A 72,089-nucleotide genomic window follows, 5' to 3' on the forward strand; every position below is an offset into this window, starting at 1 on the left:
ACTCCCAAAATGAATTGTATGCCGACCCCCATCTCAAACATAGAAATGGATAATATTCGCATCTTTGATGTATTTACAAACTTGTCCCAGTAAGACAGACTATCCACAAGGAGGAGCAGTGCACCAGAGCATTATAGGAATTGTAGTCCAGGAAGGAAGTGAGTACAGTGTCGATGACATCGGAGACACTGGGCTCACTGCTAAAATATCTAAAACCACATAATTATTACACACATAAAGAACCCCAGGAAAGTGTTCTAAATCTTCTAAATGTCATTAACATATATTATTTTGCAAAAAGGGTGAAGTGTCCCTTTAAGCAAGTTTAGTGCTAGATCTCAGGAAATTAAACTGATGTGCCCCAGACCAATCACAATGGTGGTATAAATGTAGTGAAAATAGACGAAGTTCACGGGGCACGGCACTGACGGCAGGTGTCTCATAGATCTATTTTTCACTTTTCTTGTTTTTAAGATTAGTCATAAGGCATAAGATGCCATGCAAAATAGGTCCCATTGTTTCTGAAAAATGTCTTAGAAATATATATAAACCTATTGCTAATGGAAGGAGGGATGGTGGGACTGTGGAGCTGAGATTATGGATTCACAAAGAATAAAGTGGAAAATATTCACACACAAACTAGTTCTCAATTGTGAATAAATATTCTGATTTACTGCCTCATTCTACTGGCAGTATGCAGTGCACAAGAAAGGTTTGCGAGATTAGGCAGACACACAGGCGGCCTCTTTGTAGACAGTTCATAATGGATTTATTTCTTTATTTATAATGCACTTTACATTCGAGAGAAGTGGTACAGAAAATGCATAAAATAAAAACAGAAGAAACATCACACCACTTAACATCTCAATTGGTATAAAATCAATAAACTGATAATGAATCAGTTAACATAATTACTTCTAATCTATTGAAATGCTTTTATAGCATGCTGTTATTTATACACTTGCATGACTGGCTTATTGCAATATCAGCTTTTTAGCTACATTTTCTGTGAGCAATCATGTTATATTAGCTGCAGTTCGGAGAACACTGATTCGTAAAATAGATAAGGTTGTGATGTAACATCATGAATTCAATTAGATATGTTAAGCAAAATAAATCACTTTGCCAAGTACAATGATGTGGCTGCTTCCTATGTGAACAAAAGCCTGTCACACATTAAACAATACAGTGTCAATTGAATTGGCATGTTACGCCTGGTGAATTTTGGGAGTGAAAATGATGGGTACATTTTGAAATTACATCCATTACAACGCTATGCCTACAGTAGTTGATTTGATGATTAATAATAGCCATTAACTAGAACTGTACTCTGTCGAGTGCCTACTTGCTTGTTGTTGCACACAAGTAGGCCATAAATGGCCTACTAGTGCGCAAGCGGAGCGTGCAAGTACTGTAGACCGCTACAAACTTTCAAATCTCAACCTCTCTGTGAAAGAACGTTTGCCATATTGAATTATTAGGTTTATCTATTTGCTACGTACCTTGCTTTTGGAGGGGGGGAAAAGTAGTATTTTGAATTATGGTAATGATTACTTATGCCTGGCTGTTATGGCAGTGGTGTCAGATTACATACATTTATACATAGGGGCATTACCTTTAGTCCACCCGACACTGAAACGTCATCGTTACGTCGATAACCAATTATACCCTGGCATTAATTGGTACATATTCATCACGTCATATGTCTATATGTATATGTCTATATGTATGTATATGTAATTTCTGAGTTGGTTAGTGGTATAATGTGGTTACTCGGGTCGGGTGGTTTGATGCGTATGTCCCTTTAATCTACCCGACACTGAACCATTTCATCATTACCATCGTAAACCAATTATACCCTGGCATTGGTACATATCTTCATCACGTCATGGGACATACGCTTCGTAGCATGACGGAAAACATACCTGCACCTGACTGATAACATTACTTGCACGCTCTGCTTGCGCAAGTAATTACTTAAAAGTGAATATTCCTGTATGATTGCATGCACTGACCAATCAAGGAAAATCACATTCATATGAAGTGCGCCCCCTCAAAAATGACAACCAAGGTGTCCTCAAAGTCATGGAGATGTGGTTAAAATCAAGGAAACGCCTGCATAATCAAGGACGGTTGGCAGCCCGGAATAACCATCCAAATCAATACAGACAAGGCTTGTTCTTGAACAGCATGCCCAATTCCAATTCAGGAATGGACTCATAAGAGGGAGAGACAGAATATCCATGTTTATTTTGAACTTTTTTGAGCTTTTGAACAAACACTATTTCTGAACGATTGCAGCCATAACAGAACACACATCACCCATTGTTTTCTGCTGTGTTGCTTTTTGATGTGCACTGCACACTGTATAATTCTATAATGGTATCTAAAGACCACAAAGTAAGTTTCTGAATGTGCAGTAATGGGCTGTTATCGCATGTAATCACTCGAGACAGATTCAGAGCTCCACAGCTGAATCTGCCGGCAACTCCCATTACAACAGAGTTGTTGATGGTAGGAATGAAAACAAAGACGCACCACCCGAAGAAGAGGTCTGAAGGAGAGTTAATGGGCCGACATCCAGGTCTACATGCAGACGCGGGCGGTGGATTGTTTTGCAGATGGGTTCCCAGATTGGTCGTGAGATATCGTGATTGCCAGCCTGACAACCACATATTGCGATACTGCCAAGCTAGAAGACCACGGTGCTGTTGTCTTTCATAATCCTGAGATGATTATATGACAAAGGTGGCAATCGTTCATCCGAGAATATTATTTGTTCATAATGGTCCAGCGGAGACTCATTGACTTCATTGAGTCATTAGGACATGCAAATCCCTTGACTCCTTCAAAACCACTTTCAAAGGGCAACTATGGACGGCCGCAATTCGAAACTGGCCCCCATAACACCTGAAGACCCCACCCACCCCTTTCCCCCCTCACAGTTTGTTTCTTTTTGACCTCTCTATGATGATTTCCTGTTCTTTTGTCTATATAGAGTATTTGTCTCTATTGTTATGATGAATTGAACATGGTGGGCCCTATTGTAAACAATTGTAAACGCTTTATGGTTTTGCCCACAGTTAATCAATGAATCACTTGCATTTTTTCCAACTTGCCTCCCATGTGCGTCAAATGATTCATGCCTTCATTTCATTTTTGTTGGTGACAGCAGGGAAGTATTGTGTGGTAGGGAGTGATTATAATTATTATTAAGTCCAGGCCATTTCTCAAAATGCTGTGACTTCACTTTGACTTGGAAACCAATGTAACCAAGGGGAGAGATTACATCTATCCTGACGTCAATGCTGAATTCTTTGGCTTGATTGATCCTCTACAGGAGATTCTATTTACCAAAAGCCAGGAAATTGGTTGGAGTGCTTATACTTGATGTTCAGGTAGATGAGTCATAGCAGGAGATAAGACATCAAAACAAACAGCCTGCCCTAAACCATTTGAAAATGATAGAATGGAGAGAGTCAAAATACAGGGCAGCATATCTGCAAAGCTGGTTTATATATATTTTGGGGGGAATGGTGAAAGAAAACCAATTGCAATGCTTCCTTTTGTCAAGCTTTGCAATGGGCATGCATTGTGTTACACAATGTGCCGATGATTACAATGCTGATGATTACAATGGCTGCGGTGGTTTATACCCAGTCTTAGCTGGGTACAAATCTGCCTCTCGGCTTGGACTCGAGTCGACACCCTCCCACACTCGGCCTTGACTCGGACTCGCCCCCCCTTGGACTTGGTCTTGACATGGACTTGCTTTAGGTGGACTCGACTACAACACTAAGGGTTACATTTCACAGTGAAAAGGTGTATGTGTGTAATGTATGGATGAGAGGTGAGGTATGTCACTTTGTGCCATGCTGCGAGCTTGTACATCTGCTATTTATTTATTTTGAATCTTTGAAAATATACATTTTTAACTCAAACCTTTGCCTCCGGGGGTTCCTCTCATATTTTGGGATGGGGGTCTGCAGCCAAATGCACCTCAATTTTGTGGAACCTTGACATGAAAAAGTTTGAAGAACCACTGATAGCAACATAGGTTTTTCAGAAAACTGTAAGGATTTAGATGGCATTTTTAGAATCGCCCTCAGGTCTTAATGGGTTAAGGGGCAGTGTTGGGGTTAATGCTGATAAGGATACCAGTTTTGAATAAGGGGCAGAGGGTCACCACCCTCTGGAAGAGGTGGTAACTTGGGGGGGGGGGGACTACAAAAACATAGCCACTGACTTGCTGAACCACTAATATGGAGATTCCTTCACTGTTGTCTGTAATATGTTGCTTGTTACATGGTAGCCAGTCTGGTGCATGGGTAATCTATATGTTCAGAGCACCCTGAGTGTTTTAGTATGCCTCTCTTGTCTTCTATGTCTCTTTTTAGACCTTCAGTTCAACATGTCCGATTCAGAGGACTTCAACAGAACGGCGGCAGGGCAGTCGAACGTGTCCATCGACAGCTACCAGCTGAACCCCACCGGTGTGATCGTGTCCGTGGTGTTCTCGCTCATCTTCCTCCTGGGCACGGTGGGCAACAGCCTGGTGCTGGCCGTGCTGCTGCGCAGCGGCCAGGTCGGATACAACACCACCAACCTCTTCATCCTCAACCTCAGCGTGGCAGACTTCTTCTTCATCATCTTCTGCGTGCCTTTCCAAGCCACCATCTACTCCCTGGAGGGCTGGGTGTTTGGCTCCTTCATGTGCAAGGTTGTCCATTTCTTCATCAACCTCACCATGTACGCCAGCAGCTTCACCCTGGCTGCTGTGTCGGTTGACAGGTATGTGTTGTTGTTGACAGGCTGACAGCCCAGTGCTATAAACACAGTATCATTGTATCTATTCCTAGCTGTTCCTGTGCAAAGCTATAGCTGGATATTATTCATTGGTTATTGAGTTCAATAGATTAAAAAAAAATACAACACTTTTCTTTTTAACCAAGTGCATATAATAAAGCTATATACTGTATCTTATCCAGAAGAATGCATTCAGTAGAGAAGTGGCAGACCTCAGCCAAAACCTAAAAAATCTCCCCAATTTGCACATTCGATAGTTAGGCCTGATGGTGGTGTCAGAGGAAAGTTAATGAGGTCACCAAAATCCATAGGTTCCTCTGAACATTTCATATCTAGCCATGACTTTGTTGTGATTTGGTCAGACAGATGTCATTAAACAGCCTCCTTGGCAGAGGAAATATCAACTGAGAAACCAGATATAAAAGTTGGAGTTCAGTTGGGGTTCAGTTCTTCAAATCTTTGCACCAGAATGGATACGAAAGTATAGTCAGCATAGCAACACAGACTTGCTCAGTCTACAATGCCATTGCCTTTTTCAGATCTAGCTTTTTGGTAGGGTATGAAATATATAAATGTATAATAATAATGTATACTGTAATTTGTAAAAGCTCTGAGGGCTTGATTAATTACAACCCAATAGGTATAATATAATGAGGCATTTAACCACAGACTGAAATGTAATCAATAAGTATATACTCTGCTAGATAACCGTATATTACTCCTGTCTAAACATTCTCTTATCTAGTGCATGCTGTGGGAACTTTCATTATAGTTGCTGGGCAACACAATTTTCTCAATCAATATTGTAGACCGTGTCTTCTCCACAGGGACAGACCGTCTCATTATTACACGTTGGTGATGTTTACCTTCGAGAAGGTGCTGTTAATTCAACAGCCTTGTCATCTTACGGGCCAGCTGATCCTATCCTGTATAAGGAAGCAATTGAATGAAAATGTTCTCAAAAGATCATCTAGCGATTTAGAGGTTAATAGATTTCTTTCCGCCCATGCCGTCTACACAGTACACTTGAGACCTAGATCTCCTCCAGCTGTAGTGTGGTGGAATGAGTAACACTTTTGCATAAATTCATGGAACTCATTTGCTGCCAAGAGTGTGTGCATATACGTGCTACACACCGAGGTACTGCACATCCTATATTTACTGTCTCTAATGTGCTATAATCATTTACACTGTAGAATTCCATCTAATTCCGTAAAACCCATTTACAGCTGCTTTACACACACATTTAAATATGGAAACATTTTAGAGGGACATTTGAGAAAAGTGCAAATCTTTGAATATACGGTACTGAATACCATTAACCCAAACATTTTCTAAATTATTTTAACAAAATAGCCAATCAATCTACAAGCTCACCACACGTCTCACCTCAACAGTCACACACACGATCCGTTTCAACATTATCTCTATACAGTCAGTGAACGTGAGATCAAAGTTGCAATGGGTTTGTCTGATAAAAATGAATATCAAATATCTAAATACTGAATCAAGCAACTTAAAAACTGTCTAAGTAGTCGTTAAAATGACCCCAAACATGTTTGAAAGTGAAATATCCCTTTAATAGTATGGTGGTTTGTAATGTAAATAAATATTGCTGTTTCAATCGACTACGATTCTGATGAACAATAAGTCCTAACTGAAATGAACATTAAACATGAGTGCTTTCTTTTCTCATTCCTGCAGTGCAGCCTTCATGTTAGTACTATACAGTATACTGGATTATGTTTGTTCACTGATCAATGTTTTTTTTGTTGGTATAGGTACCTGGCTATTCGTTACCCACTACGATCCAGAGAACTAAGAACTCCTTGTAATGCAGTGGTTGCCATGGTGGTCATTTGGGGTCTGTCACTGGTCTTCGCAGGTCCTTATCTCAGCTACTATGATCTTATAGATTATGACAACAGCACTGTGTGCATACCTGGATGGAAGGAGCAGAATCGTAAAGTGTTGGACACGTGCACTTTTATGTTTGGCTATGTCATTCCTGTACTGATTGTGAGTCTGTCCTACACTAGAACCATCAAGTACCTATGGACAGCAGTGGACCCCTTGGATGGCATGTCAGAATCCAAAAGGGCGAAACGCAAAGTCACAAAAATGATTATAATTGTCACCGTGCTTTTCTGCATATGCTGGCTGCCATACCATCTTGTGATATTGTGCTACTTATATGGAGACTTCCCTTTCAATGAAACCACATACGCCTTCAGGATCCTCTCTCATTGCATGGCCTATGCCAACTCCTGTCTCAACCCTATTGTGTATGCCCTGGTGTCCAAGCACTTTCGAAAAGGCTTTAAGAAGGTGTTCAGCTGTATCCTCAGTAAGAAGGGGAGAAACAAGGTGCATGTGGTCCACGTGGCCAACACTGTGCCTGGATTTGAAGCAGCTTCCACCGAGGTGTCGCAAATGAACGAGGAGAACGTCCGACAGAATGCATGCGAAATGATTAGCAGGCCTAGTGTTGAGCCTAGAGAATCCACAATGACATTAAATCTGCCTTTCCAGACCAGGCCACCTTGACAATGACAAATGAACTATATTTAAGAGGTTGGTGCAAGTTGCCTTATGAAAAAGACACTCCCAAGTAACATGGCACATTGTTTGCAGCACATGATGATACAGTATCTCATATGTTTCAGTGGTAGACAGAAGACAAATTATTGCGAACGCAGTGAGCACTTACTATGAGACCTAGCAGATCATGTCTGTGTGTGTGTCTGTCTGTCCCGCTTTTCTGCCCATATATGGAGCTGAGTGATTTGTGTCACCATGACTCAGCCATAACCATATAAGGAGTCCCCAAAGCAGCTGTCTGTCTCGCTTTTGTGCCCATATATGGAGCTGAGTGATTTGTGTCTCCATGACTCAGCCATAACCATATAAGGAGTCCCCAAAACAGCTATACGTCCAAAACCCAAATATGTACGAGCTGCGTTCGCTTCCCGCGTTTGCGCGTCTTACTGGTATATTAATGGACATATTTTATGTTGATCTACTTTGCATGTTTCTCTTATATAATGGGTAAATGTCGTTTATTGGTACAAATAACTTGTTGAAAGCTGTGTATTGTCATTTAAATGCTGCAAAATACTTTCACCTAAATGACTTTCTTTTTCAAAATGAAAGTCAAACCTTGGTATGGCTTGTTTCCTACCTCACTGCTGTGACAGCAGCCTTGTGTCTTTGTCCTGTTATGTCCCTCCTCTCTATAGCAGTGGTTCTCAACCTGTGGATCAGGGTCCACTGGTGGGCTGTGAAGATGTTGCAAGTGCCCCCCCATATAATAGGTCCTCACTAATAATCATGATGAAATGGCACGATTTCTTTCTACTCAGTCTGTGTCTGTGGGCAGTTTAGAAACCGTCCTCCAGTGACATCATCATTAGGCAGATTTTTTTAAACAAATTAACTCATTATCGTGAGAAACTGAGAACGCATTGGCTTCCATTTTCGCATTGCAACTTTTCAGGACTAGAAAGCCTGCGGTTTCTGAACTGCCCACAGCCATCCTATGAGACACAGACCGAGTAGAAAATCGCCATTTTTTCATCATTATTAGTGAGGGCCTATTACCGGTATATGAAGATAGGTTTAAAAGTGGTGAAGTGATCCTTTAATGTTAAAAAAAGAAGAAATGTGATGGTATTGTTTTTTGTAACTTTTCATTGTGATAATGACAAATAGGAACTTAATTCCACCCAAGCCAGAACACACCCATCTGGCCTCTTAACACGCCATGCCGTTTTATGTGGTCATCAGGTGGTTGGGGAGGCGAACACTTTGGAGATTTGTTTTGGTCCAGAAAAGGTTAGTACAGTACCACTGTTCTAGTCTAGAGATTCTGAAGCTTCATCTATACTGTGATAGTGTTGCCTGCCGAAAATCTGTTCTTGTCGGCAAGAGACATTGTCATGAGATGCAATTTTCCTCTTGTTGAACCTATTTCCACAATACTGAGCCATTTTCTTCTGTACTGCTTTCTGTGATTGACCCTCTGCCTTTTATCTGTTTTGGAGTCTCTATTTTAGTGTATTATTAACTTGTTCTGTTCTTCAAGATGACATATTTAAATGTAATAGCATGTATATTTCAAGAGACTGTGAAGCCGTATGGAATTATATATTATACACCAACAATGTTTTGGAACACTATGTATTGCACATTGAAATGAATAAATAAAATATTTTCTGCTGGAAAAAAATAATAGAAGTTGTGTACAAAATATATTCTAGAGTGCAGACAATTTTTTTTTTTTTAACTGGCTATTCTAGACCTGAGGTATAGGCCAGTGATACTCAACCTCAGGCCCGCGGGCCACATCAGGCCCGCGGGACCATTATGACTGGCCCACCAATGAAAATCTAAAAAAAAGAAGAAAAATAAATCTGGAAAATGAAATAAAAATAAATAAATCTGAATGAAGTTATCTTTAATTACATTATTATAAGTAATACTATTAGAGTTGTACTATTACTCGAACGAAAATAAAAGCTTGGGGGGGGGGGGAGATGCAATGCAAATGAAAGACATATACTGTGTATCCCTATTCCCTGACATAATTTTATAGCGGAAATTGCGGAAATTGCGGAAATGGTGGAAATGGAAATTGCGGAAATGAGGAAATGGAAATTGCGGAAATTGCGGAAATGGAAATTGCGGAAATTGCGGAAATGGAAATTGCGGAAATTGAGGAAATGGTGGAAATGGTGGAAATGGAAATTGCGGAAATGGAAATTGAGGAAATTGCCGAAATGGAAATTGCGGAAATTGCGGAAATGGAAATTGCGGAAATGGTAATTGCGGAAATTGCTCTTCACTTATAGCTATCTATTTTCAGGTAGATTGTTTTATTTTACTCAGTCAGCCATATCACTACTCATTTTTTTTCATGAAAAAGGTCATAGCTGGGTAATCTATTTTCAGGCAAATTGTGTTTATTGTATTTTATTTTACTCAGCCATAACAATTTATTTTCTGTTAACCAACTTGCTGGCTGGCAGGCAGGCAGACAGCTACTCATAGACAGGCAGACAGCTACTCATAGACAGGCAGACAGACAGACAGCTACTCATGGAGAATTGGACAGGCAGGCAGTCAGACAGCTACTCATAGACAGGCAGACAGACAGCTACTCATGGAGAATTGGACAGGCAGGCAGACAGCTACTCATGGACAATTGGACAGGCAGGAAGGCAGACAGCTACTCATAGACAGACAGACAGCTACTCATGGACAATTGGACAGGCAGGAAGGCAGACAGCTACTCATAGACAGACAGACAGCTACTCATAGACAATTGGGCAGGCAGGCAGACAGCTACTCATAGACAGACAGACAGACAGCTACTCATGGACAATTAGGCAGGCAGGCAGACAGCTACTCATAGACAGGCAGACAGACAGCTACTCATGGACAATTAGGCAGGCAGGCAGACAGCTACTCAGACAGGCAGACAGACAGCTACTCATGGACAATTGGACAGGCAGGCAGGCAGACAGACAGCTACTCATAGACAGGCAGGCAGACAGCTACTCATAGACAGGCAGACAGTAAGACAGCTACTCATTGACAGACAGACAAATAACTACTCATGGACAGACAGACAGACAGACAGACAGACAGACAGACAGACAGACAGACAGACAGACAGACAGGCAGGCAGGCAGGCAGGCAGGCAGGCAAAGAGCTACTCATGTTATGTTATTATGTTATTATAACAGCTACTCATGTTATGTGCAATAATTTGTGCAGTTATGGAAACAGCTCTTTGTGTTTATGCAAGAAAATGTAACACATTTATTTATTTACATATTGTGTGCATGCACATTGTACTTTGATACATTTTGCGAAAATAAAGCAATTGAAAGAGAGAAGTTATCAAGTATCATTAATGTCGTAATTTTATCTACTGGCCCCTGGCCCCTTGCCATTTTTGTAATGTGGCCACAGGTAAATCTATTTGCGTATCCCTGGTATAGGCTATCAGTATTCGACTCTGAGCTACATTAACTAGGTTTTCAAGTGTATTGAGGGGTTATTGATAAAACTCGTCTACCACAAGACAATAGCAATTATTATTTTATACAATAACTGCATATAGAATGTTAGCTGTTCTGTTCACCCCTTTTGGTTTTTATGTGTGTAATATGGGTTTTTAGATATTGTACTCATGATGGCATGACATATTCATGACCAGGATCCTGTCATAAAAATGTGGTCTCACTTCCTTCCTGGACTACAAAGTCACACCTCCATGCAGCCTCCCCCTCTTCACAAGGAGGGGAAGTGCCCTAAAGCATTATGGGCAATGTAGGAATTCAGCAATCCAGTCAAACCCTAGTCAAACACACAGACTTCATTTCTTCTGGCCATAGGATGCAAATTTCAAATTGTGCTACTGTTATCTACTACAAATTCTACATTGAGTGAGTCAGAGTGACTGCAGTTTCTTCTTGCGGTGAAATGTCCCTTTAAGCCTGAGTCATGCTCCATCCAGTGTTGCCAACTTAGCGGATTTGTCGTCATATTTAGCTTCTTTCCAGACCCCCCTAGCGACTGAATTAGTGAAAAGCTTCTGGCGAGAAATCTAGCTTTTTTCCCCTGGTGAATTGGGGACAAATCGTGTTGACAGGCGCCAGATATGCGCCAGAGATAAAATCTTTTTTTTTTTTTTTCTCAGCCTCAAATCCGCGAAATTGGCAAAACTAAAAGTGGTCGGCGCGTCTGGTCTGGCTCACAGGTCACAGCAGGCTCAGTGGCTTCCTCGGCTCGGTTATGTGCACACTGCACAGACTGTCTACCAGTGCTTCCTCCTTTCTTGCTCTGCCTAGGCGAGTGCGCTCCGGTGCGGTATTTCCGAACGCGCCCCTCGAGCTCGACAGAGCAAGAAAGGAGGAAGCACTGGCAGCTCAGTTTAGTCTGCTAGTAAAAATAAAATACACACTCGGATGCATAAAGTATTAACCTTCTAATTCCTGTATGGATCGGAACAAAATAGCGTTCTAAACATTAGTTGAATTGAGGTATGTTTTTTTTTAATATTACAATGAGTTTAAACGATGTGTTATCAAATGAAGAGATGATACAAACTAAGTGCACATAAATGACAAATGTTTTTCTGGGCTGGCTACATATTTTCGTTGCTAGGGGCGCCTAAAAGTCGCTAGGGACGCAAAAAAGTCGCTGGGGGCGGCGCGCGCTACGCGCGCGCATATCCCACCCCTAGCGACTTTTAACGACTTTTCGAGGAGCCACTAGCTACTTCCGTTACTGGAGAGTTGGCAACACTGGCTCCATCGTGACTGAGCTACAAGTCGATCTTTGCTATTTCAGTGCACGACACTGTTTTATGACAATCACAATCTATTATGTGCTGTGTACTGTTTTATGCATTCATTAGCATTAGTAACTAGAACACGTGCACATTCGCTTTGTGTGCACCCTGCTGTCTCACTAATGAGATGTATGCCGCCCGGCCCGGAGGCCTCCAGTCAGGTAACAACACAGAGCTACAATAATTATAATAATAATAATTATTATGGCTGTAAACAGTAGCAAAAGTGAAGGGAAATGAAGTACCACTACGGTTCTGAGAGACGAAAATAAAACATTGTGTACACACAACCTGCCTTACCTGCTTTAACCACAACAACCCTAGCAAAACTATTCTGGGGGGAAACATTTGGTCGGAAATAACAGATCTAGTGTAGGCGCAGCGATTCATTTATATCATCACCCTGTGTCCACTCAAGCTTGTAGATTGGCTATCTTCGGCAAAGATAGTATTAAGCGAAAACAGGAGGGGGTCGCCTAGTAAAGCCCTTCGGAATCCTCAAGGCAGTTGCTCATTCTTTCTGTAAGTGTGGAAGGTTAACAACAGTAGCCTACAAATATTAAAACATGTAATTCCTAATTTGTTTTCAGATGTTGACTAAGCAGTGTGTTATTATTTACCAATTATGGTTTGTGGTTCTATAACCTGAGCCAGACACACATCTGCATGACTATTAAGTTTAGTTTGCATATAAGAGAGTGTGTAATGTATAGCCTATTTATCAGAGCCTCTGAGGATTGAACACGATGTTAATTTGCTTGGATTAAACATTGTTGCCCCATTTTCAGATCATTTTGTCAATAAACTCTCTTCTGTGACCATGATCCTGCAAGTATAAATAATAAACGGCATTGCTTAGATTTTAATTTAGAATACAATTCAGGCAAATGTGTCAAAGCTGTCCCACCACGGTGATGCTGATGTGGTTGTCATTTTTGATAGTCACACAGACTGAAAATATGTGCTGCATTAATGTTTCACCGAGTCATGATACTACTAACTAACAAATGCAAGTGCACATGAATGACAAACATGTTGTTTTTTCTCCCACCTTTCTAATGCCAATCTCTCAGCTCCTCCTAGGCAAAGGAAGTGTACATTTCTATTTTTGTTTCATCATTATTGGGAACGTTTCTACAGGAAGTGTATTGTCCAGAACTCTATAAATGGTGTGGTGCCCATCATGCCCATGGGACACATAAGTGGTTACAAATTAAGTCGTTTGAGAGCGTGATGAAGCAAGTTGTGTTTGTTTATTTGTCCATGCATCCAAGTCGATCAATATCGTCTCGGGGCAGCTCATTTTGCATGCACACACACACACACACACACACACACACACACACACACTACCCAGCTGCTTCTAATAGAAAATACCTGATGCCATCAAGCCGGCTGCTTGAGTCGATCTCCCCATTTGTGATTTCAAAGCAGTGCTGGCAATCCTGTTGATTGGGAAGGTGTCAAGCACTATAGAGGAGGGGGGTTTGTTCCTGTTGTTTATTTGCATTTATTTGGATGGCTGAAATATTTATTGAATTGTAGGTATTGAAAATAAGTTGGAAAAACATTATGTAATTGTAGATCAACTCATGGGCCTTGGCTTGCCTTTGTTTGAGTTCATTGATACCAATTACTGCCATTGTACTTGGTATGTCCCACCTGTTTAAAAGGCAAGAATATGCTACAGGGAACTGAGGAGAGTTCATTTTGGCTTAGGGCCAGAAGGTGGCAACACCAGGGGAGAGCTGGCAGCTTCTTAGATAGAAAGGGCATTGTCTGAGTTTCAGTATTTTTTTAAACTCTTGGTTTGTTGTTTTTCCTTAGTTAGCTCGTCAAGTGTTTATTCCTTATTTCCTATTTTTGGAACGTTGCTTTTGGCCATTCTTATTTATTTTTGTATTTTGTCGCCGGCTTGCACTGTTAAAGCTTTTGAAGGTAAATAAAATACCCGAACACTGTTTGTGGACCTGATCTTTTTGGAGCCTTGTGCCGTAGGGCAACCTTTAATGCTTTGAACGTTGGTTAATTGTATTGATTTTATTTGCAGTTCGTCGCTGTTGCTGTTTATTCCACTTCCTGGGCACTTGGACTTGAACTCATTCCTTTGGTTTATGTGCAGCCAACGAGGTGTGTTTGCATTTCTTGTATGCCTTATTTATGTTGTATAATGTTTATTCCATTATTTGTGTTATGCTTTATTTGAACAGTTTGAAATAATAGACGGAACAAAGTCACATGTTGGAGAGTTTAACACCGATCAGTAACACCAATACAATATCAACAAAAATAAAATGCTATGTACAAAGTAGAATACATACATTACTCAAACCCACAACATGCTGTTTCTGTTAGGCTGCATCAGAGCCCATATGTGATGGTATGCGCCTGGACCTCTAGGCCAGCGGGCACCCCTGCCCTGATGATCAACATTTTTTTAGGGATCGTGTCAGCCAGGGCATTCCACATTTTGGTGGCAGAGAGTAGTTGGCGGATTCGAGTTATCAACCAGTAGGTTACTTATTACAAGCCCATTTAATGAGGTCAGTAGGCTCTAGCGGAGACGTTGTCCGACGTGGGGTTGGTAGCGTTGTCTGACTAACCCTAACCTCAGTCTTAACCGGCCACATAAAAGTAAACATAAAGCGAAGTTGTAGTTGTATAGCGAAGTGTCACAATCGCTTTGGCGGCAGTAATTTCACTTCCATGGTTCCTAATCGCAGCCAGTAGACTCCAGTAGAGCGCACCTGATGATTACTGGTGATTATGGTTTGATAGGATTGGAGTAGTAGAGGTGAGGTGAATAGCCTTGCAAAAGTTGTGAAAAATGCTGATCTAGAAACTCGCAACATCACGTTTTGTACATACGAGGTTTCTGTCCTATACAGCTACGATATAGGCAGTTCTGGTAAAGAAGGATACAGGCCCCCACAGAGGCCCTGCAATCATTCTCTCTCTCATATATGCTGATACGAGGCACAGGTCAGAGGCCAGCAGATGAGGCGATGAGCTCTCTTCCATCAGCTGACCTCAGTGCCTCTCCCAATGTCCAGGTCAGCAGCACGGCCATTTATCCGCTGAACTTTACACATTGTACAAAATGTAGAGATAAAAATGGCTGTATCATAAATTCTATTTCTCTTACTATTATACTATTATATCAAATTGCAGCAGACATAAACACATATCATTTGAATGTACAAATATTCGCTTCAACTGAAGGATATTAGTTTTAAGTGTCCAGATCCTTGTGGAGTGTTTGGTGTTTTGTGTTTGTGATACACTACACAGACAAGACAGAGACAATTAAGAGCGAGGAAAACCACAACAATCCGTGCAGTGGTCCCTGCAGCAGCCCCAGGGTGACTACCTAATGGAGAACAGTAGCAGTGAGGAATTAGAGATATCAAAATGGAAGTTGGTTGCATTTTTCTCTTTTCCAAATTGTGTTATTTTAGGCGGGTGACCCCTTCATAATATGATAAAGAATAAATGAATAATATATGCTAGTAGTAACACAGTCTTACCTGCTGCCTCATTGACAATGAATTGCTTGGTCTCAATGCCCACATTATTGGAGGCTGTGCCATTGCAAATCCCTGGAAACAAACAGGCAGTAATAACCAATTGATCTCCCGAAGTTATTTCATCAGCTGGAAGCTCGAGCACCGGATCAGGTGTCTCTGTTTGGGAATTGAGGAAAGTTGGTGGATCTGAAGAGTAAACAATACAATATTAGAGGGCAAGAAAAAGAAATAAAAAGTGACATCTTCAAAGATCCTAATATAGCAAATGGCTTAGAAACGGAAACTCACAGTATACAGTCAGAACATGTGACTTTGATCTCATCACTGGAAAATAGTTTGGACCCAACGGTCCAAGGTTCATTCGTGTCTCACAGTAGATCAGAGCTCCATTGTCATCTCTGTGTGGGGTGATAGTGAGGGTAGACGACTCATTCACCGGTGTCATTACAGTCAGATTGTCATATGACTGCTTGTGGATGGGTTTATGTGCTTTGTACCAGCTCACAGTGAGATTCCTGACCGGGGCGACACTGATAACGTCACACTGCAGCTGGTACGCCGTGCCCTCCACCATTGGTCCCGTATGATTCGTCTGAGAGATGGATACGCTGTCTGGCTCTTCTGTAATACACATAATGGTGGAAAAGGCCATGAGGAGTTAAATGTAATATAATGTATGGTCTACATACATCTACATACATTTTTCAAACACTTGTAAAATAGCAGATTCAAGCTGTTTTTAAAGCCATCGCTAAAATCTAAAATGTCCTGGTTTTATTTGGTTAATTTTTGAGACTCAAGTCTATGTAAAATCTGTAGTGTTGACACTCATATCTGCGTGAAATTATGTAGATTGAACCTGCAGTGTTAAATTCTCATAACCACGTGTGATATACTCACTATAGACAGTGACTGATAGTGTTTGTCGACACTGAGACACATTGGGGAACTTGATGTAGCATTCGGGCTCGATTTCCCAGACGTTTAACGTCTCTACTTTCCAAGTGACAAACGTCACGTTTTCTTCGAAGTGCGTGGCTCCAATCTCTGCCTCCCAGCCCATTCCGCCGTGGTCTGTGGATGACGTGGTGCTGCAGTTGACCGAGACGGCGTCTCCGTATCTTGCCACAACACTGGGAGGGTTCATCTCAAGAGGGCAGGCGGACGCATTCACAGGCACATCTACAGGTTGTGCAGTTATACAAATGACATGACAAAAGTTATAAAATGTACAAACAAAAAAAATGAAACAGAAAAATCCACACCAAATGGGTCCTGTTAAAAGTTATTTTTTTAATTTTAAATCTGCAACAGTGACTTCTATACCAATTTCCATGTTATTGAACCATCAGTAAGCCATGGAAACTGTTTGTCTGTTTGCATACAGCCTATGTGTGTGCAAACCGGATAGAGTAGTAGACAACAGCAATGCTCCCTCCTAAAGTAACTCCTTGAACCCCGACCGACCTCCACCCACCACCCACCCACCACCCACTCCCTCCGCTCTGGAAATTCAAACACACGAGTTCAACACACATTCAAACCCCCATGACGAAGCTCCGCACCATGGGAGGCTGACCGGGCCTTCTGCCCAGCTGCTCCTCGGTGGTGGAATGAAATGCCCCCCCTCCCCCTCCCTGACTATCTGAGAGACTTATTAATTAATGTCTTGTGTGTTTTTAAACTTGAACTTTTTCGTAGCTGCATGTGTATAGTTGGGGTATAGGGGGGGAATCTGACAATTGATCTGAATCTTATTCATATTGTTTTTACCAGTATAGTTATTTTTTAAAGGTTATTTCACTTTCAAATAAAATAAAGATTTAGAAGAATATATAAAAAATACATGAAAAAAAGTTAAAGACAAAAACACTGCCACCCAACCAAGGATGGGCGTTAAAGAATCTAACATATATCTTGTGAATTCCTTTTTAAACTATAGTTTAAATGGAATTTTAAGTTACAATGTTTGTACGGGTAGGCTAGCTTACTGCAAAAAGCCTCAGCCCTGGTGGGAGGCAGTTAGGCCTACATATACAATTAAATTCAAAGGAGCTTTATTGCCATGTGAAAACATACTTTACATTGCCAAAGCAAGCGTAAAAATATAACAGTTAAAATGGGGAAATTATATAGGCCTATACAGTTTTTTTTTTACATATATTTTTTTAACAAATAGCTTTTTTTGCAGTCACTTTGGGACAAATGGCAGCATTTTCCTCTCAAACAAACTCAGATTTGTGTGTTTAAAGGTAGCAGCTCTGTTTACAGGTCTCTAGCGGTCTACTTGGTACAGATAAGCCTACATAGAATAATACAGTTGACCTCATATTACACATTATTAATTTGAAGCTGATATACTGTCTGATTAGTCTAATCAGGAGAATATATCTTGTCTGATTAGTCTAATCAGGAGAATAGATGAGATTGAAAACCTGAAAACGTATGCTATATTTATCAAAGAGATGGACCTGCTGAACACTCAATCATTGGCATAGCCAACAGCCAACTATAAACATTCACCCCCCAAAATGATTTTGTTGACTGAAGACAACATCATTAAACATTCAAATGGAAATCTGCTCAATTGGAACTATAGCAACATAGCCTACAGAAAAAGGCAGTTTGCGTTTGTGATGTTTTTTTTTTGCTAAAACGAATGAAGACTTTACCTGCAAACGCAATTATCCCGATAAACAGAAATATATCCAATGTTATTTTCCACATGTTAGCCAAGTTTTTTGGCCTAACGGTCCCGGAAGAGAACAGAACTATTTCCAAAACAAAGCTACAGCAGTCAGCAGGACAGTCAAGTCACATGTATGCCGGCTATGGGCTATCCTCTCTTTTAATTATAATGTGGGGAGGGGGAGGGTTCGTGTGTAGTTTACGGACCATCTCCATGGTGACGGAACGGGCCGGCCGGGGTCGTGGCGGAGGTGATGATCATTGATTCACACCAAGATGTGACTCTGCATGGTGGCCAGCAGCAGCCGGCCACTTGCAAAACACCTCGGGAAAGCGCGTCGTCGGACAAAACAGTGGTTTGTTTGTTTGATTGATTGATAGATTGATTGGTCGACAGTGGTCACTCACAGTATGGACAATTTCAAACGAAAGCACTTAAGTCTGATACAAAAACTGCTACTTTGTGGACGGAAACCATGAAAACCACAATTGATTGATTGAAAATTGTATTAACAGTATGCAGAGTATAGGCTACAGTAGGCTACATTTCAAACGAAAGCACAACTCAATACAAAAAACACCATATAAACTAAAGCATTACACTTGTTTACCATTTTCAATTCAGCATTTTCAATTCAGCAGAACATTTAAAGATATACACTTCTATATTAATTGTGATTAAAACACCATAAAAGGAGGTAAAAAGGGAAGAAATAAAAATAGGCCTACAGTGAGGGGGAAAAGGGGTGGGATAATTCAGATTTTACGGGAGCCAGTTTCGAATTGCAGCTGTCCATAGTGCTCTTTGAGATCGGTTTTGAAGGAGTCAAGGGATTCTTAATGACTGTTGGTAGGCCGGGCGTTCCACATTTTGGTGGCATAGGAGCGAAATTAATTTAGTTATTGCACATGGTTTGTTGAACTCCGTCTGGTGTTGTGGGTGTGATCAACTTTGTTGACATTAAAGAAGTATTTAGACAGGTATACATGGGTATCTACTATCTTGGTGGTTTAGCACATCTTGTGGACCAGACACATTGCAAGATGCTGTACTGAGTACTCTGTCGTCAACCCTAAGCCATTCCAGCGGCTCCAGCCTGTCAAAATGGGCATGTGTGAGGTGGGTTCGGGGAGTGAGGCCAAGTAGTAGCCTGACCAGTTTGTTTTGGGAAGTCTGGAGCCTTGTTTTAAGGGCTGATGAACTGCTGTGGTACCAAGAGGTGCATGCATAGTCGAAGAAACCTTGTACGAGGGCTCCTGTTAGGGTCTTCAGGGTGTTTTTGTTGACCAGTGAGAGATCCTGTATAGGAATCTTGTTCTTTGGATGACTTTTTTGATCACTTGTTTACATCAGGGCCCACCATTTTCAATTTATAACAATTAAAAGTTTACAAATATACACTTCTATGAAGTAGGGGGAAAAAAGGATGGGTGGGATTAGATTAGATTAGATTAGATTAGATGTCTTTATTATCCACAAGGGGATTTTTTTGCTCAGGTCAATGCATATACATTCAGGACAATGTATAATATACATATAGGACAATAAATAATTATACAAATACAATAAAACACCCAGCAAAGTACTAGTAAAATAATTCTACATTTTTTAAAGCTATTAAAAGAAAGCAAAGTCTCTCTCCACACCATGAAACACTCATAATGTGTGTGTGTGTGTGTGTGTGTGTGTGTGTGTGTGTGTGTGTGTGTGTGTGTGTGTGTGTGTGTGTGTGTGTGTGTGTGTGTGTGTGTGTGTGTGTGTGTGTGTGTGTGCGCGTGCGCTCAGTCCAGTTCATCTGGACTGAGGAACTCAGATTTGTATTATGGGGGCCAGTTTGGAATTGCAGCTGTCCGTAGAAGGAGTCAAGGGATTCACATGTCTACCACATGGCTGTTGGTTGGTAGGGCGTTCCACATTTTAGTGGCATAGGAGCGAAATTAATTTAATCCCTTGTTTGAGCAGAATCTGGGTTGTACGTTTGTTGTTTGTTTGTGTTGTGGATCTTGTGGATGATCAAAGTATACTCTGGTGATGGGGTTTCCCCCATTTATAACTCTATGGGTCCCCCTTGATACTTGTGCTGCCTGCTTCGTCGTCATGATTCATATCTGACCACGAAAGACACTATCTTAATCTGACCTACAGTCTACGGACCATGATAGTACTGAAATGATCATGATAATTGACGTGACCACTGACCACATTGCTGACAACGCTGTTGACTTAATACCATGAAGGAGGGGGGTCTGTGTATTTAAATTAACAAGGCTTGGTGCATGGACAATGCCCTAATCGGTAAGCCAGAATAGCCACTGTTCTGAAAACATTGAATATCTTAAAATGAAAAAAAAAAAGCAGACCTTTATGGAGACCTATTATAGGGACAAAGTTCTCTAAAATAGTCTATAATAGGTCTCTATAAATGTCTGCTTTTTAACTGATGATAATATCATCATATAATAGCAGCCTATCCCACCAGATGCAGTTGTTATGCTAAGCAGGCAATGAATGATCTGTATGCTGCCATTAGCAAATTACAAAATACTTTCCCAGAGGGAGTTTTCATTATTGGAGGTCACATTTAAGAAGTATAATCACAATGTTTTACTTAAGTAAAAGTATCAATAGTGCAATGTAGATATAGGGTACTCTGTTACAATTAATCTAGATGTCCGGTAAAATATAGCCTACTGTAATGATTCAATGTTCTACGTATTGGACCCTCGTCTGGTTCTGGTGTGTGACGACCCGGTTAACATGACACGGAGACATGGTCACATTAAAACGTTCACCAGGTTTATTACTCATGCAGCAGCATATATATCTTGGATACTTCGTGTCCTAACGACGTCACTGACTATAGACATCACAAAGCACTGCCTGCAGCACGGCCTTCAGCGCTAGTACATCACGTACAAGTACCAAGTATCAGAGACAGCATGTTGTATATCACAACACCTGCTACAAAAGTAATGGCATCAAATTACAAGTAAAAGTACTCATTGTGTAGAATCATTTCACGAGTTCAAAATTTATTAAAATATTTTTTGGAAAATAGCAGATCTACAAGCTTGTAGATTAGCTATATTGAATAATCAAAATCTACAAAGTAACAATAGTAACTAATGTTTTCAAATAATTATAGAAGAATAAAAGTACAATATTTGCCTCATTCAGTGAAGTGAAAGTATTGAAAATTGGAAATACTCAAAATTGTAATTAAGTACAGTACTTGAGTAAATGTGCTAAGTTACTTTCAACCACTGTGTCTACGCACCAATAATGCGGATGCGTATAGCCTCATCTGGTTTCATCTGATCACAACTCAGTGTTTCTCATCCTCAATACATCCCCCTCATAAAATGTGTCAAATCAACAATTTCAAGAATAAATAGGGTCCCAAGCGTGTCTGTACTTGAGTGGTAACGTTTCGAGCCGACCAGGCTATTCTTCAGACCTTGAAATTATCACAGTTTTTGTTCCGGCGTTTTAGCTGTGTGTGTCTTTTGGCTGTTTTTCAGCCTCCTTTGCCACTTAAACCAACAATTTACATTTAAATGAGTCAAAGTGTGGTCGGAGGAGGCAGATTCCATCCTACAGCCGAAATGTCACCACTCGGACTGGAAAACGTCGACTCCCGACATATGTATGTGGCAAGGTATATACTGTATAGGCTATCACAAATCCACTAAAGCTTCACCCCAGTGACACCTCCTTCCCTGACGAGCTAAATTTATTCTCTGCTCGCTTTGAGAGAGATAACATGGAGACTCTCCCTGCAAACCACCAACCCCTCATACTCTCCTCCACTGATGTGCAGGTGGTACTGTGCAGGACAAATGCACAAAAGGCTGCTGGGCCTGACGGAATCCAATCCATGGACGTGTCTGCTGGGCTTGTGCTGTACAGCTGCCCAGGGTTCTGACAGACATTTTCAATCTGTTCCTGGCCCAAGCGGTTGTTCCTATGCACTTTAAATCCACCATCATCGTGCCAGTACCGAAAAACACTCCTCTGCGGTACGTTTGAATGACATCCGTCCTGTTGCACTCACTCCATCATCATGATGTGCTTCGAGGGGCTGTCTGGTCCTGGCTGAAATCCACCATCTCACAAACCTTGGACCGGTTCCAGTTTGCCTTTCGTGAGAACAGCAATACACTCTTTCTCACTGGGACATTGACAACACCTGTGAGAATGGTATTAATTTGAGTTCAGCGTTCAACACAATTATCCCCCCAAACTGGTCAGCTTACTGACCTTGACCGTGACCCCATCCTCTGTAACCGGGTCCTTGACTTTATAGTCGATAGACCCCACCCCAGTATGTCTTAGCCAGCCTCACCTCTTCAACATCACTCTGACAACTGGTGTCCCACTGTCCCACATGAAGGTTGTGTGCTTAGTCATAGTCTTAGTCATAGTCTCTTGAATAGTTTTCATTTAGTTTTAGTCTCATTTTAGTCATCTGGAATGTCTTAGTGTTTAGTCTAGTTTTATTCGACAAAATATCATAAGATTTTAGTCGAACAAAATGTATTTTGGTGGCCCTTGATGCCGTCGTAATGAACGTAACTTGCTGAAAATAGCCGATCTACAAGCCCACAACGCGTCGCAGCACGACACGTGGGCTTGTCGATCGGAGATTTCAGCATGCAACTAATTGTAAAATGACTTATAGTGGATCTCTTGTCCACTAGTCCCTTCATTTTAGTCTAGTTTGTATTTGTTGACGAAATTGTCAGTATATTTTAGTCTTAGTTTCAGCTCAGATGGACCGGCCATGTTGTCCGCATGCCTGACTCTCGTCTCTCGCCTCCCAAAACAAGTCCTGTACTCCCAGGTTGTTAAAGGGTGAACAGGCCCCGGGAGGTCAAAAGAAGATATATAAGGACAACACTAAAACACACCTACAGAAGTGCCACATTGTCCTAAAAGCTTGGGAAGACAAGGCAACAGACAGGACGACCTGGAGAAACCTTGTCCGTGAGGGTGCAGCAAAATACAATGATGACCTCCGCCATGGTGCACAAGACAAGCACTGTGACATGACACAGACTCAGAAAAGAGAGAGCATCCAATAAACGGGTCCAACCCAAACCCACCACTACATTCCCGGGATTCCCCTCTCCACAATGCACCAGAGTAATTGGGTCCAGAATCGGCCTCCATTCACATCTTAGGACCCACAAAGACCATGGAGGAGGACAGTCATACTCGGATACAAGTGACCGCCGATGATGACTCTGTATATTGGCTTCATGATGGTTAACGGTTGGGGTAAAAACTTTCAAGCTGATATTGAGCACTTGCCAACCGTTGCTGTGCTATTGAATGATGGGGTGAGCAGCTTGACTTACATAATTCATGGTCATTGACTGATTTGAATTGAGTTACATGGCCTACAGCGTGTACACAAGAAATATGATGCTGATCGGCACAGTAGTTTGCAAATGTAGCGCACACGCACACACACACACACACACACACACACACACACACACAACACACACACACACACACACACACACACACACACACACACACACACACACACACACACACACACACACACACACAGTCTGAATGAGTGGACAATACCATAAGTGGAGCAGTAAACTGCAAGTTGGAAATATTACTTGAGGACCAACAGTGCCCTCTTCCGTCCGTACCACAGCACTGCAGCAGCCCTCAGGTGAAGGCCAAATTCACTAGTAAATCTATAGCCAAAGAAAATACATTTGGTTATGTTTTAGTTTGGTTGATTTTGAAGACACAGAGAAACACAACATCTTAATATCAATACAATTGGTGGAAAGTAACTACTTAAGTTAGTTAAATACTGTACTTAAATACAATTTTGAGGTATTTGTAATTGAGTACGTATTTCCAATTTCCAATAATTACTTGAACTCCACTACATCTCAGAGGCAATTATTTGTACTTTTACTCTACTGCAATAACTTAAAACCTTAGTTACTAGTTACTTTAGATGTTCATTATTATTACAAAACATACAGTCACCACTACATTTCGGCCATTTGAAAATATCCGATCACAATGCGCATTGTGAGCTTGTAGATCTGCTTTTCAAAATATTTGTATACATTTGAAAACTTGAAATGAGACATTCTGTATCGTTGATACTTAAGTACATTTTGAATTACGGACTTTTACTTGTAACAGAGTATTTCTATATTGCAGTATTGATACTTTTACTCAAGTAAAACATTTGAGTACTTTTCCCACCATTTAATATATATCCAAGCATAGTCAGTAGTCAAGCTGTGGTTTATTGCATGTATTTAATGTCCAAGTACCTTAAAATGATAACGACACTAGTTGGCAAAAAGAAACAGGTCCCAGGGTACCACATGTGCTAGTTGGGCTGCTGGTTGATCACACAATAATACATATTTACAAAGACGAGACCGACTCCAGACAAACACTTAAAACAGAATGTACTTTGCACAACAAAATTAAAATAAGTACTGTATAAAGCTAGTCCCTGGTAAATTGATCTGACTGACAATCACTTAGCAGACATCATTAAGATTGTAATAAAGGCACTCTGATGTTTATTATGTACATTTCAATGATCTTAAATAAGGTAAGATCACCTTTAGGGGATTTCACAGTAATCGTTTCATGATTTGATACCCTCCGCTTGGAAAGAAACACTGAACAATAAAAGATCAAACAAAACAGATTATTGCTGGTGGATAGAAAACTTGTATCTCCATATGTCATCCTTTTTAAATGTTTTTTTTTCTTCTTCATACTCATATGAGTGTCGCGTAAAAGTTAAGAGAAAATAGCTGATCTGCAATCTCAATGCGTTGAGCTTGAAGATTGGCTATTTGCGAGAAATCTTTTAAATATTAGGATTAGGAAAACATTTTGCCTATGATGACATGCCTAGAATAGGGATGCCAGGTTGAAAGTGGTCAAGTCTCTGTACGTGTTTTGAGGTTATTTTTCTGCATTTCTTGAAAAGTAACAGTTTAGGACAAACAAGTTTTCCACCTGACACAGACAATGTGATGGTTGTGCATCCACATTTTTAAAGGAACACTTCAATCATCGGACATCATTGATATATTTTTGTGCACTTGAAATTTCAAAACTTATTTTAGTAGTGTGCTAACATTCCAGGAAAACCCAGTGTTTCCAATAGCTTGAATTGAACTAACTGAAGTCAGGTACATTTGTAAGCCATCTACACATGCAGTGATTCCCAAATCTTCCCAAAATTCCCAAAGACCATACTATTTCCATTACTTCTTAAACTATTTCTTATTTTTATGTATGGAATTATTTTTGAAATATGTTTGAATTATATTTTAATTTATAAAATGTATAAAATAAATTGAAATAATTAAATAAAAAAACATTTTTGAAATAAAAATAAAAATAGGGCCATTTTCTCCCCACCCACAGTTTGGGAACCACTGATCAGATATACTACAGCATGTCTCGGAGTCTATAGAGCGAGAAATTGTAGCGAGCATTACTGAAAAGAGGTGAAGTGTTCCTTTAAGGCCATGGAGTAAACCTCTCACAATCAAACAAACAAGGTGTTCTTGTAAGGAAAAGTGGAGGATAATGCACTGGACTGTATGTTACTTAAAAATTATACAGATAAAGAAATGTGCTTCTAAATAAATACAAAAACAGCATCAGAAAAGGAGATATTCCTTACATTGGGTATCTATGCAACACAACACCCAACAATTACAGCACTCTGATTTGAAGGTCCACTCTGCTCATAATACCTATTTTTCCACTCTAATTACAAAGACAATTAACTACCACATTCCTCATTGTGGACTCCAGCACAATGGGTAAAGGTGCACAAAATGGCAGCCTAAAGGATTGACATTGCTTGGTCTTCTCGGCCTATCCTTGTGTTGAATCAATGTGCACCCGGGATGCAATGTTATAAAACGCCACCCATTCAATACACCACACATGATGTATGCACATGTGATTGAACCACATTCAGAAGCCATTCTATTGATCCCTAACCCAGTGTTTCGTGAGGTTTCTGAAAATAAATCTGGACAAAAATGAAGTAAATCAGACATTAAACCATTTAGACCTGAGGACCAGATTCTACAAATATTTTCTAAATCTGACTATGTCAGTGGTTCTCATGACAAGGATCCCCAGAATGATCCCTCAGTATTTGGCCAGAAGCAAATATTTGAGCTACAAAACGTTCAATGTGAAAGAATAGTCAAAGATTTGCACGATTTGCTGCTCCCGTGCTTGCGGTTATGGTTAGGTTAGGGTTTGAGATCTGATATTTTTCAACAGCTAAAGTTTAAAATAATGGTTGAAGTGGTTAAAAGCTATAAGGTGACACAGATGCGTCCTCAGGTCTAAATGGGTTCATGTGAAGCCAATTTGCAGCGCAGAACAGGTTAACGACATCCAACCGGGAGGCTGTCATCTTATGCACCTGGACCATTCTTTAAAACATTCTGTCATTCTGTGCAAGAGCTTCGACTTTGACACAAGGATTTGGATAATCAAAGAGATCAAGACATTTTTTTATCACAAAATGAAGAGTCTACCCAGGTGACAGGGTAAATAAAGAGTAAGGAGTATAACATAAGGAGACAAGCTTATTAACAACATCTAGCTGTTACTACTGTTTTCTCTTTGGTGTGATGTGACCTATTAAAACAAAAAGTATTATTATCTTACACTAATAATCAAATCCTGCCAGGCACCAAATGTAGCTATGTTAAGCCAAAGGGTTAAAGGCTACAAGTCACAAATTATTTTGCATTATGAATTTAGGGCTACACACACTCAATTGATCCATCAATAAATCCAATCTCATTTGATTATTATTGTTTTTGTTGGCTCATCAATTTGTTTTCCATTCTATAACTCCCTTCTCCCTCTTGCACCATTAAAGTAATACACATGTTGATATTTGATAAACCCAGGGGCTATTCATTGTGAATCGTTGTGCACATAAGCATTAATTTACAAGGACAGTAACGTGGGAAAAGCCAATGAAAGAAAGGCGTTGGCTAATTGGATGACAATCTTTCTCGAGCTGGGATCAGCCCTATACAAAAACAGGCATAAACACGATTGCTGCGTTTCAGTGTCTGGTAGACGCAATTAGAGAAGGAATTAACTGTTTGACTGTCAGTGTATAACACTTGCTTACACTTCAAATGCTTACATCGCACAAGCATTTCACTTCTAAATAGCTTTAGGATGATACTTGCTGGCACACAGCATGAACTGTCTATATAAAAAAACACACCGTTCATTGGTGGACAGTAACTAAGTACATTATGAATGAAATAGCCGATCTACAAGATCTGCTATTTTCACTATTTAGTCTTTTTTTATTTCAGATATTTACTTTTTTTTTTTTTTAACATTTGGGAAATGTTCTACTTTTCAATTCAGCAATGCAATTTGTAATTTGTACTTTTTGAATACTTATATTTACTTTGTCCACCACTGATACTGGTACATGATACAATACTGAGCTTGGGGTAATTCTGAATACAGTACTTCCAGTCCACATTCTGAACCTCAACGTGTGTCGTCGTCGCCTGACAAAACAGGGACTAGATAAAAAATTAAAATAAAACAAACATAAAAAGTAAATACAAAGCACTACACAGGCATGATCAGTGTGAGTTGAGTGGAGGGCATCCTGGAGAAATCATTTATCATAGCTCAGTGGTTTTCAACCAGTGGTCCGGGGACCACCAGTGGTCCTTGAGGGGGGTCCCCAGGTGGTCCCCAGCTAAATGATGGAGAGTTGTTAAACCAAATGGACCCTTGTAGGTCTTTAACTCTTGAGAGCGTAAAATGAATCCAAATGGACTCTCAAGAGTTAAATTATTGTTACATATCTGCATTACTTAATTTACAAGAAGTCTACACAATTAGAGAATGTAGAATAATTGTTATTTTGATCAACAACAAAATATTCTTTCTCATCTCATCAAATGGTCGTCCGTGACTCGAATGCAGAATCAAAAGAAATGGGCCTTGAAATGTAAAGGGTTGAAAACCACTGACGTCCGTCAACGCTGACTATGCTTAAATGCAGCCGATTACGGTTTCAATGTGGACTTCAGTGCTTTCTGAATGAATGCCTCAAAACAGTGGTTTTCAACCAGTGGTCCTTGAGCGGGTTCCAGGTGGTCCCCAGCTGAATGATGGAGAGTTGCTTATAGACTCTTGAGAGTGTAAAATGCTCAAGAGTTACATTATTGTTAAACATCTGGCATTACTTAATTTACAAGAAGTCTATACAATATTAGAGAATGTAGAATTTAATTGTTATTTTGATCAACGTTTGCCAACAGCATGGAATTGTGTTTGTTATTTGCGTTTGCGATAACAAAATATTCTTTCGTTTTGGGTCCGTGAGGCTAAACCTCATCGAATGGCGGTCCGTGGCTCAAATGCTGAATAAATAATGGACCTTGATGAAAAGGGTTGAAAACCACTGCCTCAAAAGAATGCAAACATGCTATGAGCGCCCATAACGTCAAGACTGTATTAGTATACTATACACACTTGCATTCGTTTTTTTCCTTTCTTATTTTTTTTTGCAGAAGTAGCAATGTTTCAATATGAAATGTTTTGATGTTTTTTTTATATACCTCAACACACCTTATAGGCACAATTATGTCATTTTGATCAGGAGAAACGGTGACATTTCTAAAACGCCATGCACATTTGTTCAGTTGATGCACAGATGATATAAAACCAAGTCATGTTATGCTTTAAAAAAAAAAGGAAAAAAAAGACGTATATAAAATTAATTAATATAAGTCAAAAGTATAATGGAAAGTGCATGCCCAGATTTTGGGCACAAATGTGCTTACATTATGTCAGTCACAATATGATTTTGTTGTACTCATTAACATACAATGTAACCACATGAACCCTAGCATCCTCATGGGTGTATCGTAATGAGTGAACATTAGGCAAAATAGTAGATCTACAAGCTCACAATGCATGGCAAAGAGATTGGGTGAGGGGGGGAAAAAAGTAGGCGATTAAGTACAGACCCCTGGGGGACAAAATATATAAAGGGTTTAAGTGGTTATGATAATTTTCTTTCTGCTTCATGTGGATTGGGTACAGAGAATAGCATGATGGGATGTAATGGTGTTCATTGGATACATTTGCATACAACCTGTCATGACCACAAGTCCTAATCCATCTGAAACAACCTCATAGCGATTAGCGAGTGATTGCAATGTTTTTCTTTCCTTCAAGCATATAAACATTGGGGTTTTTTTCTTCTCCAATACAAATTTCCAATGAAATTTCCACGGGGGAAAGGCAGATAATCCAATTGCAGATTACATGTAAACATAGTCAGGGTTGTAGCCTATAATACAGTGAAAGTGCCACATGATATGGCGGGATGCCACTTAACAGAGTACTGACGTTGAGTGTTAAATGCACTTGGTATAGCATGGACAATAACAGTTCCTGAAGGCCGTCACAAATTATACGAAAAACCATCCCTATCCAAGGTCGTGATCATGTTGAATTGGAACTGCGACAGTGCTTTTATATAAGATTGAAACTGACAGCTCTTTTAAATACTTAAATAGATATAAAACTTTGTTATTTTTTTAAACAGACAAACTGTACAATATCTGGTACCAATACATATAAAAATTACAAGCGTGGTTACATTAGAAAGGATACCTTCTGATAAGTCATATCAAAAATAATGCAGCTTTAGTAGCACTTTCGTAGTCCATTTTTTATCTAATCAAACTTTACATTGCTACATTACACTCCAGACAAAGAAGAGAATGAGGTATTTTCTTCTAGTCCAATGTCTTGTGGTACTCAGTATAATGCAAGGAGGGCACTGAGCATGTTTAGAAAAAGACTACATACGTATGTCTTAAAAGTCACAAAGTCACCGACCGCGGCGGCCACTGTCGGGCCCTTTCTTACCGCGCTGCATTCCCTCTCCAGATCCCCCTCCTTACTTTGCCACTTCCTTTCCCCGTGCCACTGCCGGTTATCCATTCTGAACACTTCCTCGTTTTCCATCCAACCGCTTATCGATTCCACCAAAGACAGACTTCTTTAGACACCTTCCTCTTCAATCAACATCTCAATCTATTTTTTCAACTTTCCCGATAATCTTCTCCTCAAAGATGGGCAAGATAGCATCATCTTCACGTACCTCTTCGAACACCACTCCACAGTCAAACTCGTCGCTTACCTTCTTGAAATAATACCTACAATCATTTACGAGAAGAAAATAAATGTTAAGATCCACTCTACATTCATATCTACCAACTAAAACCCCTTATACATGTATTTATTTGCCATTTTCCAAGGTAATTGTACTTTATCTCTTTTCCTGTCCACTTAATCAGCTTAGTCAAGACTCAATACTCAATACTCAAAGTAATTTCATTTTTTTCAAGATTATTACTGTCTGGTTGTCGAACCCATACAGTATGTCCTGTGGTTTACTAGGTTTTATCTTGCAGGAAAGGAATTTTATGAAAATATAAAAATAGAAATCTTATTCTACCAATTACACATTCGTATTTCTTTTTTATTATTATTATTATTGGATTAACACTGGATTATTTTGCACTAAGTATATCTAAAACAAATCTATTGCAACTACAAATTGCAAACGAAAGCCTGCACTACTCTAAACAATAATACAGATAGCATGAACACATTGAATGTGGTGTTAAACATTACACTCACCTGTAACTCCCTTTCTTAGTTAGCAACTCCTTGAACTGGCCCAGCGTGACAATCCTCCCTTTGACAGATGTCCTGTATGGTATAGGTTCTCCACAGAAGTAGTAGGCCACTGTAATGTTCTCACAAGGGGACTTTTTAGTTGCTTTATGTCTGCCAAACAAAAAGACAAAAATAATAATAAATACACCTTTTCATATTTCATGTCCATAACGTTAGAATGAGACATTTTCTTAGCTGCCATCAACATCTCAGTAGGAGCCCTTCTCAGACTAGCTCAAACCAAAGACTTTAAGCCTGCTTTATATGTGTTATGGCAAATTATATTACATGTATGATAATGTTGCAAAGACAAATCACAGTCTGAATTTACCCCTAGACCTGGGAGGACTGCAGAGACAATATAACATCTGTAGTATTTCAATAACAATTTGTCAGTTCATCACTCAAGATCATCATTTCCGCATTCGACTGCAGGGTAAATATTGATGTTACATCTAAAGAAAGAACAAAGCAATCTAAAAAAAATATCTAAATATTGTTTTCCCTCTCTCGTCCAAGTCGAGTAGAATGTTAGAGGAAACGCAGCCTTTTTTAGGTATTTACTTCCACCTGGCAAAGATTACATTTCCATCAAAGTCAACGTACCTGTGGCCTTTTATATAATGTGAAGAGATACACACATTACACACAAGATATGCATTTCCATGAAATAATAAGACTTGCAAGATCATGATGTCAAGAAATGAATAAAATATAGAAATGTATATGCCTGCCAAAATTATGCTTGTAAAAAGCGAAAGGCTTTAAAGGTTTATCAACTACATAAACCATGGCGTCCCTTTTCTGGGCATGTCATCATACTAAGTGAACAATCGGAGGAAAATAGCTGCTCACAAAGGATGGGACCAAGTATACACCCCCTTGGAGACATCGGTCAAAAAGTATATGGTTTAAGTGGTTAAAACTTAAAAGAGCACTTTGCTTGCTCCCCAGTAAAGCGTGGAGACAGCGTGGACGGCTCAGGAAACAGAGTAGCTAGTTTCTATGAGCAATGTTGGGATAGAAAATAATATCACGAGAACAAATCGTTATTCAAGATGTTCCTCCAGGCATCTATAGCGCCGGCACCAACACCTGCTCTCAGTTACCATTACACCTCATCAACTCAGTGGAAAAAGCAATAACAGTTTCCTACAGCAGATACTGACTGCATGTCCGATGCCGTTATTTTCTAGCTCCCTGGCTTGTGTTGTTTCGTACCCGTAGCTTGTTTTAAAATTGCACTCTTTTGTCACACATTCTTTCCCCATCTGAAAATGTGTTTGAAATGAAACCTTCCACTCGTCTGTTTGAGACCACTGAGAGGGGGATTATTGTCCTATTATTATGAACACCTACTAAGGTTGGGCAATTAACTGGAAATATATTGAAACCGATACATAGTTAGAACTAATAACCAACTTGTAACCAAATAATCGAGAGTTTATATATTTTGCTATGCATCTGTGGAATCAACACAAAATAATTCTATTGCTGAACAGTGAACAATCTGATTGTTTTTATAATCAACTAAATTGATCAGTCTGATTAACCACTTGACCCTTTATAATTCTTTGATGTACAATGGTGGTGTACAAAGAAGTGAAAATATCGGCAACGTGCAATCTGCAACGTGTTGTGAGTTTGTAGATTTTTCTTAAAGGTTCATTGATCGTCATTGAGACAAAAGTATGAAATAATGGTGCTATTGGTTTGAAGTAATATCGCCCTGCCCTAACACCTATTACTTTCACCTACGGTACACAGCCGTACCTCGACAACAAACAACAAGGCACCGAACAGGGCATTTTGTAAGAATCAACTATTCACAAACCCACAAGTTTTTGTATGATATTTCACAACTCCACAGAGTTCAGGTTATTGAGTTAATGGTGCCTCCCGTTTTTCAAAAGCAACCGCGGTGTTCCTCGAGGGCTACATTAACCGAAGCCAACACGGGGCCGATTGCAGTGTTCAAGAGGCATACAGAGTACTCAATCCCAGTCCCCCTGGGTCCAATGGGCCGATATATCCACGGGCAATGCAAGGCTATCTGCCTTTCATCTGCTCCTCTCAATACGGCTCCCTTGTTCCCCTGCATCCCCTGGACTACCCTTATGAAGAGAAGAGGCATGGGAACATCAAAGAGACGCCGTGCTCTGAAAGACGGCATCAAAAACTAGCCCTGTCCCTAGACTGCACCATGTCTCCATCAGCCAGTACAGTACACTCTCTGCTACCATCTACTGAAAACAACAACAACAATAATAAAAATCATAATAATAATAATAATAATCACTCTAAGCGGGATGAAATAAATAAATGAATTCAGTTCTTTGACATTGATTACAGAATGGCAAAAAAGAAAATCAATTTCCTTTCCTTGCAATGGGTAATGATGTGTTAAAGAAATCAAGCAATGAATCTAACCCCCCCCCCCCCACACACATTCAGACATAACAAACACAACAATTAATTGCATTATATAAAAAAACAAAAAACAGGGATACTGCCTGGGACTCTACAAGGGGAATGCAGGCTACTTCCAAGTAACAAAGCACATTAAATAAATTCACCAGAAGCAATGATGTATTATTGACTACTAAATAGCCTGGTGGGTCTACAAATACATAAATGCACACAGCAGTGTCCGTTAGCCCATACACACAAACACGCACACAGCATTCTCATCCCGATCTCACCCAAACACGGTGAAATAACACAGATTGAATTTTGTACATGCACTACTAGGAAAACCCCCAAATCCGTACACATTACACTGAAATCCTCCCCGTTGACAACGACGGAGGGCAAACTTGACCGAGTTGCAACCCAGTATCACAGAATCGTACAATAATGTTGCGGGGAGCGCATTTGCCCCGACTGAGATAATAAGGTCGCGGCCAAAACAGTATAGTAGTGTAATATGTACAGATTTTGGGGTTTTCTAGCAGACGGCGGTATGTACGGAATTGCCAATCCGTGTTATATGTTCACTGTGGTTGGGGTTGGAGATCGGGGCTCGCATTCTACACTGCCAGCGATGGGCATGGGAGGTAAGATGGGGGTGACCTTTGACATGTCTATGGGATGGGACTAGTGGGAGGGAGGGAGGGAGGAGGAGGAGGAGGAGGAGGAGGAGGAGGAGGGGGGGGCTGGTAGGACGTACTCAGACTCGGAGAGCTCACTGTCAGAGACGGCGGGCACCACGCTGAGCGGAGGGAATAGTGCAGGCCTTAGGGCAGTGCGACCCCTCTGGATCACCTCCATCACATACCTGAGGGACCGGACAATCCCAGCAGTTAGACACATGGACTGCTGCGTGTGCGCGTGTGTGTGTGCGTGCGTGTGTGCGTGCGTGCGTGTGTGTGTGTGGAGGGGACGGTAGTTCCGCAGGCTAGATCTAACATACACATCATACAGTGTAAGTTAACACCTGGCTTACATGCACTCTGATATTAAAGTCCTGCGATTATATCCAGCTTATCGACCAAAGAGAAAATGGAAATGAGGGACATTCGATGCCAATTAGACAGTGTCAAACTTCCCACCCCTTTGTGTTTGTAGACGTCTCTTACACAGAGACAGCGCTCAGACTCTCTTCTTTCCTGCCTTGATCTCCTTACCCCCCGCCCCCCCCCCCCCCCCCCCCCCCTCCCAGTCTCTCCTCCTCCCTTTATTTGTTTTTCTTGGAAAAATTGCATGATGGGAACTATGCACAAAAACGAATTTCACCCACTTTTTTAACTTGTAAAACTGTGATGTTGACAATAAAGCTCATTCGGAATCGTCCCTTGTTAAACTCGTGCTGGAAAAACATCGGCGGCCGGCCGATAGCCGGCTGGAAGGAAACAGTCGCGCGTGAACCTTGACGCTTTTAGTTCATGGAATATGTCGGCGTCTTGGCCCGGGGGAAAAAGAAAACCTCACCTTTGCTTGGGTTGCAAGGTTCCAGACTTCTTCTTCTCCTCTTCGAGCCGTCGCCGCGCCTCCTCCAGCTGGGTGAGGGGGTTGGGGGCCGGGTTGGGGGGCATGGTGGGGTCCTGGATGAAGGGATGCGACGGCTGCACGTTGTTCCGTAGCTGGGCGCTGACCCACGGGTGCACTCCTCCCGGCCTCTCCACCGAGCTGAGCCGAGACGTGTCATGGCCCCCCGCGGTCTTCTTGGACCCCGTGGTGCTCCTTGAAGACAAACGATAAAAACGTATTTTCTTTTAAGTCATTTTCAAACGACGCAGCAGTATTAAAAAAAACCATTAAGACCTTAAGACCTCTTCATAATGTCAACAGTAGTAACCCCGTGTCCATAGTAACCCCGTGGCTGTGTTTTCAGCCGTGAAGCGTGAGCTCTCGTCTATCGCGAGCTCCATCCACTCCATCCACATCCCACGATAGACGAGACTTTGACATTTTGTAGACGAGCTCTTTGACATTTTGTAGAATCGACCTCAGGTCTCAAGCGGGGCAGTTTTACGGTTCACTTACCCGTATGGACTCTTCTTATGCAGGCGCCCGCTCTCTTTCTCTCCCTCCATCATCCACAGAAGGATCTTCTGGTTCCTCTCCATCTCCTCCGGAGGCAGCGGCGTTTCGCCAGGCCGCGCAGTCGACTCCTCGCCTTTCTTGAACGTTCTCTTACATGCCGTGCCACCTTTGCTGCTAGACGGACAATGAAAATAAGTTACCGAAAGTAGACCATATACAAGTGAAAGTAGACCATATACAAGTGAAAGTAGACCATAAACAAGTGAAAGTAGACCATATACACATTGTGCTGTGCTTGTAAATCTGCTATTTCCGCTGAATGTTCATCTATTTGTTTTTCTTTTTGCTCAGAATAGGGATGCTAGGATTGGAGATGATTTGAAAAAAGAAAAAATGTACACAGTGTCCGAGTCGGGTTCATACCTGTGACCGGCGGGGTCCGCCGGGTTGACGCGCAGTAGGCCGTCCGCATAATTCCGAGACTGCGAGCCATAATGGCCGTGCTCCGCCGCGCCCCAGGGGAAGGCGCCGTGCACACGCATGGCCGCCTCCGCCTCCACCTGCTCTTTGGGCTTCCCCCCTCCTCCCCCCGTGTGATGGATGTGGTGCACGTGCTTGTGGTGGTAGAGGTGGCTGCCGGCGGCGTCTCCCTTCGGCCCGTGCCGGGCGGCGGGGTGTTTGCCCTGGCCCGACGAGGACGACGACAGAGGCACTCCGTTGTTTCCGGTCGTCGCTTTGCCTCCTGCGGGGAAGCCGTCCGGGGAGCGGGACTTGGGGGAATGGCGGCCCGTGCCTGGCGACTGGCAGCCGGGCGTCTTCATGACGCGCTGGACGTGGTCGTCCAGGATGCTCTCGGGGTTCTCCTCGTGAGCGTCTCTCTGCGGCGGGCCGTTGTTGTAGCCGACGTCTCTCTGCGGCGGGCCGTTGTTGTAGCCGACGTCGGCGTACCGCGAGCTGTAATGCTGCGGATAGGCCGCGCCGGGCGGAAGCCTGTGATTGGACGACGAAGTGGCCGCGGAGACGTCGAGATCGTCGCTTTCCTCCTCCTGTTGAGGGATAGACAGAGTTAAATGAATAAATAATAGAGACGGCACCAGAATTCCCCTCCTATATCCACTTGCAGGGATTTGCTCACCGAGCGCAAAGGAATACAATACAGAATCATTAAGAAAAGGGGGACGGATGCACAACGGAAAGCGCTTGTTTCACCTGGCTGGTAATGACACGCGTGTCATTCTTGTTTTGTACGAACCGTAGGAAGTTGTTGTTGTTTTTTAGTCGGCGTTCTGTACGTTCCATTGGGCTGGACCACACATTGCTGTCCCTATTGAGTGAAAGATCAACTAAATATGTATTTATTATTTATTTAATTTAGAGGGCAATTTATATTATTATTAATTAAGGCATACAAGGGATCCTTTTTTAACATCAGAATTATATACGGTACACAACAGTCACCCGAAAGGTTTTGGGGGTAATACGCTTATTTCTTCGACTCGTTTTGGTTAAAATAAGGACACATACCCGTGTAATGTGTTATAGTCATTCCAACCTGCAGATGGCAGATTTGAACCAACATGCTAATGAGTTGCTATGGGATTCTTTAATATTACTGCCGAGATGATGAGGTAGAACATGCATATAGGGTGGTCAGTCAAATGTGCAGTTGCTGCCATGTACTGTATGTAATGTATGCAGCATGACATATGTACCTTTGTGATGTTTCAGCTAGACATATAGTGACTATATCCATTTTGAACTGAGTGAGGACATTTTTTCGTTTTCCCTTAGTAGAGAGAGTGTGTGTACAGGGGGGGGTACAGTTGTGGTTTCATTGTTATTGTGTGTGTGTGTGTGTGTGTGTGTGTGTGTGTGTGTGTGTGTGTGTGTGTGTGTGTGTGGTGGGGTTGGGTGACAATTCTTTGTGTCAGCACATGTGTTGCTCAGCAACAGATTTCCAACTGAGAAACCATGAAGTGGATTTGCCTATAAATCATGCTTTAGAACAGAGGTTCCCAGCCACCGGTACGTGGACCGGTGCCGGTCCGGTCTGCGGGACATATACCACCGGTACGCGAGAAGGGAACCCCCGACTGTGAATCTATAACCCATGCGTCACACCAGGATTTAATCATACTATCCTTGTTGATATTATGCCATTTAGGTAAATTATATAAGATTATGTTGTGATATAATAATAATATAGCAGGGAGGCAGGCTACTTGAGGCCAGTCAACTGTCTTCCGTGTTTTGGAAGGATGATGCGCGACCACGACGCACCACACCAAAGATAGCCGGGTGAAGGTCAAATAGAGCGAAACGTTGCTGTTCCCTTAAAAAAGAATTCAACTGCATTTGAAGACATGTGTGCAGAAGATTTTTCCTTTTTCAGTACGTCGGGCACTTGGTTGTCCTTCTCCTACGCACCTGTCGCCATGTAGGTGTGCAAAAGCCTTGCGTTTTATCCACTCTCACAGTTAAATTATCACTCAGGGTTTTTATGTATAGACATATAATCTGCAGCTTCTCAATTCACGCACATTTCCAGTGACTCCTATGTGTGTGCATATCGCTGTCCCGGGTGTGGACATCTGTGTTAGCATGAACGCACTGAGAGCTATTCATGGAGCTATTACAACTTCATCTCTAAAGGCACATTTCAGCCCTGCTTGGCTTCTCTGCTGCCTCTTTTCCAAATGCTTTTGATGGCATTTCAACATGGAAACCCTTGGCACACCACGTTGGACAATTTATGAGCAAGGCTTTGATGCTCTACAGGTAGCAGATTCCTGGGTGGTTTGGTACTCGGGACTTTCTGACGGGGGGATCTAGCAGAGATTTGCATGCCATTACCTTGTTGTGTGTGCACCAAGTTGGTGTGCTCTCATTTGCCCCTTCTACTCTTCACCCAATAAGAAATACAAATGTTAACTATACGAAAGCAGGGTGAATAGTCTGAGCCAAGACGGCAACATAGGGTCGACGAAGACAACGCCATTTCTCACTCGCTCCCAGCTCTCAACAGAAGACACCTCAAGTTCTGTCTGTGATGGCAACTTCTCTGCCTGCAGGGCCCAAAACACATAAATTATCCCCCTTGAGACTTAATACTTGGCTAGCTGCACTGACGGAGATTTCATTAAACGATGCAGGCAAGCAGTTTCATCACTGTCCAACTGACATCAAAAAGGCATTTCACTGCTTCGGCCTCACAAGTGGCTCCAGTGTGCAGGTGTTCAGAATGATACTGGGGGAAAAAGAGACGTCAACAAAAGACCAAGTATGGAATTCTCCAAAGGATGCATAAAGCCATTTCCAACTTTTACTGCTGACCTAGTTAATTTAATTTAATTATAGACTGATGAATTAAAGTTAAAGTTATTCATGGTCAGAGAATTATGAATCTGTTTTTATCCCATTGTAGTTTTAATATAAATATTTAACATTTGAAGAGCACATGAAGCAAACCATATTGCAATACATTATTTTTGGTTTTAATTTTATGTCGTAAATGATCTACTTCATGAGCGTCAAAGCTGTCACTCCCATACATGGAATAATAGCCTACATAAATTATTCAATTCATTCACAATTATTCAATAATGTGAAAATATTGCTTCAGCATTTCTGGGGGGGATTTAAAAAAAAAGTTCTAGTTCATTATTCAATAATATGAAAATATAGCTTCAGCATTTTTTCCCCCCGGTGCGAACAGGGTAGCATTTAAAGGATCACCCAAAAACACTTCCCATTCCTGTGCATAAGATATAAACGTAGCCCCCGAAGGGCTTTGAGATCAGCAAAAGATGGTTCAGAGATTAGTTCATATATATAGTTGCATACCAGTCGTACTCTCTTCAGCCGCTCCTCTAGTTTCTCCTGCGCCTCCCTCTCCCGCAGCACTCCTTCCAGCCTGCTGATGAGATCTGCTGCAAACTTCTCCGGCTCCACGTGTACATCCTTTGGTATCCGGTTTGTGCGCTGCATGCGTGGGGAGAGACATACTGTTAAGTCCCACATCATCATGTGCTCCCGCAAGGCATGGCCACTGATTGTGTTACCGTCGCCATCTTCTGAGCACAGAGGCAGTAGATTAAAACAAGTGGGTTGCGCACATCCAGTCCCTCGCCGGTGCTGGACAATAGGTTCATACAGTGTAGAAGAGGGAGAAACTCAGCTCCACAGTGTTTTATTTATTTAAAATGCCGACATTCAAAGACACAATGTTTCGGCCATAACTGACCTTCCTCAGGTGACAATGATGAAGGCCAGTTGTGGCCGAAATGTTGTGTCTTTGAATGTCGGGTGTTTTAAATAAACAAAACACTGTGGAGCTGAGCTGTGTGCGGACTTTTCCCTCTTCTACACAGAGGCAGTAGAGGTATTTAATAGTGCCAACTCATTGTCCTTATATGAATAGGATAAAGCAGTGATGAAATGTTCGATTCCCGGCTCAGGATAAGTTATCCTAATGCCCTTCCCTCGCCTTAACGTCGCTCTTCACTGACCTGACCGAATAAACTACAGATACCTTAAAATGTTCAAATGTATTATTAATGTATATTACATTTATATACCGGTAATAAGAAAATACACTAGGTTGAAATTTTTATTTTGACAATTTTATTGCATCTGAGAAATCTCTTTAACCGGTGGTCTGCCGTGATTAGCTACCGGTTATTGATTCATGGTACTGTATACTTTACTTTACATTACCACCAACCATTTTCAAAAACATGCTGCTGTTTGTTGGAATCAGCAATAATCCCACTTTATCCACCTTAAAATCACCTGCTTCTCCAGCTGAGACTGATGTGGGTGGACTAACTAGTGGAAATGTGAACGTAATCTATAAAGCAATATTGTTTTCCAGGGATTATTTTTGGGTAGACTTTTCAAATCAATCTGTGCTTTAACCTATTTAGACCTGAGCTCGATTCTACAAATGCCTTCTAAATCATGACAGTTTTCTGAAAACCCCATGTCGTTAGTCAAACATTTTCATGCCAAGGACTCCCAAAAATATATGTAATTAGCCGCCGACCCCCATCGGAAAATATGTTGTTCCAGGGACTCCCCGGAAGCAAATATTTTAGTTAAAATGTTCACTCTGTAATACCGGTAATATATATTCAAAGATTTGAGGCACATTTTTCAAAAATAGCAGACCTACAAGCTTGTAGATCTGCTATTTTTCAAAAGCTAAAGTATACCATAATGCTTTAAAACACCAAAAGGGGTTCCCGTCTAAAATGGGTTAAAATTTTGCAATAACATAACTACGTACTGACAGGACACATCAATGCATTAGGTTGAATTACCTATTTACTACCTAGCGAGTAGCAAGTTTGAGGGCTCAAATTTATTTTCATTCTGTACTGAAATGAATGGAATTTTGGCCAGTATGGTCCTTTTAAAAACCTTCTGACAAACTGTATTTCACCCTTTGAGTATTTGTTGCTCATTTCATACCAGTCACAAGTCACAAGTCACAAGAGGGAAAATTAACAGCCTGCCAAAACACAGCAACGATGTCAAGTCAAGTACAGATTTTATACCATTTATATTGTTGCAAGTGACTGAGCTTAAGTCATGGTTCATTTGCTGGGGCAAGAAAGGGGCAGGGTGACGCTTCAGAGATTTTACTGTAACAGACATTCAATCCATGCATCCTAATAGGATGCAAAGTGTGTCATTTTAATTTGACTCCTGACTCCAAGGCCCCAATTAGGGTTGGGAGCTCTCCCTGCAAGACAGACAGCAAGCTGCAGCGGAAGGCATTGGGGGGGGGGGGGGGCTGTCATGGAGGAACACTCATTTCTTCTGCTAGGCTTCAGCACACACAGCTTAGAAAAGCATCAAGCGGCGTTTAGACAGCCCTCTCTTTCACCATCAGCTATTCTTACACTCCATCACAGGCCCTGAGACACGAAGGGCTTAAACACACACTTCTGCAATGGTGGAAAGTGTGGAAAAAATAAGGGAAAGGAGAAGGGCAGAGAGAGAGAGATATACAGTAGGGTGAGAGAGCGAGATGTAGAAGCAGAAATACTGAAAGAAGAGGGAAATAACGAGAGAGAGAGAGAGAGAGAGAGAGAGAGAGAGAGAGAGAGAGAGAGAGAGAGAGAGAGAGAGAGAGAGAGAGAGAGAGAGCGAGAGAGAAGAGGGAAATAACCCAAAATAACTTACCGGTATATGAGGTAGAGAGACTCGCCCATTAGCTTTGGCACTTTCGTGCATCTCCCGGCGATGCTGTTTGCGGTATCTGTAGGGTGGTACCCCATCTCTGGAACAGACATTTTTATAAAACATAAGTATCTGTAGGGTGGTACCCCATCTCTGGAACAGACATTTTTATAAAACATAAGTATCTGTAGGGTGGTACCCCATCTCTGGAACAGACATTTTTATAAAACATAAGTATCTGTAGGGTGGTACCCCATCTCTGGAACAGACATTTTCATAAAACATAACCCATGAATAAACAACGTTATTATTCTTGTCCCCCTGCAACAGCAGTGGTCTGGCAGATTGTGGATGCCGTGATGACAACACAGTCAAATGGCAGTGGTCATGCTGGGTGTGATTCTCCTGTGCTAGAAGCTCTGGAGCAATTAGCTGATAATGGCCTCTAATCCATTCCACTTCAAACACGTTTTTCCTTTTCTTTTTTTTCCGTGTGGCGGTTTTTGTGCAGTTGTGCAAGGCTTTGATGTTCCGTTCGGTACGATTCCCCAATGCCATCCCTGAACTTGGAAAACAGATTTGTTATCTTCCCTCTGCCAGAACATTTTTGGTCTGCTCGCTCTCAACTGAAATTGAAGTTCTGCCAGCTAAGTAAATCCTGATGATTTTTTTTTTTCTTTTGCTTTTCATATCAAACGGGGCTGGGGGGGGGGGGGGGGGCTACACATTTATGTACAAGAAGAGACAAAGAAGCTCTGCTTTCTTTGTTCCTAATGAAGAACCGAGACAAAAGAAAAACCTGAAAGGAATGTTAAACATTGTAAGCTCGACTGAGACATCAATACAAAGCGGCTTCTGCTTTCTGAATGACGACCATATACTGTATATCTCTTTATGTTGTGAGAGGAGGCCATTCTTCCACTATATGATGAATGAGTAACGATTTAAAAATATTATGAATCTGGCGTTATACTATTGAAGATAATGGCCGTGGCCGTGATGAGCGAGTGTAAACACAAGTGTACCGATGTTTTGTGCAGTGTGTGTGTGTGTGTGTGTGTGTGTGTGTGTGTGTGTGTGTGTGTGTGTGTGGAAAAGGAAACACTGTGCGGTCGATATACGTACACACTGCTGTCGGTAAGGGAGAGTGTGTCTGCATCACTGGACATGCTCTGCTGCTCACTGTCGTTGGCACTGGTGGCCGGCGCTATAGCGAAGCCGCTGTTGACATAGTATGGGTTGACGGGCTCCCTCCATGGTGCATGCCTGCAAAACAAACACGCACGCACACACACACACACAGAAAACCATTGAGGACCAACATGCACGGTAAAATCCAGTGTTCATTTGACTCCGAGTGAAGAAGATCGTTAAAAACAAAGCAACACACTACTATGGCTAAGAAGAATTAGGTGATATGATGATAAATACATTTAATTAATGAAAAAACTATAAAAATGTTCTCCTTGGAGCACAGGTCACCACCGCCAGGTCCGTCTTGATGACATGACTATAGAGATAATGTTTCACCGATTTGCCTGATGTTTGGACAAAATCTGTAGGAGTAATAAATAAATGTTGCAAAAATCAGCCTGCTGGTGGCACTATAATAGGCCAATGTGAAAAGGGTGACATGTTTTCCTCTTCCTAGTGGGAATGTGCTTGCAACACTTCATGGTAATTGGACGCTCCATTCATGATTTGAGGCATTTTGGTAAAAACTAGCCACTCCTGCAAACTTAAGATAAAAGGCAGGCAGATGTGTAAATTGCAGGGGAGAGGTTTTGCCTTGGCCTCTAGGGAGTGTGCGTGCAAAGTTTCACACTGATTGCTCCAGTTATAGGTAAAAAAAACAGGATCAGAGCACAGCTGTTATAGCACCAATGTGCGTGCAAAGTTTCACGGCAATCAGACCCTGCGTTCATGAGGCATTTTGTTCAAAACGGAACACTACTGCAAATGTTACAATCTTAGCCAATCAGGATGGAATATGAAAAGAAATCACACCCGTGTGAAGTGAGGGGCGATTTTATCATCGTACATCATAATCTCATTCCGGCCAATCAGAATTTGCCCTCCTCACCTTCGTCTTCAATGTTTGTGTTACGCAATGTTTGTGTTTACGCGAACACAAAAAATTGTCCATTCATTGTCAAAGGCATATAATGATTGTGTAGCACATAGTTTGTGTTAGCATACACCAAAAGCTGGATAATTTTTGAGGGGCTATATTGCACTCTAGGGACAGTGGTAGACTCTATAGGATCCATAGTTTCTTTAAGCTGCTCCCTGTACATGAATTATAGATCATGGGAGGTGTCTTCTTCACCTCACCTCTCTTCACAACATGTTGCTCTTTCACAGCATAGTAACATTAACCATGCACCTTATATTCTTTGTTGCACGTCAATAGCGGAAATAGCCGACCTACAAGCTCTGTAAGAGCTTGGAGATTTTCGCCAATTATGATATGCCCAGAATAGGGAAGCTAGAGTTCACATGGTTAACCACTAAAACTCTCTAGACTTAGTAATCCGGACAACGGTTGGCTCTGTACTATGACCACTTTCTTCAGACTACACCCAGTGGCGTGCACAGATAGACACTAATTGCCGATCTTAATAGTTTGGGGTGTATTGTTTGCTTGTAGATCTGCTATTTTTGTCTAATATTCCCCCCAGAATATGGATGCTAGAGGGTTCAAGTGGTTAATGCAGGAGGTACTGAGTTCAAAACAAAACCTTTGCTTCTGAATTTCTGACTGCTTTTCATTAGCCAGACAGTTTCTAGCTTAGTCTCAGACAGTCTTTGTAAATCTGCTCAAGGAATGCCTTGAATTATAGGAGCTGAAACTACAAGTTTGCTTTGAACAAGTATCTTTCTCTTCTTCGACAGATGGCAGAGGCATTGTTGTGTGTAGTAGATAGGATACTGGCAGTAGTGGGTACTGAAGCCAAAATGCTGTGTTGCTTACCGTGTATGCGAGGAGTGAGGATGCATTTTCACACTCACTTGTAAACCTGTTATTCAAAGTATAGCCATTTGGGTAATTGGCTCATGAATCGAGGGGGACACGTTCGAGTGTGCACGTGTGGATGCACGTGCACATCCGTGCTGTACCGTACTCGTGCGTGCATGTGTAAAAAATACTGGCGTTGCGTGAAATAACCAATGCACCCTTTGGCACCAGACCGGACCAATCACAACACCGGTTTCATGCATGGGGAATGTAAATCTGTAAAGCCATGGACAAATTACAATACTACCACAAGACACTCAACGGGTCTGTCTTGCCCAGCGTGGGCGCTAACTAGGTATTTAGACCACTCGGCGGGCACTGGGTGAGAGAGGACGGGACTACCTTTTTTGCAGAGCCTGGATTTCAATGGGCGCTGATGGCTGATGGGACGCTTGTTTTACAGCATATGCCTTAAATCTAACCCTAACCTCAGTAAAACTATGCCTAAAGCTAAACCTAAAACGTAAAACGAGCGCCCCCTCAGCGACCATCGACACCTAGGCTCTGCAAAAAAGACTCTCCCGAGAGAGGACACCTGCATGGTGGCAGGAGGAAGGCACAAAAAACAGAACCAGATGGAAACGGATGATCCGCTGTGTGGTGGACCCGATGAGAATAAGGAAAGGAAAGCAGAAGGATGGCACTGTTTCTAAAAAAAAATGATGGCCGCATTGATCGATGATAGCAATGACAAATGCACGCTTGGTTGTACAGACATGGCTACACAAAGTGTTGCCGCTGCCCTCTAGCGGATGGATTGGTTAATGCTCTATATAGAATAGACGTAAAGTACAAGGGGGTATGTGGGCAAATATCGAGAGCCCCCGCCCGTCTCTCCCTCAGTGAACTTTGTGGGAGTTCATTTAGGCCATGAATGGGATGAACACTTAAAAGTGTCTGCACTCATCTGTGAATAAGCAAAGACTGTATGATGTAGCCAGATTGCTCAACCCAGTAAGCCACTAATAATGCTAACTAATTGTCGAGTCAACCAAACCACGCACATTTGAGCCCTAAGGCAGGGAAAATGTCTACCCCCCCGCCCCAAACAACAGGCCATTATGCTATTACCTCATCTAATCTTTTCAAAGTGATCTGAAAGACTATATAATGTCCTCAGTTGTCTGTCTCAGACACGACTAATGTCGAATTTAGTTTAATAAAAGCACAAAGAGTAACGCCTGAAAGGCAATTTAAAAATGAAATGTGACTTTCTGCAATTCCAACCCGATGCTTGATCGATGAAATAATCATTTAAAAATAGCCTCAAGTGTGCTGCGTTTACTAATTACATTTCATCACGTCCAGGGCCATTAAGGGAGTAGTACATTGATAAGTGAGGTGCAGTTATATAGATTTTGGCAGCCAGAGAGAAATCCATCATGTCTTAAATGCTGTCACATATAACGCTCAAAATGGCAAGAGGCACCCTCATCATGAGAGGGCTGAATGAAGTAACATGAAAGCCGTTGAAAGTCCCTATTATTAAATAGTCTGGAAATTAGCAAAGCAAAAACTTGAAAGCTAAGTTGTCCCTGATACCTGCTTTTCTGGGAGGGAAGGAAAATAATCTTAAAGTCAAGGACTTCTTGGGATAGAATAACTGCACCATGGCAATGGTCTTGGTGAACAGTGTCTTTGCGTAAAAAAAATAATATATATATTAAGAGAAAAGCACTAAAATACTTGAGCTATTTTAGAAAATCTTTACCCACCTCTATGCCAAAGTTAACTCAAAATAATTTAACATCTTCCAGTTCCATTCCATCACAGCTGAAACTTATTTGGTGAACTAAAGAATCTGTGCATGCACTTTGAGAGAGGGATTAGTTTTTGCACAGGCAGCAAATGACAGCAGTATGACAGTATCATGTCACAACAGTTGTCAGGAATGATTTATAGCAGTTGGAGTATTTACTTTTAGTTTATTTTGGTTATCAAATCACACAATCTGACTATTGAATATAACACCTGTGTGGTTACGGTATATTAACCATGCCATGGCTAAGTAAGAAGTGTATTGTCTTTGAACAGATCTGTGGCCCTTTCCATACGTACACTGGTGTGTGTGTGTGTGTGTGTGTGTGTGTGTGTGTGTGTGTGTGTGTGTGTGTGTGCAAAGATTATTAAAAATGTACAAGAAAAAGTGAGTTTTCGGCTGCCCACGTCATAGTATGTTGCACAGTTTTTGCGTGATGTCATCTCCTTGCGCCATTAAAGCCCATTGTTTACATCTTGATTCCATCAAGGTAGACAAAACGGCGCTCATTAATAGGCCTACAGGACTGTTTACAAGTATATAAACTATAAATTCACAGAGGAACAGACGGCACCGGTTTTATTCTGGTAGTGGCCTGTAACAAGGCTATACTGTAGGTAAAGAAGGAGAGAGAACATTATAGGTACTGATAGGCAAACTGGAGCTGTGATGGAATGCATTGGAATGCCGGGTGGAGTTGGCAAGTGTATGAAACACACTATATGAATGATCGCAAACTTCGTCAAAGTAGAGAGGCTCTGGCCTCAAAGTCAGCATGTATTTACGTAGCTGCAGTGGGAACTCTATATTAGAGTTGTTGTCCGTCCCCCCCCCCGTCCCCCCCAGTGATTTCATGAAGAAATCAAAAGAAAAATCTAAGACATTCCATGAATTAGAAAACAAATGTTTAGAAGTAGTGAAAGTAGCCGATCTACAAGCTCACAACGTGGCACGAAGCGACGTGTTGTGAGCTTGTAGATCGCCTATTTTCGTCTAATTTCTCTTTTGGGTCATGGGCTAAAAGATTTGGGAACCACTGCTGTAGGACACCACCACCATTCAAACATAGGCTAACAACAAACCATCCGCAGGTCTAGACGAATACAATTTGAAACGGTTTTCAAATACACTCAGAGCAGGTTTTGCTGAACCAAAATCATTGGAAATTCAATTAAGAAAAAGAAAAACGTATTCTGTACCAATAGTCCTTTTTGGGAAATTGGCAGGGAAGATAAGGGCCCAATAAAGAGTCATTGTTGGATTGATAAATCAGCCTACTCCTACTGTCTATTGTCAGAGAATAGCCCAATTTACAGCCAAGATAAGTCAGAGCAGCATCTTTCCAAGAGATTATGGGTGTATGTTCACATAAATCACAGCTCAGTACAATTTGGTGGTGTCATGTGTTATTGACATGGCAAGGAAAAACTAAATGCCTTTCCATTTATAGTACATTTATATTTATACATGTACTTTCTGTTTATAGATTATTATATTCAATTACTTAACATGATTACCCATGACTCTGGAAACATGCTTATTCATCCAACAGCACAAGAAAGACACAACGAAAGCGTCGCTGTGAAACGGAACGCCACGCAATAAACATTTTATCTCTGTTAGATTGTTTTCATCATCGCTGGAAGACAAAATCATAAATTGAGGCGTTGAATGTTTTCAATTATGTTTAGGGCTCTTTTGAGAAGCCCCTAAAACCAATGCACACTTCACTTAATGGACCACTTTTCAACCTATCTTCATATAATAGGTTCTCACTAATAATCATGATAAAATGGCGCAATTATTTTCTACTCGGTCTGTGTCTCATAGGAGGGCTGTGGGCAGTTCAGAAACCGTCTTCCAGTGACATCATCGATGGGGAATACAAGCTAATAGAAACTGCAGGCTTTCTAGTCCTGAAAAGTTGCAATGCGAAAATGGAAGCCATCGTTCTCACGATTTTTTGTATCAATAATCTTGTTTAAAAAATAATCTGCCTAATGATGATGTCACTGGAAGACGGTTTCTAAACTGCCCACAGCCCTCCTATGAGACACAGACTGAGTAGGAAAAGATCGTGCCATTTTATCATGGTTATTAGTGAGGACCTATTATATGAACATAGGTTGAAAATTGGTGAAGTGGTCCTTTAAGTCAACAGAGTGTGATATCTGTGGCAATAAACACAGCATCCCCATCGCCGCAGCAGTGCAGTGGTCTCCTTGGCCCTCGCTGAATCAGCAGAATGAGGTAGCCCTGAGGGCAGCCGAGTCCCTTTCATACCCTTCATTTCATATTCCTGCCCACTTTTTTTCACCTACTTGTACTGAATCGTCTGAAGACACACTGGAGGGGGGGGATGTGTTGGTGATGAAGTCAGTGTCACATAACATTTGTGTGCGTGTATAGTGTACCCTATCTTTGTTGAAACGACAGTTTCATTCATGACTTATTGACCATCACACTCATAACCTATAGGTCAACTAGAGCATTTCTGCCTCTGGCTTTCCCTGCTATGCTACCTGGCTGCCTGGATTGCTTTCTTTCGATGTTGCCTCGTGAGTAATCTATTATAGAGCCCGGCCGATGCCAGAATGTTGAGTGTCGGATTTGGAGAGTCCTAGTAGACCCCCCCCCCCCCCCCCCCTGAATCAATTTGACAAAACTTTGATTTGATTAATTTATTTTTGAGAACATCATCGAACTTGAATTTATTTATTTAAACTCTTAAGCCCTATTAGAAAATGTTGAAAAAAATGTAGATCTAATCTGTCATTATTATTATTATTATTTTGAACATTTTCACGAATTACATGCCCAAAATATATGGACGGAAAGGTTGAAAGTAGTAGTAGCAATAGAAATGTGGGTTAGGGTCAGCTGCATAACTGCCGATACCAATGACCAATATATCGGGCAGGTGGATACATCGGTCATCCCAGCCATGTCAGTTTTGGACTGCAATCCTGAACACTGACTAAACATATTAAAAATGCATAATGCTACCCTTCTGCTGAAGCAACTCCCTCACACCCTGACAATGGCTCCTGCTCAAACATAGGTCTCAGTCAAGATGAACTAATAAAGGCTTTTTAACTTTTGGAACACCAGAACTGTGAGTGCCATTGCCATAGGTCATAGGTCTCGGCGAGCTACCAGTAGCTCGCGAACCCCAGGTTGGTGACTCCTGCCATAGACCTTTCCTCTTAGTACCCAGTTGAAATAGCGTGTTTGCACTGAGTTACGGTTGCTAGTCTAGTGAATGGTTCAATACAAATAATACATACAATATTTTGCACCAATGCGTTGCTCACACTCACAGCTGAGGTAGATATCTCCGTAATAGATGCACAATCAATAAAAACTGAGGCAAGGAAGCAACCAGGTGCTCAGGAGGTGTGCAGGTATAAGAAATGTAAAAATAGTAAAAAGGTGCTCCTGGGATCAATCGGGATATAGAACAAAGTGGAGATCCGGGCACACTTAATTTAACTTTATTCAACCAACATGTTTCGACCTATACGGTCTTCATCAGGGCTAGAAACATTAAGTGTGCCCGGATCTCCGCTTTGTTCTAATGAATAAAAACTTTGAACAGCATACTCTTCACTCTCTGATATCAAGCATAACACACAACCCATACACTGATGCACACTAGCCAATGCCATCCAATGATCCAACAGAAGACTACCAGTGGTATTGAAAATAATAAGAAAGGCGTTTTCAGAAATGGATGAATTAATTGCTTTAATAGATTTGAAAATATTTTGTTGCGCTTCATGCCAATTGTTCATAACATTTCAAGGGAGATCGTTAATGTTATATAGTTTATATCTCTTATGTTTAAAGGTTTACTACAATGTATGATCTGCACTCTGCATTTATAGGCAGTGCATAGCACCATTAAATCAAGGCAAGATTGTCTTCCACCTTTCCTTCCTTCCTTCCTTTTCTGATTTATAAAGAAAATCACCTTCAAAAACCATGGTCACCTACAGAAAGATATGTGTATAGTATGCACACTATGCATACTACAGTACACATACACAGAGCCTTCTAAAAGCAAGCAAAGGAGGTTCCTGTAACCTCTGACACTTTCTCACAGATACACAGCCATACTTAAGAATTTCCTCCTGTGTTGCTTAAGCTGTCCGTTGTGCTACATCCAGGCTCTTTTCATCTCAAACTTCAGGCAGCACTCATACTGAGAGGTAGGAAAGGGCTGTAGGTGCGAGCGTGTGTGTGTGTGTGTGTGTGTGTGTGTGTGTGTGTGTGTGCGTGCGTGCGTGCTCATATCTAATTCAGCGCTTGAAGAGTAGCTGGGTAGTTAGAGGCTGAAGTGAATGCTTTTAGATGGCTGGGAGGATTTACCTGTACTCTGGAGTGTCCGGGAATCTCTTCGTGTTGGCAATGCGCTGTGGCGTCGTCTCCATTAGTAACTTCTGTGTGAGCCTGTTGCTAGGCGTCGGATCGCACTCGGGCAGTTCCTCCAGCTCTTGGTCGCACTTCCACTCCTCATCTTCATTTAATGTCGGTAGATACCCCGACAGAATTTTTCCATTCCCAGAAACAGAGCTCTGATCACTGTACAATTTAGGGCTCTCTCCGCCAGTCCTGGTGTATTCCAAATATATGTCAGACTTGAGAAATAAAGGGTAGGTGTTCTCCTCTATCATAGTCTGAATCTCAGTCTGAGCCTGGTCAAACATGGCCGGATCAATGTGTAGCTTCATCACACAGTCTTTAATGAAGCACTTTGTGGGTGGCTTGATCTGTCTGGAGACAATTCCATTGTTGTCCAAGATATATTTCTTATAAATTGCTTTTGCCAGTTTCAACTTCTTCTCCTCGTTGCCCTCATTGGCCTCGAGTTTGCGGAATCCGCTGCATGCAAACCAGAAATCTAACATGTCTGCACACTCCTCTTGCTTGAGGAACGTCCTAAACAGATGGATGCCATCCTGATCGTCCAGAAGTGAGTGCAGAGATTCTGCCCACTTCAAGTAGGGTGGCGTAGGGGAAGCACTGCCCTCTGGCTCATAGCCCAGGTCCAAGTCAGGCCGCCTGGGCGTAGCAACAGAGGCCTCACATTTGAGGATCTCGTTCTTTGAGGAATAGACGCCGTTGCCGTACTGGCGCCCATCGCTGCACACCAACACACCTTCCTCCCCGGGGACTGGGGGTCTGGGGGCATCCTCAGTAAAGCTGCCTCCCAGGTGGTCCACTAGGTAGCCCCCCTTGTCGCTTACGCTCATAGTCACAGCGTCCATACGCCACGTCCCCGTGGAGCCCACACCGCACAACAATTAGATCCAGACCTCTACTTATGCCACTGCGAAAAAATGTCTCCTGCAAAGGGGGGGGGAAATACACAATGAGATGCAGCTTCATTAAGTCATCCAAATGCAGCCCAACTCTTAGCTTGTTTTCAATGTACCGTAGTGTCATAATACTGTCATAAACCATGTTAAAAGTAGAGTAATACTACCCGATAGTGTGAATTAACTGGTTACTGCAAGATCTTAGTAAAACACTGAAATGTATGTATTATTAATATGAGGTACCAGACAGCATCAACACATGAGCCCTTGTAAAGTAAGCTACACAATTCTGGAGAACTAACAAGCAACAAGCTGCTGGAAAATACACCCCAGGAGCAACATTCACCTCACTCTCTGCATCACAATAAATCTGATGTGTAATATAACGTGTAATAATTAGGTTGAACCTTATGACGCCAGCTGCGGTCCAATTAACACATACAACCCCCCCCCCCCCCCCACTGGAGACGCTGTGGGCGTGTTCTCTCCTCCGCGTCATCAGTGCCCATACCCGAGGCGGGGTTGGCGAAAGGGCCTTTCTGTGTGGAGTTTGCATGTTCACCCCGTGTCCCCTAGGGTAGTAATCCTGGTCTCTAAACTTCTAAACGCGCTACGTCAGGTGAAAAGAAGCAGCTTAGACTCCTCATGCATAGTAGGAAGCATGAGGTCAGTCCGCTGCCCCCCCAGGTTGGCAGAGGAAGTGTAGTGCCTAGGATTACATTAGATAGTGAAAAAGAATCGTGGGATACAAATTTAGAAATAAATAATAATCCATGAACGCGGTCATTCTCCATCTCCTGTTAGCGGTCTGATATGGTCAATATTGCACAGGTCTACTGTAGTCCCCATTGTGTATTGTTGGGCTCTCTCGCCAAATTAAGGCAAATTAGTGACATTTAACCCCAACTCCACACTGAACATATATGGAGACTTTCTTTTGGTGAGTGTTATGATTTATGACCTCAGCTGCCTGACTCAGTGACAAAACATTTATCTGCATAAGCATATTGATAACCATGACACAATGATTGTTCACTACCGTATCGGTGGGCATGACTGTATGTGCAATATGACATGAGACGCACATGAGACTGCGTGTTCCTGCTCATTCTGTTGTCTTTGTTTCCATAATCTGCTAGGGACGTCATAGATCCACTGTTCTTACTGTATATATTTCTCTGTGTGTGTAATAAACTCCAGAAGATATGTGTAATACTCCGTTGTCCGTTGTGTTGGCATATGTTCTAGTCCGCACCTGCGACTCGATGGATCCTCACCCACCACCCCTTGGTTTAGATGGAGACTTCTAGAGACCTTACCCAAATCACAACAGTGAGCACCACATAGGCCTACCTATATGGGGCACACAATTGACAGGTGCAAGGAAGTTTTCATATATTCAGTTCGGGTAGGAGAATGTTGTCCAGTTCATAGAAAAGTGGAGATATTTTTAACTAAACTGGGTGACAATAGCAGCAATTGATTAGGCGATTGGGAGAGTGCACTACACACACGCACGCAGCGCTGTAACGTTTAATACCGCCGCGATAACTCACCGACAGAGGAGGGTATAGTGATCTATGGCTGTCTATATAGAATACGTGAAATGTATGTAATGTCACAGCCAGTGGGGCAGTTTACGGGCTCATAAGGATGAGATCCCTAACATACATTTGAAAATAAATAATACAAAATACTACATAAATAAATTGGGGTTTATCGCAAGTTTTGAAGAACAACCTATTCTTGTCGTATTATTATAGAATTGGCTTTTTTTTTTTGCTTTATTATAGCGAGACAGTGGAAAGTGACAGGAAAGCAATGCAGCGGTGACCTTCAAATACAATAAAGCTTCGGTCCTCAACCCAACAACACTGAACTAGGAATAGTGTGATCATTGATGCTGTGACTAGCCCCACATGCCCACATGTGCACTCAGTCCCTACGCTCATTCTGTAGCTCCGAGATGAAGTCACAGTTACCAATGCATTCCACTGCGTTTCAGAACAGTCGCATGGTTTCCACTAGGAACGTTGCTTATCCTTTTCTTCACAGTGTATCCAAAAAGTAAAGCTGAGCTGAACTAATTTTACTTTATTTGTGACAAGAACATCCAACATTAGCGCCTCCCCTGGTCGAATGTCGACAGACTGAAGTCAGTTGGAAAATCTATCTAATTCCACATTCGACCAGGGGAGGCGCTAATGCGCACAACTTCCTTAAAGAACATGGAAGTGGCTCGTTTCAACCCGTAACTTGGATTTTCTTGTCCGCATTATCGGACCTTAAAGGTCTCCACACACTGAGCGCGAATTCTGATTTTTAAGCTGCGTTTCTCCATCGGTTTTCCGAAAAACGCGGCCGGTGTGCAACCACCTTCACTTTTTGGATACGATGTGCAGAAAAGGGTAAGCAACGTTCCTAGTGGAAACCATGCGCCGGTTCTGAAATGCAGTGGAATGGTAACTGTGACCTCATCTCGGAGGCGGAGTTACAGAATGAGCGTAGGGACTGATATGGGGCAAATGCTGTATATTTTTACGCTACTATCAATCACTCTGCTAACAACAATTTAGCATTTGGAGGTTCAAACTGTAGTGTTAATAATTATTTTTACATTTTGAAATTAACTGTGCGGCCCCAATGTAGAAATAATTTCAAGTTTAAAGTCACTTCTAATTTAGGCCACGCCCACTTACGCCATTGTCCAATACAGGTACATACATTTATTTCCTAATTAATTAAACCTACTAATACCGTTACCTTTTCCCAACAATATAACGCACGGACGGACACATGCACACGTGCCACTGCATTGCCCAGTTGAGAGAGTTCTGAGAATCAGTTTGCCCTTGAATTGGACCGTTTTGATCCCCCTCCCTTCCCATTTCCAGATCCACCCCCACGCCCCCCGTTGCAGTCAAAATGCTATGGGATAATCCCTCCGGTTGAGATAGCACTAGCTTACACTGCATGGATTTCCGATTCAACATTCTTTGCACGGCTAAAATAAAATGTAGTAGGCTACTGTACTGTACTGTACTGTACTGACCAGACCACGCGAATAACATGGGAAGCCCTGGCCGACTCACTACCAGCCTTGAAGTATAACTGAAAATGACACTAGATAGAAACTGCCCGGGGACAACAACAGCGATCCATGCCAGCATGCCTCCTCGGACTGTATATCTACAGCTGTGTGTGTCTATTGTGCATGATCAGACAGTGGTTGTGTTTCGCAGGCGACCTGTGTGTCTGTGTGTGTGTGTGTGTGTGTGTGTGTGTGTGTGTGTGTGAGAGAGAGAGCACTAGCAGGCTGTAAGTACACTACAGCCGTGTCTCCTTTGAAGTGAACCTCTCTCACATCACATTCATGTCTTGGCCTCTCCAGAATGAGCAGAGCAGAGCAGCGGACTGGCGGCGGTATACGGGTGGGGGAGGGGAGCCAGAAACAAACTCCGTACACACACACACACACACACACACACACACACACAGTCAGCCAGCCCAGCCACAGCCAGGCCCTTCAGCAGCCGACCGACAAGTGCACAACTTTGAAACACTATTTACCTAATCGTTCCCTCCTATTATCCGCGCGTATGGCCGTGGTGTAACTCAATGAACAACTAGCACTTTTAACGCACATTTTGCCCTCCGTTACGAGGCGCAGGGAGAGAGAAAGATCACACTACGATTTCGGATTTGACTTACATACAGCAAAAAAAAAAAAAAAACGATGGCACATATCTCCCGACTACCGCAATCCCAATCCCTGAGCTGGGGAAGGAGGAAAAAAAAGTGATCTATACTTCACCTGTGAAAATCTTCTTGCCGCTTTCGGGTGCATCGGGAATACGAACCGACACGGGTCACTATGAATAGTGTCATAGGTGCGATTTGCAAAGAGTTTAAAAATAACAAAGAAAACAGTCCGTTCTCCACCTTTCCATGGCTGCTCTCACTGTCTGTGTACTAGCAGAGGGCTGTGGAGCAGATGATGCACAGCGCCTCGCGTGTTCACAGCACACATTGCCTGGTCTTTGAAAGAAGGAAAGGGAAGGAAAATATATATCCTTGTACTTTTATTTTTCTGATTTATGGGGTCGAGAAACGCACACACAGGTGACGGCACAGTGGTCCGCCAAATGAACGTGTATACGTGCATATAGGGCTCTGGCGACGCTGTTACCCAATTTAGCCCCGTGTCCTCATTGTGTAATTACAGTGGAAAATAGTTTCACGCGTCCTCTCGGGCCAGTTTGTGAGCAAACGGCGTGACATTGAATCATACAGCCAGCAATGCATTGCATGCTGTTGTCAGGAACACAATGGGCTACACATTGTGTTATACTATAGTCTAAGACGATATCCCAATGTAATGACTATGGTACGGTTGCTGTGCCTGTTCATTATAACGGTCGATCATGTGGTAAATTAGTAATTATGTATATAATTTGTGCATCTATATTGGCTTTTGTGGTTTTAATAAAACAAACATATGAATGATTTTGATTAGATCAGGCTTAGAGATTGGAGCCCTTGGAAAATAATCAGACTATCATATCGACTGACTGTAACATTCACTTTAAAAAATCGAAATAATTACAAATAAGGTAATTTTTGGCGGTTTAATAAAATCAGGGAAATCATATGGCTAAACCAAGATAACGGTACCGAGTTCTCGGACCCAATTATGTTTTATTATATTAAAATTATTAAAAAAGATAGCCTAACAATTTCTTCAAGCCTAAGCAGCATACCTGCATGCATCACATTGCATTAATGGATATAGGCTTATACTCAACGGTGTAGTAACATGGTAGTAATGTAAGGGCCACACACACATGCACATGCGCGTGTGTGTGTGCAAATATGCAATAAGCCTATCAACAACTGAAATGCCTCCTTTTAATCTATGGTATTCTAGTGTCTATAGTAACATTTTATCATATGATATATTCCTTTCATTGTCTTATCAAAATTAGTTAGATGAATGAATGAAAAATGAGTACCAAGCCAGTAAATGGTCCACTTTAGTCATAGAGTAAGGGATTGAGATCTAACGCAACATGAGAAGAGAAGGAACTTTTATATACAAAAAGCCCAGTCAAGAATTTCCCCTGGGCTCTCTTTTTAATGCGCATTGCCCACATACTGTACTTCAGAAACATACAATACACACACACACACACACACACACACACACACCCTGTTAAACACAAGCCTCATCAGTTTGACACATGATCTATTCTAGGCTATATAAATATGAAAGTACATATATTCACATAAGTGCCCTATACTTCCGTGTTCACAGACATCTTTGTTGGGGGGACCCGATGGCAATTCAGATATGGATACCATATATATATAGCCTACAGTAACCAGTACAGCTTTATACCATGCTAACAAACGGAACAAACAAGAGTCTCTGTCATGGATTGATTACTTCCTCGTTGGTGTTTAATTAAAGGAGAATTCCGTACTAGTGCTTTTCTTACCATAATCTGATATTATATCCAATAACCTGCATGCAGAGGAAAGAAAACAAACAAACTCCATGCAGGCCTTGACAAAATATGGGCGCACGCCGGAATTACCGCAATTGTCGGCATTTATCATTTCCGAAAAACACTGAACTTGAATGTGTGCCATGCAGGACAAAAAGTACGTCAGGTGTCGTAGGCTTTGTCCTCGGCTGTTTTTCTGTCGTAGAAAAGCGGAGCAGCATTGTTTGATCAGCTGACAAGCTGTCACTGCAGGCATCTAAACATATTCACTCCTAAAATGTTAATATAAAACTGTATTAAAAAGAAAAAGAGAGATTTCCAACTTTACATACAAGCAATTAAAAACAATATGTTTACAATGTACAAGTTTGCTTAATCAAACAGTGCTTTACTGGCCTTGTTAAACATATATGTGCGAGTGCACTTGTGAGATGATTCGGGAGCGCAGTGTGACATCAGATGCCTATATAATCCCTGTGATATTAAAACAAAATATTTAGGCATAAATGGACTGCACGCCTTTATTTCCAAGTGACAATAACAAGCGTAGGCCTATCTTGCCTATTTGCAATTGTAGGCTATAGGCCTATAGGTGTAAGGGGCTTAATCATTCACCCATTTAAATAAGTGCTTTAACAGTCATTCAGATAAACGGCAGATATGGTCATCTGGGTCAGGATGAGCGAGACGGGACAGGGCCGTTTTGCAGCGACACCAGCACACACCAGCACACACCAGCCTTCATCATATGTTCATGATTCATTCATCAATCACTCCACATAAACGTTGATTATTTATGACTGCCTTGCCAGCGAGGTTATCTCTCATTAACGTGCGGTGCAGGGCTGCAGGCATCACGACAATCACCCACCCACAGCATGCACTCACAGCACTGAGCAGTTTCACTGATCGCCTTCACCTATACCTATAGGCTACACACACACTTGTGCACACGAATGGGTAAAATTAATATAGTAGCCTAAAAACGTATTCCATTCATGGCGATATGCAACTGTGATGACTGTGTCATGTAGCCTTGGTGCGTGCGTGTGTGGACATGACAGCCAGACAAGCGAGGCGAGAGGGAAACATGTGTAGGGTAGGCCTACAGCTATTATTTAATTCATGCAGGTGTTCGTTCTTTATTTATTTAAGATACAACACACCAGTTGGGCTTGCAAGTTGCGTGTGTGTGCGTGCGTGTGTGTGTGTGTGTGTGTGTGTGTGTGTGTGTGTGTATGAGAGCGACGTGAGTGTACTCAAAACCTAGGCTCGAATTTGAGGCAGATTTTACACTCGATTGATAACTTTCGGCAGGTGGAGTCTGCTTTCAGGTTGCCCGGACAGGCAAGTGCTTGTTTGAGAGTGGACACAACCGTTACACAAGCTATATCTATACCATGTCTCTGTATACGTCTGTCTGTACGATACGGCTATAATGCAAGTAACTCAAGAACCATTAGCCCCACCGACATTAAAATCCGACACACGCCCACAGGGAGTGCAATGCCCAGTGTCGAGTCGGTCGGACTCACTGTTGTCCAGAACCGCCACAAAAGGCCTCTGCCCGGGCTCTGGACAGGGCCCCTGCCCATGCTCCATATATGGAGCTGGCCTGTTCTGACATCACAACACTCCATATTTGGGCATGCCTGACACAGAACTCCATATAGGAATGAAGGGACACAGAGAGACAGATACAGAAATCTCTATATATAGGCAGAAAAGGGACACAGACAGATGGGTGGAATAAGTACTCTGACACAGGTACAACGTGTATTGCATAGCCGGGTGGGGCATGGGTCTTCAACTTCCATCGTTACCGACTCGGTGCTCTACAGCCGAGCACCGGTCTATAGTCTAAACACCTTATGTCTTCTGTCTGTGGAATGTAAGAGCACTGTTTACCTATAATGTGCTGTTTTAACTGTTGCTACACATAGTGTGTGAACCCATAGTCACAGCTCTATGTATATGGTAAGTTATTTAGCTTAACATTTGAGGTATACAAACATTATTTTTATCGCACAGCTCCATGAAAGTAAAAATTGTACCAAAATGTACATATTGTTTTATAATGGACGATTAACTTTTCGGCAAGTGCCTCTGAGACCTTAGTGTCAACCTATATGGTGTCAACCCCTGAACTCCATCTAGAGCAGGGCTGGGTTTGCACATGCACTCACTCCAGAGGCCCTGCATATAGACAGTGTCACAGTCCCGCCCCCTTTCATGACAACGATAGGCCCGGAAGAGAATTCCCCATTATTTTTTCCCATGCCTTGGACAAAGCCAACTCTTGTTGTGACAAATCATGACAATAAACACAATGTTTTGGGCCGATCAAATAATTAGGACCCTGGCCTTTTTTCCCCCTTCTTTCTATTTTTTTATAGGCCCAAAACGTTGTTTATTGTCATGATTTGTCACAACCAGAATACTTTTTGAAACGTCAATGGGGGAAAAATGAATGGGTAATTCTCTTCCAGGCCTGTCGTCGTCATGAAAGGGGGCGGGACTACGACGCTCTATTAGTCTAATGTCGTAGCAAATGATGGCCGATTTATAAGCTCAAAACACGTTGCAGTGCGACGCGTTTTGAGCTTGTAGATCAGCTAGTTTAGCTATATTTGAATTAAAATCCCGAACAATCTGCTAGATCTGCAGGTATACTGCATGCCAGAATTTACCTTGATTATGACCTTCTGCCTCATGCATCCTCCAGTCCTTCCATGTATTGAGGTTTCCATTGCAGGGTCGCGTAACAAGTCAGACTGCAATGATGATAATATTCCTTTCAGCTCTCTGAAATGGGAGGTCCATGCCAATGGAGAATGCTGCCATGAAAATGTGCCTTTTCCATCCATTTGGTCCTAAAGAAGGAAGCACGAGAAATATTGGTTTAGTGTCAAGCGTCATATTTCAGTGCATTATTATTAGACCTGCCCCCCTGGGGAACCATGGAACTACACGCCGCGAAACAATGCCAATCTGTATGATGGAATTGATTTAACCACATGAACCCTATAGCATTCTTGTTCTGGGCGAACATTCGGTGGAAATTGTGCAGTTTGCAGCACAATTGTCTTTGCTGTTTTCAGCAAAGAAATTTGGTGTAGAATCACATTCATGTGATCTCTTCATCATTTGTGACCAGTGATGTGTGTATAGCAACTGTACAGTAACTGTAAAATATACCATAGTTTTTCCCGAAAACTAAAAACTAGGCCTGTCAAAAGAATATATTTTTTCATTGTCTATTTTCAGAGGACTTTAAAACCCATTTTGGGCGGGAACACGTTTTGGTGTTAGCATTACGTTATGCTTTAGCTATTGAGAAATAGCAGATCTACAAGCTCATAGCGCGCCACTCGGTGGCGCGCTATGAGCTTGTAGGTCTGCTGTTTTTGAAAAATCTAAGAACGATTGACATAGAAACATAGCTTTTTCAGAAAACTGTCGGGATGTAGAAGACATTTTTAGAATCTGATCTCGGGTCAGAATGGGTTAAGATTAGAAGATCAGCTACTAGGCCACAGCAAACAATGAGCCGCATTACTAGTGACACAAGATCACGCTGCAGCATCCTATTAGCAGTTTGAATGAGAAGGTCATGGTCACCCATGCAAGACAAACGCTGCAATACAGGGAGTTGAGTCATCCTGACTGCATGCAGCCTCTGTGGCTGAAACCCAAGTGAGAAGTCAGAAGGTGAAGAGTTCACAAGCAGGTTGTCACTCACAGCATACTAGTAGCCAGCAGCAGCATCCAAACAGACAGAACTCAGAAACTGTACGTTTTGAGCAACTTGCAAAGGCCGACGTGGTCTGTTTCTAAGGAAATGTGAGCATCGTTGGGCATTGATTTGCACCATCTCCGTGAGAAGCACTCCTCCATGAGATGAAACATTTTATATTTTTATTATTATTGAACAATGTGCTTAGCCATATTGTATCCCAACAAGTTCCAGATAAAACATTTGTATTAATCAATCTCTAATTAATATGAAGAAAAAAATATATGCCCCCAAAACAGTATTTAATGCTCTGGAAGGAAGCTCAACCCACACCAATAAGCATAACATTTCAACTACGCTCTTTTAGCCTGCAGCTAAATGCACTGCACTGGTAGATTTGTTTATTTTTGGTATTTTATTTTTACATGGTAACATGTACATGAACTCTGCTGTTGTCCCAAATACTGTAAATAATTCCTGTTGTGCATCACTTTCACTTTTTATTTCCTGCATCCACTAATGAGAAGTGCATGTCATGGGCAGTGCTTTAATTTATGTTTATTCTTTTATGAAACACACACGCATAGACGCGCGCGCGCGCACGCGCGCACACACACACACACACACACACACACACACACACACACACACACACACACACACACACACACACACACACACACACACACACACACACACACACATACAAAAGTCCCAAACTTCTCCCCTGACTAATAGGCTAACATTTGCGTGCGTGGGTGCGTGCGTGCGTGTGTGCGACTGTGCGTAGAAGTAGATATCAGGAATGTCTTGGGAAGAAAGTTGCTATAATATGGACAGGCAGTAGCCTAAAGGCTTGAGAAATGGGTTTGTGACCGAAAGGCCCCAAGACAAACTGGGAAGACCTTAGTGGAGTGAGAATGGCTAATGAGCTCTCCTCTCCCTCCTGAAGTGCACAACTACCACTGTGATGCCCTTGAGCAATTCACTCATTCATGCAGCTGCCTGGAAACTGTAGGACAGTAAAAGCCTAATTTATAGGCTAACGGTATGTTGTCGTATGAATGTGTCAGCCAGTCGTACGGCAAAGTAACACATTTGCCATGGTTGTGCATTACAGCTCCCAAGTTAGCCTGGTATGGTACTGTAAAGAAAAACAGTATTATCACCTAATAAGAAGATTGTCGAAATAGTGAAATAATTATAATGTATAGTCTAGTGTTTTAGTTATGTTATTCTTGGTTATCAATGAAAGAAGCATGATCCACAGTCAGATAATGTATTATTTCAAAAGAAACATTTTAAAAGTTTGGCTTGTATTTAACAAATGCTATTGATTGAAAGAACAACACTTAATGATGTGATATTATATTTCCCACTTCTCCTTTGTTACACCTGTCAGTGTGGATTTACACCCCCTTGTAGGCCTTGGTTGAACTATAGGCTTATCTTTGTCGAGGACTCTACGATGAACAAAAGCCCATTAGGACATTTAAATGAATGCTCCTTTTCTGACTGCACACAATAGAGAGTTCTGTTCTGCAAAATGGTTTTGCTAAAACAAAAATAAAGTGAGAAAAATTGCAAAATTGCAAAATAAATACATATTTGTTAAAAAGAAATCCCCCCAGAACAAATTGTCTTCCATAACAAGGGAAAAATACAACAGAAAAATCACAGTTAGACCTATCAATGAAATACTTTAAAACAAAACAAAGAAACAGCCAAAACGGACGATTTAAAAAAGAAAAGAGATATTGTATTTCACATGTTCAGGTTATATGCTTTTTAACCTCCGTTCTCAAAAGATTTCAAAGAGCAATATCAAAAGATTGTCAGAAAATGTATTCTGGAGTCCTGCTGATATCCTTTGTCCTGGCTGAATATATCATGACGAACAAGCCTAGGAATGGATTAGGCACAGAGGATTTAACAATTTGCAGACTTAAGTTTATATTTCTGGATCTTCTCGTTTATATAGTAACATGGGAAACCTTATTCTAAAGGCAAAGCATTGTTTACTGTGATGACACATAACGGCAATGACATGTTACTGTAGCCATGCACCGAATGGCGAAAGTACCTCATCTTACAAGAAAGGATGACTAAGAAATTCACTCAAAATTAAGCATGGAGACCTATTGTGATCTCCATTAATGTTGTCAAGGGCTGCACATCAAGCAGTCAAATAAATTGACGTGCTTCACTTTTGATAAGAGGGAGGTCATAAACGAGGCAGTATGTCGTCAAAATGAAAAACGAAAAACACCTCATCATAAAAATAATCAAATTATAAACAACATGATTCAAAGTTTGTGGCAACGGCAGTCTCCATCCTCAATGATTCCATCAAGTAGACATCATACGGTACCTAATAAGGCCATTTGGATTTACCTTGCTGTGTGGTTCTTGGTTTTGTTGCGCTGAATTGCAGACAACTCCCACCGAGTATAGTCCTTCGCAGTCTGCAGTATGAACTGCCGCCATCTTTAATCACAACGGAGTCCATCTGTCGATGGTTCTTCCCTTTCTACCCTCTTTTCTCTGTTCCTGTCTCTCTGTTCCAGCCCTCTCTGTGTTGGTTATGAGAGGGGGGGTTCTTATTTTCCAACCAACATCAAACCGCCATATCGACAGGCTCATGGGCCGCCCAGCAGGGGGGCAGCGCGAACATGCTGCATTGGCTGTTGTCCTTTTCTAAGCCACAGATTTACAGCCCACATTTACTTTACTCAAAATCATATGGAAAGCAAACAAAAAGTCCATTTTAACCCCCAAGCCTTTGATCTGAATGAGGCTGGCCTCAAAGCTCATCTATGATGGCGGCTGAATATATCTTCCCCTCAGATGTTCCGTGTAATAAGATTTGGAGGACTCCGCTCGATTAAGGCCAATTTGGTATGAGGAATAGCTGCAATAAATACAATGCTATTAGCTTCTGCGAAACTTGGACTGATGTAGTGTGTTATTTATCACGTTGTAGTGTATTATAAAGGAACAACAACAACAACTTCAACTGAAATTCTTTCATTACACCAATCGAAACCCCTTTTAACCAGAGTAGGCTCTGCAGGTCCTTTTTGTTTTAAGTATATGAGCGCAAGCTTTCAGTTCGCTTTCAACCAACAAATGCATTTGATCTAAACTGACATCTTTTTGTTAATCTCGGTCCCTTTTATATTCAGAGACTCAATGCTAAGGCGTATCTTGTTTACTGTCACGGTTTTGTTCCGCCAAACACTTTCAATGAACAATAAGAGGAGTTGAGTTTCAAAATGGTAGATGCTCTCACCTGCCTCTCCTGCTGTGTGGGTCGTCGGATCTCATTTCGGTGTTCCGCCATGACTGGGCGCCGTCCCCTTCTTGCCAATATGCAATACTTTCTCATACTCATGAACCTGTTTCTGTTTCTTACTAGTGTGTTGCTGAAAGATGAGCATCTTTACTTTATATTGCAGCTTCAGCCCTGCAAGCCTATTGGAGGAACTAAGGACCAGATGATTGTCCGCAGAATCGTATTGTAACTATGGTAACAGACCCAACAGGCATGAGTGATATGCTCATAATTGCTGGGTAAACATTATAGGCTGAGTCTAGATAATTACTTGATCACAGGGCATTGAGACTTAAAGGTATATGGGAAGAAAAAAAAGAAAAGAAAATACAAAATCAAAACAATGAGGCTACTATTCCTAAATGAAAATGAACTTAACTGAAATTGCATCCTCAAGATAAAAAGTATTTTTTCAATGATCTACTCTACTGGACCTGAATCAATCTGCTTTTTTCCCTTTCAATTCCAACATATTTAGCATACAACGTTGTGGGAAACCCACTCTGGCTAATGAGCAGAAATGTGCAAAAAGAGGAGATAGAGGGGTGAAAAGAAAATTTGGGGAGGGAGAGAGGGAGAGATGATATTGCTTTTGTTGTGTAGCTTTATCAGCTGCTTACCTTTCAAACTGATTTCACACTGGCTTGTCTTGTTGTAGCCAGGGTCAGATCCACCATACCCTTCTCACAATGAGAATCTTTTCTCCTCATTTCTCCAGCAAGGACCCATGGTGTTGGCTGCCACTTTCATTTCCCTTGATGCTAACATTCTGAAACAATTTCATTAGATTGTTTAAAAAGACTTTAACAGCCAGTTGTGCTCAAATACATCCATTATTGTGTGTGTGTGTGTGTGTGTGTGTGTGTGTGTGTGTGTGTCTGTGTGTGTGTGTGTGTGTGTGTGTGTGTGTGTGTGTGTGTGTGTGTGTGTGTGTGTGTGTGTGTGTGTGTGTGTGTGTGTGTGTCTGAGAGAAACGCCCCATTTATCTTTTCTCTTAATGGCCCCCTTTTAATGCCCAGAACGTTAATGAAAAAAAGAAAAACATTAATGGTGCTAAACTCAAATGCAATACTCCTTTTATAGACTTGAAACAAGCCATTCCTCAATCATCATGTTTCACCACTGCCTATAGGCTTCTGGTGCGAAGTACTTTATCTTGTAATATTTGTAATGCCCCATCTTTCTTACATAACATCTCAAACTCTCTCACTTGCCATATCAGCCACAACAAGATCCCCTTCAGAGAAATTCCAAAAAACAGAAGTGATCAAGTCACCACCAATCCATTCTTCCTCCTTGCCTAATGACAAACCATGCCATTATGCACCCTTTTGTGATAGGACACGCCCTAATTTGCCAATTGGTGCAAAAATCTGTTGTTCAATGCAAAATACTTTAAAAAGTTTAATTCAGATCCATTCATAAATTGAGGACTGACAACTGAAAAGAATGTTACATTAAGAAAATGATGGACACACTGTCATGTGCAACAATATGTTCTTTGTTTTATTTTATTGTGTTTAATTGAGACTGTAAGTCGCGTTTACTATGAAAACCTGCATTTCCCGTCAGTCAGTCAGTCAGTCAGTCAGTCCGTCGTGTCACGTGGCACTATATATGGCCATCTCCATATAAGATTACAAGCCAAAGAGTACTTATAGTTATTTTCGCACTTGGTTGGTGATGGGTGTAGACACCGCATTGGCGCTTCATCATTGGTGGGAGCGCCTCTGTGGGTGGCCACCATGACTTACAAATGTAGCTCACCTTAAGGTTGTTTGAACTTGGAAGCAGGGTGTGCCGGGAGCGATACAATTTGTTGACCACATTTGCACTTTATTTTGATTCGTTCACATTTGGTATTTTTGCTCACAGTTTAAATTAGATTCTTTGCTATTTGGTGCACTGATCTATAAGTAAACACATTTTAAACTTGAGCTTCTTGTTTGGCTATGAATCTTTATAGTTTTCACGTCATTACAGTTTATTTGTCTCCCAGGCTTAGCTAGCCTTCCGGCTGAATGATATATTGGGTATTTTATCAGCCATAACAATAGCCATACATGGAGAAGATCACCTAGATCATCACCTAGATGTGCATATATGGAGCCGGCCAGCATCTCTGCATCTGACCTCAAACCCTTAGATCTCCATGGAGATTTTACTGTTCTGACTTTCCATTATGTTGATCCTACCCGTCCTTAAATTGCAAATATAAGTTGCATCAAACACATGCTACTGCAGTCAGCCAACAATGATTGGTGCTGATGCTGACTGTGCGCCTGGCTATTCAGGTGAGCTGTCACTACAGATGTCATTCACAATGCACTACTGCCAGGCACATAGTCTTGTGTTGTGAGTGACACAGAACATATTTTTTTAGGCCAGTGAAAATTGTTTTAATAATCTGGCTTTACATTGACATGGCCTATAGTCGTGTCATGTCTGAATGCCAAGCTATTGATTATTAACAATCAGTACAGACAGTATTCCATATAGGTATGATAGCTAGGAACCTTAGGTGGAGAACATAGTTTTAACCAGTTAGTTATCATGTCAGAAAGCTGGCAAATGTTGTGGGAGTGTGGGTACCTGTCTGCATCACCGTATAACGAGCAGCTGTATCCGTCTCTCGAACAGCTCTGTTGGTTTTTTCCCCTCATAGCAATCGTTGCTTCTTGAAACTAGTTTGTTATGGCATAGATCCAATGTAACAATCACACCTGAAAAGGTGGGGACAAGATACAAGTCAACATCACGGTCACGATCACTATAGGGAATGGCTGTTTTAGATCTTCTTTAAAGGCCAGCTGTAATTAAAGAAATATTAGGGTCATATATGTTCTCTCAGCCCTTAATATTGACAGTTCCGAACCAATTTTCAACCAATCATACGACCTGGCACCTGTCAATCCCATAGCTCAATGTCTGTCTACCACATATGGAGCTGATTAATTTGTACTAGACTGTTTAATAACAAAAACGGTTCAATCAAACCTTGTTCTCAACTTTATACACTAATATGTATTTGAAAAGTGAAAACATCTGAAGTGAGAGATCCTATTTCTCACTTCAGATGATGAAGTGATGAAGTGGAGATGAGTGAAAGTCAGTGAACAACATGCCCCCACCGCCATTATCACTGTGATTGGCTGACACACCCTGTCACTAGGGAATACGTCACAACATGGTCTCAAAATGCAATTTCACCTGAACTTTAATTCGCCACTTTGGCTGATGTCAGTCGGGTAACATAACCTTGGTAACCTACTCAACCCCGATCTGACGTACTAACTAGATTGGTGCGCACAACTAAGTGCCAACCAAAGGTAATTTTAATTGTGACATTATCAGGAAAACTGTTTGCCTATAATAATGACATGCTAAAAATAGGGACTCCACGGTTGAAAGTGGTTAACAAATGTTGCACTTCCACAAGCTGCTATACTACAAGGTGTGTCAATAAATGTCAACCTGCGTTTCAGCAGGTACCCAATGGAGGAATCGCCTTCCGAAAACTAGAGATGATGCCCTGCAATTTGATTGGCTCTAGTTTTGCAGGACAGATGGTTTTCCAAAATCTGGCTTTCATCCCAAGCGAATGAAAGCGGGGATCTGTCTTCACAGGACTGTGTTGTCTGCACACGATGGGTCGTGGGTGTTAACCTGGCTGTCAAAGAAATTGGTTCAGCTATAGCTACTGGAAAAGTCTGAATAAGTTTTATTTTATTGTTTTTTGATAGGCACAATCAACCATGCTACAGTATGTGTTCATATCTGTTGTTGGACAAAGTAATATACGTAGGCACTAGGCAGGGTTGCTTAAAGTATAAAAGAAGGAAAACCCAGTGGAATTCTGTTTTATTTAAGGATGGACAAAGAGTTAGTCTTAAGCATTACATGCTAAAAGGCCTAACTTGTAACCTGCTTAATAGTATAATTGTGTGCTGCCTGCTACTGAACCAACCAGAGGCAAAGTGAGGTGAAGCTAAGGGGAAGTATATATGTTTTATTTGTTAAAACCTTTAAATTGAAATGTTATATGCTACCTCTCAGCAATGGTAACGGGTCATACATTGTTCCACACAAACTCTTGCCACATTTTGGTTTGTTGGTATATATCTGGTCACCCTAATTGGAGGTCATAGCCTACAGAAGAAGTGTTTATGTCTCTTCTCTGTCTCAGTTAATTAGCCAAAGCAAACTGATTTAAACATGGGTCATTTTGAATTACCAGTTCTCCAAGAGCGATAAAAGCTCTTTCGGCTCAGCTATAGCTACATGATTTAAGAAATTAAGAGCCTTCTTAGGACAGCATGATTACATATTTATTTAGCATTTAATGCCTTGTCAAGTTACAAAGTATAGAGATGAGATAACTCAAGCACACTGATTGTAGATCGGCTCATTTCAGTGTACGTACACCAGCACGCAACTAATTATATAAGCTTTAAGGGCGTTTAGCTGTGCTTCCGCATGATTGATAATTTAAAATAGGAACCGATATTTCTCTAGTTAAACACTGTGTATTTATTTACATAGTGAAATACTCGTTGAATTATTCAACGTAACTTCTGTCAAAGTCTCGACCTAATGACAGACTAAATATTTATTTACAATATAATCCCATATACACAGCAATAGAAGCTTTGTTTTGAGAAGAATGAGAAGAAACACAAACTAATGCATTATTTAAAAGATGGCTACATTAACCCATTCTGAACGGGAACCCATTTTGGTGTCAGCATCATGTTATGCTTTAGCTATTGAAAAATAGCAGATCTACAAGCTCATAGCGCGCCACCGAGTGGCGCGCTACGAGCTTGTAGGTCTGCTATTTTTGAAAAATCGAAGAACGACTGACATTTTTAAAATCTGATCTCAGGTCAGAATGGGTTAATCAGACCAGTGTAGTGTCCAGTGGAAACCTCGTATGAATCTGATCTCAGGTCAGAATGGGTTAAACAATTGTCTTGTGCTCTCAGGGAGTGAGTTGTTTGGTGCTCACCACATGAATAAAAATACCTTAGAACAATATGATCTCAGACTGAATTTCTGGGTCTCAGGTTTTGAATTGATTCATAATAATAAAACAGCAACAACAAGAGAGACGCACGCGCGCGCGCGCGCACACACACACACACACACACACACACACACACACACACACACACACACACACACACACACACACACACACACAGACACAGAATTGCTGCAGTATAACAAGTCAATCTCAACCTGATAAATATGGATTAGTTTTCAGTGAAGTACATTTTTATGTTTTCATCAGAACACAGGTCTCCACCAGGTCAGGTAGGTTATTGTGGGCTTGTCACGATGGAATATGAAAAATCGGACAGATCCGCCTTGATCACATGACTATAGAGACATTTCTGGCATCCAGAGAGTTTCACATCCATCGGGCCAACAGTGCTGGAGATTAGGGCCCTATCTTGCGTGCTACCTATACCCCTTATCCCTAAACCTATTTGCCATATTTTACTAGTTTTAAAACTAGCCGATGAACTTGTGAACTATTTGAACTATTTTTAAATGTTTTTCAAATTAGAAAAGACAAAAGACAGATGGACACACACACACGGACGGACGGACACACAGACGGACAAGGTGCAAAATATAGTCTCAGCTACACGTTCAACCTGGTGGAGATTTAAATTAAGAAATCGGGTATCTTTGAGATTGATGAGTCATGGTGGCCCTGTGGACCACCTCCACTCCAGCCAATACTAAAAACATACACACAAAATGATATATGTGGTAGGTTTTAGTTTTTAAAGACGTAAGATGGAGCCATTGTCCATTGTCATGCTTATATATAGGGGAAACACTAATTACATCTAGGTCACTGAATAATTTGCTCTTTTATATTCAACAATATTCTACTATTGTATGTGGACCTATTGTTATCCGTGTAGGTACAAATGCACATGACGTTACGTGACGTGTGGAATTTTATAACATTTCAAGGTGCTCAATGTTTGCTGCAACAAACTGAATAGCATGTTGTGTAACAGAACCCTTCAGTGTTAATTTGGCAGGTCAAAGTGAATAGCTACTCAACATGTGTGATTTGCAACTCCATGGCATTCCCAATGGAAATGGACCTTATTCATTTTTTTCAAATAGCCTCTAGGATACCTGATCAAATAGAGACGCCAAAGGCAAGCACTATCTTTGATGTCTTGAAGAGAAGACTCAGCCTGGCCTCATGCATATTGTATAACTTAAGGAATTGCAAACACCCAACTGGATCTCATAGAATGGCTATTAGCTATGCCAGCGGAGAGCACTGTTCACGTTTTACAGTATAACAACCTTTATAAAGAATTGTTAGAATCAAATCTAACCACTTTCAATCTGGTGCCCTTATTGGACATGTCATTATAGGCAAAAATTGTCAAAACAATTGTCAAAATATAAAAAGAATTAGCTAAAATAGTAGATCTACAGACTTGTGTCTGCTTAATGTTTCCCTTCATATCATCAAGAACTTTCCCACAGATCAACTTCAACTTAATGGCATGTATATCGCCGTAGATCTGAGGGAGTGATGCCCGGTGGGAAGTCGGTCGGATTGGTGCAGGTTGTTCAAATTAAAATTGGCCGCAGATAACAGACCTCTGTTATCACGTTCATGTCACCATGATTCAGCTATATATATATATGCAAGGAGTTCCCAATGCAGCTACGCCCATATATGTATGTTATCTAACCTCGGTGTGTCGTCATGGCGTCAGCACAAACAAATCAGGGATATGGGCACAAAATCAGGGATCTCCACATAAAAGGCAGAAAGGGACAAAGACTGACCAATACACTAAGACGGAGTAGGGCTACCTGGAAGAATAAACAGTGATGATTATTGTGACTGTAGGTCGCATTTACTATGAAAACCTGTATTTCTGTGTGTCACGTCACACTTCCATATATGGTCACGCCTTGTGACATCACGCCTCGTGACTTCACGCCTCGTGACTTCACGCCTCCATATATGGTCATGCTGTTGTGACATCATGCCTCCATCTCCATATATGGAGTTGACCCGTTCTAACATACCATATGTTGATTCTCCCCCACCTGTCCATGTCTCCCTTTTGACGGATTTGACTGTCCATTCAAACACTAGACCGGCCTGCCCCAAAGTTATTAGTTAGTGTAGCTGCGCCGGCGAAAACTACTTAGGCCCGCCTCAAACCCTGTACACTCAAGACACTGCCCCCGCTGCCACCCCTAGATCTCCATATATGGAGCTGATCTGTTCTGACATTCCTTATGTTGATCTGACCTCATCAAACCCTGTACACCCAAGACACACTCCATATATGGCCAGTACAGAATTCATTCCATATGTTGATCTGACCCCCCCATGCCAAAGTGCCAGTGCTCGCCCAGGAGTCTGCCGTCACCCAGGTGAATGCAGGCGAGGTCAGAGCATTTTACTGGTTGTAGCCCAAGACAGAAACATACTGCTTTTGACATACACTTCTCCAAAGTGAGTTGTTGTGGGATGCCCTGACACCATCCCTTAAAACAAATGTGGATCACTA

General features: G+C 41.6%; 2 protein-coding genes across 4 annotated transcripts; one reads left to right on the forward strand and one right to left on the reverse strand.

Moving 5' to 3' along the window:
• Positions 1-4,411: 4,411 nt before the first annotated feature.
• On the forward strand, positions 4,412-7,353 carry galr2b (galanin receptor 2b; the record flags this gene model as incomplete). The annotated part of the gene is made up of 2 exons (XM_080775148.1): positions 4,412-4,791; positions 6,588-7,353. The coding sequence occupies 2 exons, from the start codon at positions 4,412-4,414 to the stop codon at positions 7,351-7,353; spliced, it is 1,146 nt and encodes a 381-aa protein (XP_080631274.1).
• A 17,266-nt stretch (positions 7,354-24,619) lies between these two features.
• axin1 (axin 1) lies at positions 24,620-55,893 on the reverse strand. 3 transcript variants are annotated; one of them, XM_080776350.1, is made up of 11 exons: positions 55,756-55,893; positions 50,992-51,969; positions 42,968-43,108; positions 41,846-41,942; positions 39,500-39,637; positions 36,080-36,702; positions 35,657-35,827; positions 35,102-35,353; positions 34,341-34,448; positions 31,133-31,282; positions 24,620-30,645 (listed from the first exon to the last, which is right to left on the reverse strand). In XM_080776350.1, the coding sequence occupies exons 2-11, from the start codon at positions 51,888-51,890 to the stop codon at positions 30,519-30,521; spliced, it is 2,706 nt and encodes a 901-aa protein (XP_080632476.1). In that variant the 5' UTR covers positions 51,891-51,969; positions 55,756-55,893; the 3' UTR covers positions 24,620-30,518. The 3 variants fall into 3 exon arrangements, with proteins under 3 accessions (XP_080632476.1, XP_080632475.1, XP_080632477.1); XM_080776349.1 differs by having other exon boundaries at positions 35,657-35,830; XM_080776351.1 differs by lacking the exon at positions 34,341-34,448 and having other exon boundaries at positions 35,657-35,830.
• Positions 55,894-72,089: the final 16,196 nt, after the last annotated feature.

The sequence above is a fragment of the Protomyctophum bolini genome (genome assembly GCF_963924005.1).
Source record: "Protomyctophum bolini genome assembly, chromosome: 11".
Lineage (NCBI taxonomy): Eukaryota > Metazoa > Chordata > Actinopteri > Myctophiformes > Myctophidae > Protomyctophum > Protomyctophum bolini.

Bases quoted from the DNA above. Each gene is read 5' to 3' on its own strand.
- axin1 (XM_080776349.1), bottom strand. From the start codon at position 51,890: ATGGACGCTGTGACTATGAGCGTAAGCGACAAGGGGGGCTACCTAGTG. The intron at 43,109-50,991 runs GTAAATCCTCCC...TTTGTTTTGCAG, and splicing joins CCGGACACTCCAGAGTACAG to GCATGCACCATGGAGGGAGC. The intron at 39,638-41,845 runs GTAAGTTATTTT...CCACGCATGCAG, and splicing joins TCTCTCTACCTCATATACCG to CGCACAAACCGGATACCAAA.